This window comes from Phoxinus phoxinus (genome assembly GCF_949152265.1).
Source record: "Phoxinus phoxinus genome assembly, chromosome: 17".
NCBI lineage: Eukaryota > Metazoa > Chordata > Actinopteri > Cypriniformes > Leuciscidae > Phoxinus > Phoxinus phoxinus.
The window spans coordinates 4,926,140-4,998,228 of NC_136892.1; the positions used below are offsets into that span (position 1 = coordinate 4,926,140).

The 72,089-nt window shown below is 38.6% G+C and overlaps 2 protein-coding genes and 1 long non-coding RNA gene across 4 annotated transcripts in view; 2 read left to right on the top strand and 1 right to left on the bottom strand.

Annotated features, from left to right (window-relative positions):
* Window positions 1–952: 952 nt before the first annotated feature.
* Window positions 953–8,751, bottom strand: LOC306984082. Its single transcript, XR_013794479.1, has 3 exons — window positions 8,230–8,751; window positions 1,152–1,461; window positions 953–1,049 (listed from the first exon to the last, which is right to left on the bottom strand). It is a non-coding gene; the product is annotated as an uncharacterized lncRNA (long non-coding RNA).
* A 4,561-nt stretch (window positions 8,752–13,312) lies between these two features.
* On the top strand, window positions 13,313–58,429 carry cpeb4b (cytoplasmic polyadenylation element binding protein 4b). Of its 2 annotated transcripts, XM_079585102.1 has the most exons (11): window positions 13,490–13,914; window positions 15,426–16,586; window positions 36,163–36,253; window positions 43,144–43,194; window positions 44,355–44,378; window positions 46,629–46,799; window positions 46,933–47,022; window positions 48,659–48,777; window positions 48,919–49,033; window positions 51,820–52,001; window positions 54,769–58,429. In XM_079585102.1, exons 2-11 carry the CDS (start codon window positions 15,480–15,482, stop codon window positions 54,994–54,996), a joined length of 2,178 nt encoding a protein of 725 aa, XP_079441228.1. In that variant the 5' UTR covers window positions 13,490–13,914; window positions 15,426–15,479; the 3' UTR covers window positions 54,997–58,429. The 2 variants fall into 2 exon arrangements, with proteins under 2 accessions (XP_079441229.1, XP_079441228.1); XM_079585103.1 differs by lacking the exon at window positions 44,355–44,378 and having other exon boundaries at window positions 13,313–13,914.
* Window positions 58,430–68,708: 10,279 nt separating this feature from the next.
* Window positions 68,709–72,089, top strand: part of nsg2 (neuronal vesicle trafficking associated 2) — a 44,023-nt gene continuing 40,642 nt past the window's right edge. The window contains exons 1-2 of the mRNA XM_079586542.1: window positions 68,709–68,932; window positions 69,408–69,566. Of these exons, the coding sequence (XP_079442668.1) occupies window positions 69,438–69,566 (129 nt within the window). The 5' untranslated portion in view covers window positions 68,709–68,932; window positions 69,408–69,437. The remainder of the gene's footprint in view (window positions 68,933–69,407; window positions 69,567–72,089) is intronic.

The following is a 72,089-nucleotide window of genomic DNA, read 5'->3' on the forward strand; positions in this document are numbered from 1 at the left end:
AAGAGGTTATTTTAAGAACAACCCGATCACACTAAATGCGTCTCTATAGACCTTGTGCGCCAGAGAAACAAGGGCGCCGCCATCTTTAGAATATTGTCTTTGAACTTCCGGTTTTGCGGTCGCTCTGTGTATGGGATCGCTGAGTAACTAGCTTTTAAAGTGGATTTTAAAGTTAATGAAAGTTATCATGAGGATTGTAATGTTTGAAGCAGATTTCTTAACAAATGTCAGTAGACCGGGAAGATTTTAAAACGAGCCGTTCATTCATAAATACGCAAGATCGCTGTGAAAATACAGACCGGAAGTAAAAAGACAACGAGCGCAGCGCTGAAAAGGGGCGGGGCTACATAAGGTCTATAGCACGCAGTGTGTTTATAGTGTAATTTATACGCGTAAATGAGTTTTTACGTGCATAGGATACGCATGGGTTGGTTATGGTAGGTTTAGTAGTGGTGTGGGGTGCGTGTGTATTACACGTAATGAAGTGCGTATCAAATGCACGCGAAAACTGTGAATCATATGCACGTAAAAACTCATTTTCGCGTATACATTGCACGATAAACACACTGCGTGCTATAGAGACGCATTTACGTGAGAACAGGCTGTTAAGACCATGAAAACCCCCTTTTGGAAGCTTTATTTTTAAATGGTTAGTTCACCCAAATTTTTTAAATTCTGTCATTAAAATTACTCGCCCTCATGTCGTTGTGTTGTCGTTCGGAACACAAATGAAGATCTTTTTGATGAAATTTGAGTGATTTCTGTCCCTCCATTGTCAACTACGCAACTACCACTTTGACGCAAAAAAAAAAAAAAAAAATAATAATATATCGTAAAACGAATCCATATGAATTGATGAAAATTCAGCTTTGGCATTAGAAGAATAAAATACATAAAAAAAAAAAAAAAAATTCAAACAGTTATTTTAAATAATCATCAGTGATATTGTAGATGAACATCTCACCGTCTCAGCGGTATTTAATGTTATTTACTGCATTCAAAGCAGACGCAGTCAGGAACACCCATGTTTAAGTAGGGCAGCAACAAACCTGTGAAGGAAATTAGGCTGTATTAAGCCCGGGGAAACCATGTTGTGCAGCTTTTTATACAGAGATTTCGAATTGGGAACATCTGGAGCAAAACTAACTTACATGATAGGAGTTAGTTATTGATATTATGAGGCTGAATAACAGTTTTAATTATTCCAATCCCAAAATGCCCAACAGCACATTGCACATGAGCCGTCTGTTGAAGCCCACGTGCGTTATTTCACCTTCGCTGACACCGACTGATACTGCAGTGTGTGTGAGCTTCACGACCTGAGCTCTGGCTGAGGGAACGCTTCATTATTGATGAGCATCTCTGCTGTGGAGGAGGATGGTGCAGGCCAGGCTGACTCAGCGTTTTACACCCGCCACTCAGACTGATCAGCCGTGTCAGCGTTTCACGGGGTAGGGAGCGCTTTAGAGGGAGAGAAAGAATGAGTTATCTCAGTTTGGAGACCAGCCCCTGTAATTGCTATTGTGTTTTGACACCCAGACATATGAGCGTTTGTATGACGTTGGTGTTGAACGTTCATTTTAAAGGATTAGATCACTCGGAAATGAAATTTCTTCCAGCATTATTTGGTCACCGTCACATCATTCTTTTGTGAAAAAACTAAAGTAAACATTTTGAAGATTGTACGGGTTGCTCCTTTCCATATGATTGAAGAATGAGGCTTTTTAAGCACAGAAAATGACTCAAAAGCACCATAAAAGTAGCATAAGTCTGTATGACTTATTCCATGTCTTCCGGACAGGGTTATTATCGTTAACTAAAACTAAAAACATTTATTAATTTTTTTTTATTACTTTAAAATAAAATAATGTAGCCTATATACAAAAAAAAATGCTTTTATTTCAGCTAGTTGCCAAGGCTACATTTCTTATTTTTGTTTAGTTTAAGTTGAATTAATAAAATAACTAAAACTAAATAAACTAAAGCTAAAAATGTTTAAAGTGTTACCTATTTTGACCCATTTCTCACACAAAGCTATCATAAAATCCTCAGTCCCATTCATTGTAACTGCACTGCAAACAGCGACCAGCTTTAGGGGCCGTTTACACAACACTACTAAAAACGTACAACTTTTTATGTGTTTTGGCAGTTAAAGAAACACGCTGACTTTTTGTGACTTTAGCTTATCCACCGTATCCCCCAGAGTTAGATAAGTCCATACATACCATTTTCATCTCCGTGTGTGCCGTAACTCTGTCTGACGCACCCACCGCTAGCCTAGCTTAGCACAAAGACTGGAGGTAAATGGCTCCAGCTAGCACACTGCTCCTAATAAGTGACAAAATAACGCCAACATTTTCCTTTTTACAAGTTGTGATTTGTATAGTCACAGCGTGTACAGATAACAAGGTCACATGAGACACAGCCATCTTCTAACCGTATACATACTGGGAACTAGGGGTGTAACGGTACATGTATTCGCACCGGACCGTTTCGGTACAGGACTTTCGGTACGGTGCACATGTGCACCGAATGCAATCTTTCACGTAAATTAGGCTAGTTTTGTGTGCGGAACATACGTCAATTCCGAGTTTCCACACGAACATATTAAGTGTCGGAAGTCTCCGCGTTGCACTGATTAAATCTGATTAATCGTTTTTGTGATTCAAATACATGTAAAATATTACCATAACATCGATCTTCCTGTGTGCGGAAATTTGTTTATGTTGCTGTGACAACGAAACACGTGCAAGCGCGCCTGTGTTAAGAGCGCTGATGCGCTCCAAAAAAAAAAAAGAGCGCTGCTGCGCTCATCTGTGGACATTTCCGAATGCCTTTCTGTTAAAAGCGGGCTTTCCAAACAAACAAACGTACATGTGTCATTAGTATGAGAAAATGTATGTATCACCACATACATGGCACACTTGCTTTAGCCCAGCCTCTCGCTAGCTAGCGTCATGGCCAATACTGGTTTGAGAGTATTTTATTTAGTGGAGAACTTTGCAGCAGTATTTTATTTCTTATTCTTTTTTATTTTATATATTTTTTATTTATTAGTCTAACGTTATATTTTATTAAAAAGTGTGTTTAAAAAAAGTGTAAACAAATTGTTAAAAAAAGTTTATAATAAACAACCAGCAGTTTGTTTTGCATTTCTATCCCTTACTGTACCGAAAATGAACCGAACCGTGACTTTAAAACCGAGGTACGTACCGAACCGTGATTTTTGCGTACCGTTACACCCCTACTGGGAACTATATTCTCAGAAGGCGAAGCACTGCTACTTCTGCGGAGTGATTAGCGCAACACTGAGCGAACTCTTGTCTCCTCACCACGGGGCTTCTCAGGCGCTGCGAGCAAATCACTCCGCAGAAGTAGCAGTGCTTCGCCTTCAGAGAATATAGTTCCCAGTATGTATACGGTTAGAAGATGGCTGTGTCTCATGTGACCTTGTTATCTGTACACGCTGTGACTATACAAATCACAACTTGTAAAAAGGAAAATGTTGGCTTTATTTTGTCACTTATTGGGAGCAGTATGCTAGCTGGAGCCATTTACCTTCAGTCTTTGTGCTAAGCTGGGCTAGCGGTGGGTGCGTCAGACAGAGTTACGACAAGCACGGAGATGAAAAGGGTGTGTGTGGACTTATCTAACTCTGGGGGATACGGTGAATAAGATAAAGTCCTGAAAAAAACGGGTTTCAAAGTGCAAGTTTTTGCAAACAAAACAGGTTTGAATGACATCTGGGATGTCTGAGGTGAGTTTACATCATAATCACATGACAATGCATAAATGCAATCTATCAGTCAATGCACACTTTTTTTTTTGTCTCCCTCTCGTACATATGCACACACTCATAGGCATATGCTGAGCTTCTCGTCTATAATGTATTCCTCTCAGGACCCAGAGGAGTAATGAAATGGCAAATGCTTTTCTGACGTGAACGCCCACCTAGCCGCATTCCTTCCCACAAGCAGGGCTGATGTGCTACTGACTGCTTCAGCCTCTTCAGCTTAATTAGGATTTTATCCCTCAGGGATCCCAGCTAGAACAAATAGATGGCGAGCAATATGCACAAGCTCTTTTTTTTTTGCTCAAGCTCCCTGTCTGTTTTAATGCAGTCGGATCATTCCGGTTAAAATCTCTATAGTTCTGTAGTAGACATTCAGAAACATGCTCTGGTCAAGCTCAGGCACTTAAATTATAAATGATGATTATCTGATGAATAAATACATAATTTTAACTTACACTAGGCAGTTCATTTTTATACTAAATTTAAACATTTGTATACATACATTTGTAATACATTTTCTTTTTATATAACAGGTATGGTTATATAAAATAACAAATATATAACCGGTATCTTTGTGTGGACTCTTATGTTGTTTTTTCTTTGGTTCTGTGTTTTCTTCCTGTGTTTATTCAACCCGATCTCACCAAATGCGTCTATATAGCACGCAGTGTGTTTATCGTGTAATATATACGCGAAAATGAGTTTTTACGTGCATAGTATACGCATGGATAGCACATGGTTGGGTTTAGGGTGGGGTAGGGTGCGTGTGTATTATACGCTTGGGTAGGATTAGTGGTGTGGGGTGCGTGTGTATATCACGCAATTAAGTGCGTATCATATGCACGCGCAAAACTGCGTATCATATCCACGTAAAAACTCATTTTCGCGTATAAATTGCACGATAAACACACTGCGTGCTATAGAGACGCATTTGCGTGAGAACAGGCTGGTTTATTTCCAATTCCATTTTATCCTGTTGCTAGTTGGTTTCTATGGTTACTCATTGATTATGTTCACCTGTGTCTGTTTGGATCAGTTAGCCATGTATTTAAGCATTTTGGTTTTCTTTATTTTACAAAAGCACAATGTTTTGTTTTTATTGTGACTGTATACATATTGTTTTGAATTATGTCTTACTCTTATCTGACCATAAATAATATAAGTATCGTAAGTTGTTTTCCACTATTATAATGAGACAAAATAATTTCTTCAGTCATGGAAGTCTCACTACTGTCCAGGGATGAAATATGAAATGTTCTCGTTCTCGCTTATCTTTCAGTGATATCTTGAAAAAGCTTAATATCGCATTTTGTACATTTTGTACTTTTATAACAGAAGAGATTATTTTCAGTTTTGTAGATGATTGTAACCAAATAGGCTACCTTTTGTTTTTTATCAGTCCTACAAAAAATATGACCTATGCAAGAGTAAATGTTTTACTGCTTAGTGCTTACTCTATAGGAGGCTGTACTGTCCTCAGGGGGAACATACTGTAATTTCCAATAAATTAAAGGAAACCTAAGCATTGGGGTTTTGTTGCTTTTTCCTTTTGAACCGAATTCGTATCGAACCCTGACCCCAAAACTGAAGTAAGTCCAGAACCGTGACTTCTGTGCACCCCTAAAAAACATAATTAAATCTCTGGCTAATTCTTTCCCACCAAAATAAGTCGCTTCCAAGAGGACGATGCCATTCAGGAACTCGCAAGTGATATTGCGAACATGGAAAGAAACTACAAATTGATTTCAAATTTATCAGATTTAAAAATACATATATTTGAAACATTTCAAAAAGGCAAGAAAAAAGCAAAGTAAAGATAGGAATTATTTCTAATAAATGTAATTGTTCATTTTAGATGTATAGTATACAGTACACAGTACAGTATAGGATATGTGATTTTGTGAGAATTTTGATATTGTAATAAAAGAAAACTGAATAATTTGAGTTTCATCTGTGAGTTCACTCATATTTAATAGTATATATACATATATATATATATATATATAATAGTATATTATAATAAACAAATATATATACATATTTATTTTTAATACATGAAGATTTACTGCATAACCGGGATGATCCAGTCGCTTGCTGCTACGATCCCAGTTGCGTGTTCAGCTTACAACGCTTTGTTTAGGCATGTGTACACTAGCTAAATATTTCATGGCACACAAAATAAGCAGTATTACACAATACAATGCATCTTCGTTACAACTTCATTCTCCTCTCCTGAGGAACGTATTGTGCCAATTATGCCTTAGGTAGGGCTGATAAATTTTTTAATGGATTCAATGTTTTATTCATAGTCGAGCTGGCTCTTTGGCGAATGAAACCGGAGACCGAACCAGGGTCGCGTTTGCAGTGGCTGAATCTTAACAGCGAGACGCAGGAGCACATCTGCTTGTTCAAATGCACCAACCTCATTCAAATTGCCTTAATACACGTAAATTCGCTTGACTGCCTGCATAATTTTGCATGGAGGTCATTTGAGCTGTGCTGCAAAGGTGTGTTTCCATTAAAGCCAGTCTGACTGGTTTTTGTCTCTGCCTTTTAATCCCTCTACCAACATGGTGGCATCTTCATTCCACATTAAGAGAGATGTGTCATCTGACTGAACTACTGAACATCTGAGACTGTGTTGGCAGACACTGTAATGGAGAGGAAATCGGAGATTTAGGGATTAGGTATACAGCGACAATTTGGCAAATGACCAATGGGGTTACTATTAAACTTTCCGAATTAATGTTAGATGAGTGATTAAAGGTGCTGTAAGCCATTTTTTTTAACTGTACTAAAGCACAAAAATACCATATGTTAGCAGAGATTTAAGAAACATGCTAAGTTCACATACTTGTTTCTCTGAAAAACAATGCTTCAGCCAGTTATTCTACTTCGAAATGTGTTATCCGGGTCGTAATGTCTGTTTTTGTTTTGCCAGTTCACCCAATAGTATCTTGACACCCTGAGTCGCTAGTTGGCGGAAAACCGCGTATTGTAGCAAGGAAGCTAGCAATAAACTGGGTCAGAGATCGCAGATTCAACCCGACTATCCTCCTAAAAAGCTCTATGTCCAGAGGCATAATAAAACACAGATAAATCAACTCATCAACTTACAGTGTAAGGCTCGTCGGCTTCCATTGTCAATTGACCGTTCGCAAAGACCCGCCCTCTTTAGTTACTGTTGCTATGTCCGACAAGCTACGCCACTCTCACGCCATGTTCTCACGCAGTGAAAAATACACCGCGGAGCAGAGGACCAGCTTACTTTTGATATTAAACAAAGTCTCACCTTTCAAATTTGGTCATTTTTTAAAAGAAATTTAAACAATAAATACCGTTTTGTGGCTCTTTAATGTGTCTGACAGATCGCTGTAGAGCCTCAGTTAAAGCTGCTCGTGAACCGATCATCTCTTCCTTCTAGTTCATTTATAGTTCTATAAATGAACATGAATGAACATCAGAAGGAATGTTGTTTTAACCGCGGAAAGGTGTCAGTACACTCCGCTTCTCAAAGTTCAAATCATCCCATGTTAATCTACTTACTCTTCTGACTGCTTTGTCGGACAAAATGGCGGACGGCGAAGTATGATTTGTCAGATCACCTGTCAATCAAACTCCATGCGAAGGGTCAATTGCTCTCGCTCCTGTTGCGTGTCCTCAATCTGGAAACTCGCGTGAGCGTCGAGTCTGAGGGGGAGGGGAAAACAACAATCTCTGATCTCTGGACTGCAGTACCCATTTCAACCACTAGTTGTAAATATTACATACTCCACCTTTAATGAAGGAGTTTAATTAGATGCCCTAATCACCTGCGCTACATAGAGTGCACACACTCCCTAAATCATTGGCTGTGTCCAAAAGCTTAAAGGGCCCCTGAAATAAAACATTTTTCACGTTTTTTAACTTGGTGTGTTACAAAACAATGACAAAATTCACATTTAGGAGATATAAGCATTCAAAAGTTACAGTCTCTCACTTCCGCTAAAATGGATCACAGATTTTTATGACGTTACCGCGGACTTCAGCTTCTCATCCAATCAAATGCTCTCTAGAATCTAAAGCTCCGCCCCCTATGCTATAAATACCACCTGGCCAAAGCGACCGTTGACAGACACGGAGCAATATGGGTTGGAGATGTGTGTTCGGTTGCTCAAACGCTCCAGTTTTATTCTGTTTTCCAACTGTACGTTGGTTAAGAATAAGATGGCTAGAATTTATTCACACCTCTACTATTGAATCCAACATATCATCAGCGCTCGGATTCACTTCCATGGTGCTGTCAAGTACGACTTGCAGAATGTGAGGTAAACTAAACGCTATTGGCTAGTTGAAAAGGGGGAGGAGCCATTCAATATGTCCCGCCTTAGTTTCCTGTTTCAGTGGAAATGACGTCAACGCATCATAAAGCTGTGCGTTCAAAGGTCTAAAAACACCTTCAGAGGACGCATTCAAACAAGGCATGTCCGAATCCAATGTTAGCTTCACTTCCCGTCTTCTGAGATTCCTTAATCTGATCGATTTCTGAAAGCAGCATTGATGTATCCTTCACTGCCTTTGATATCCCACAATCCTGTGTTTTCCATTCTGTGACAGTTGAGCTAAAAAATAAAGATGGCGTCTGAAAATTGCGTTTATGGTCCGTGTTTTGACCAACGATTTTCACATATGGTGTAATTTCTAGCGATAAATTACTATTATAGTAATTAAATATTCACTTAGCTTTCACCAAAGCTCGCTCTATTTTGCTGTAGATCATTAAACCGTTACGCTGCCTCAGAAGTCTGTCTGACATCAGTTTCGTGAGGTGCCATCGAGCGCAAATGCTGCCCAAGTTTTCGGAAGCGGGTCACAGACCTCGTCTGATACTAAAGACTTTACCTGCTTTATGTTCCTGACTACCTCAGTACTCACCTCACTGCAGTACATGAGATCCAGGGGGCGGAGTTGGATCCAGATCTAAGGGGTGGAGATTGGTGGGTTTAGGCATAGATATTATATAGAGACTAGATGCCCTATTGGCCGCTGGGCACTGAGAAATACGGCCGCCATCTTAAATCGGTCGTACTCCTAGTTTCGTTGCTTAGCAGCAGTTAGATTCCAGAGCACTGTGGAGCATTTCCCTGTTCTAATCGGCGGACCAGCGCAAATAGGGCCCGGGATTACTTTTCACAAGTACATTTGAACATTACCGTACTTTTGGTTGTATTTTGTGAATAGAATATTACAAGATAATTGAGAAGGAGCAAGGATCTTTGATATTACTGTACTGAAATCGTAGCCAGCTAACGTTAGATGTTATGTTTACTGCATCACTCGGCATGGAGAGGTTGGGTAAAGTAATAATTACAAGAGCTTCTCGGTTATCAGATACAAGCATTCAACGGCCCTGTAGTATAAACATATATAAATATAGGTTATTTGTGTTTGCGCACGTGATATCAGGAAGCAATGTAACGTTAATAACGTTACGTTACCTGTGTAATACACACATGACGGCGATGCGCAAATCGAGTGTGTGTGTGTGTGTGAGTGTGAGAGAGAGAGAGTAAGTGTGTGTGTGTGTGTGTGTGAGAGAGAGAGAGTAAGTGTGTGTGTCACAAATCAATCATTATTGTTTCTTCAACTTATTAAAATATCTTACTTTACTGAAACTATCTGTTTCTGCTTCTTTATCATATTTATAGTGTGTGATTTATAAAATACCTTATATCCTACATCACATATTTTGATTTTGGACGTCTGGTCACTTTATATCTTATATCAGAATATTATATTACTGTTAAGCCTACTTTGAATATTAAAATATGCCGAACCATGTGTCCTGTATCATAGCTACATGAATGACATTTGCAGAAAACAAACCCACGTGAAAATCAGTTCGGTATTCAGTGAGGTATGATTAATTAAATGCGCTGACAGCTCATTGCTCCTGCCATACAGATTACACTGAGTGGAGCGGGTGACCGGTTTAAGATGGCGGCCCCACGGCTCGACCGCGCTAATAGGCAGTAGCGGTCGATAGGGCGTCTATCTATATGATGTCTATGGGTTTCAGGGATCAGGGGGTGGAGATTGGTAGGTTTAGGGATCAGGGGGTGGAGATTGGTAGGTTTAGGGATCAGGGGGTGGAGATTGGTAGATTTAGGGATCAGGGGGTGGAGATTGGTAGGTTTAGGGATCAGGGGGTGGAGATTGGTAGGTTTAGGGATCAGGGGGTGGAGATTGGTAGGTTTAGGGGTTGGTTTAGGGATCAGGGGGTAGAGATGGGTAGGTTTAGGGATCAGGGGGTGGAGATGGGTAGGTTTAGGGATCAGGGGGTGGAGATGGGTAGGTTTGGGGATGAGGAGGTGGAGATGGGTAGGTTTAGGGGTGGGTTTAGGGATCAGGGGGTGGAGCTTGGTAGGTTTAGGGATCAGGGGTGTGAGATTGGTAGGTTTAGGGGTGGGTTTAGGGATCAGGGGGTGGAGATTGGTAGGTTTAGGGGTGGGTTTAGGGATCAGGGGGTGGAGATGGTTAGGTTTAGGGGTGGGTTTAGGGATCAGGGGGTGGAGATGGTTAGGTTTAGGGGTGGGTTTAGGGATCAGGGGGTGGAGATGGGTAGGTTTGGGGATGAGGAGGTGGAGATGGGTAGGTTTAGGGATCAGGGGGTGGAGATTGGTAGGTTTAGGGATCAGGGGTGTGAGATTGGTAGGTTTAGGGGTGGGTTTAGGGATCAGGGGGTGGAGATTGGTAGGTTTAGGGGTGGGTTTAGGGATCAGGGGGTGGAGATGGGTAGGTTTAGGGGTGGGTTTAGGGATCAGGGGGTGGAGATGGTTAGGTTTAGGGGTGGGTTTAGGGATCAGGGGGTGGAGATGGGTAGGTTTAGGGGTGGGTTTAGGGATCAGGGGGTGGAGATGGGTAGGTTTAGGGGTGGGTTCAGGGATCAGGGGGTGGAGATGGGTAGGTTTAGAGGTGGGTTTAGGGATCAGGGGGTGGAGATGGGTAGGTTTAGGTATATGTAAGGTGGGAGGAGTTGGATCTGGATCAAACTCCTCCCCCTGGATTTCGTGTTCTACAGTGAGGACCATCTCGACTACCTTGCTAGCTACTGCGGTTTACCTCAGCAAAGTCGATCGCCAGTCGTTCAAGTCCTCGTCCAGCCATCCCTAATCTCAGTGTGGTTTCTTATGTGTGTGTGTGTGTGTGTGTGTTCTCCAACGATTCTGTAAGACAAAGACTCAAAGTTTACAATACAAGTCCATCTTATCTACTAGCGATGTCAAGTACAGGATCATCACTTACCTGTTTGTGCACTGTGTTCCTGCCATATCTGTAAATAAACCTGTTTGACCTTTACCCTAATTCTGGTTCAAGCCTGATAAATAGTTATAGAGCACTGCGATGATGGTGTATTTGTGCAGGTCAACCCGGAAGTTTGCATCACCCTGGTTCCCTCGACAAAAACCCAATAGGATTTTCCATTGTCTTTTGGATTATTGCAGAAAATAAGCTCTGCAAACCGACAAAAGTTTATGATTCTTATGTGTTTTATTCATCATGCTTACATAAAATCATCAGAAGTAAAAAGCTAAAGGGACAATTTACTAACGAACTACACCACGGTCGAATGACTTCAACGTCACCACAACTAAGCTTCCAACAACTCTTTCTTTATTTTTATTTTTTATTTTTTTAACACAATGTAAAAGCAAAGTAGAGTATGAGTTTACCCGTTCGGCATGATGACGTTCAATATCCCATTTAGCCACTTGTTAGCAACAACAGCTTTGTTCAAGACAAGGGAAAGCTTTAAAACAAAGCAGAAGGGGCATTACTGATGTATCTTATGCCAGAATTAAATGTGAAATACACCACAGACCTAATTTCAGGCATTTAACCAAAAACCAACAAAAAAAACCCTATTGACTTCTGTACGAATGGTACCGGAAGTGCTAAAATGCTAACTCGTTTCCGCTTTGGCGTACTAAAAGCAGAACGATTTTGGGCAATTGGATTTTAGTGTGGCTACCTAATGGCTCCATAGAAAAAAAATATTTTGTTGATGTCTGTGGTGGATGTTTAGGGCAAACACGTGTCACGTCTCAAGCAGCTGGTCAGATAATGTTTGAGTATTTCAGTTACTTTTGTTATTTAGTGACAATCGTACATTAATTCCTGGGATACTTCATTTTGATTGGACAAATTTTTTTAAGTTCCCCTGTGGTGAAAATCAAGGTTTTAAATGTTGTTAATAGTGGTGTTTTTAATATGCTTTAAGACAAACCATGTGCAAATTCATAAGTCGACACCATTGCTGAGTATTTTCTACTTAAAACTGCAGTGAATCAATGCAGTCTCAAAAACACGGTTTGAAATCGCTGGTGATCAGATCAACGTGTGATCGTCAACCAGTGGATCTCTGAGCTATTTTAAGGCATAAAAAAACCCCACCTTTAAATATGTCATTTTGGTGATCAAAGATGAGTTTTAAGGGATACAATTATTGACTACAGGGGGAGTTTAAAATAGGCCTTATGATATTTATTGTCGATCCCTCCACTGTCTCCTTCTTCTAACATAATAACATAATTTCAGTTCGTTAATCAATATTTCATGTCTATTTGTTGTTTTATTTGTAGTAAGCAGAATAATTGTACAGCTAGTCGGTCATTATTGCAGATTAGTGATACAACCTCCTGATTATTTTGTCTAGGTTTAAAAAAATCTGGTTTACTATGTTTGTGGCGACTTTCCACAGACATAATGTTTTTTATACTGTACAAACTGTATATTCTCTCCCCTTACACTAACCTGACCCTAAACCCATAGACATCATATATAATATCTATGCCTAAACCTACCCATCACACAAAACCTTCTGCATTTTTACATTTGCAAAAAAAAAAAAAAAAAAAAAAAAAACTCATTCTGTATGCCAATAAGCTTGTTTCCTCATGGGGACCTTAATTCTGTCCCATAATGAGTCGGTGTGCATTCAGGTTGAAGCCCCCACCGGGATAGAAAAACATGTACACACTCACACACACCCTCTGTGTTTGTCTCGTACCTAAGATCTCGTTGTTGGTCCAAATGATAATGGTGGAGGAGCTGAAAACAGCAGCAGATCTTAATGAGACCTCTGTCTGAGGGCACAGATGACATTATTCAGATCCTCTCTCTCCTCCCTGCTCTCTGACCCATCCGTTTGCAGGAACACGGGTAATGAGACTGATCCGGGTCGCTTAAAACAGGGAAGAAGGGTGCAAGCAGGTGTCATCGCAACTGAGAAAAGCTCACCCCTGCTGATTCAATTCCTACTTAAGAAAGGACACACACACACATTTGCTCAAGCCACAGTATTCTGACACCAGGGGGACACGATAAATCATGAGGATATTTACATTTAAACATATTGCGTATGGTGATGCAAATATATACAAATACACAACATAATCCTAATAGGCTTATTGACCTTATAGGGCGGAGATTTCAAAGCATAGGCTATGACCTTAAAGGGAAGACACATATTTATGAATCGCATTCAAATGAGGAAAAAGTGGGCGGGAATAACTTGCGTTCTGACCAATTAAATGCCTTGTTCTCAGCCAGCGTGGGCGGAACATACGCCTTGTGAGGTTCCCGTGGGCGTGGTCTACCGCGATGGGGGCGTGGCTTTAGCCGGAAGTGTGTGTGGACTGTGTCTCCTTGTCATTTGGCTTCAGTAGATTGGAGAGGAAAAGGACAGCAGCGGCAGCACAGCGAAGGGAACAGAAGTGCGCTGGTGAAAAAAAATAAAAAATAATACAGAGAAACAAAAATCCAACAATGAAAAGGACGCATGAACGCATTGTAGTTCACCAGTAACCAAACTAGTCTTTGTATATTGAAGTCAATGACGTAGAATCGTCTACGCAAGTGATTTAAAGGTTAGCAGCTGGCTAAAGCGAGACAGGGCTGTGTCATTGAGAAGGCAGGACACGTCAAGACGAGGAAGGGAGAAAACAAATAGACACTCTTGACGGATTAAAGATTCCCACCTCATAATATCAGATCACCGGTTTATTCGAGCTTCTGCGTTAGTTTGCGTTGTGATATCTGGGACGAGTCCTCCTCAGTCATCGCTCGGATCAGCCGCTAAGGTGAAAAATGAATTTATTTATTGTCTTTGTGAACGTATGTATGATCAATCCCTAATATTACGTGTGTGTTGTGGTTTTATGTGTGATAAATCGTGCAGAATTGTGCGTATTGTAGCTCGCGAGCAGAAGACGTCATCATTTTTCTGATCGAGCGTTCGTTCGTTAAAAAGGGAAGAACCTTTTTTTTCCTTCAATGATATTAAATTATAATAACAGATGAGGTGATTTGTCGTGTAAGCTACCTGACTGTGTTATTTTTTCGTCAGAAAAACACGGTCGAGTCGGCCTTTCGGATGATATGAAGCCTTTTAGCAGTTCCTGTTGAATAAGCCGGTAGCCTGTTAGCTGTTAGCCGAAGAGACGTCACGAATCTATAATTAGAGCCCGAGAGACCTTTATAACTCGTGTTATAGACAGTATGGCATACACCGTCAACATCGTCGGGGAATAAATGATATGACATGTTCATCAATTATATCTTTCCTGTCAGTATTTGTGACGTCTGGTGGCAGAGTGCCACATACTCTCTCACCAAAGGGTGTCCTCAGTGTTTCCACACTATTATACATACAGAACCTTTAACATCCATTCCACAAAAGATTATTTATACTGGACAAAGGTTCTTTAGATTATATAAAGTGTTCTTCACACTAAGAAAATAATGGTTGATAACTGTTCTCTGAAAGGTTATTGTGGGAACCAGATATGGTTCCTCAATGGCATCTCTGTGAAAACCCCCCATTGGAGCCTTTGGGTGTGTTCACACTTGGCATGTTTTGTTCGATTAAAACGAACCCTGATGCAATAGTGCAATAGTTCATTTGAATAAGTGTGAACGCTGCCATCCGAACCCTGTTGCGCACCAAGTATGTGGGCCGAGACCCCTGAAAAGATGGGTCTCCCAAACGAACTCTGGTGCTGTTCGAATGATATATGAATGCAATATGGACCAATGACATGTAAACGAACCAATAAGGGACGTGATAAACTAAACAGTTTTGTTCTCGTCATAGTCATGATGTTGCCCACCACAGTTCGGTTCAGGCATCAGAACCACATCTCCTTTCTCCTTCGTTTGTGTGCGACGGAGGGATTCCTGCCACTATTTTGACTCATTTACACATTTTATAAGCTGTTCGCGAGATCTCACCAGGTCAAAATACCATCATATGCACATATAATGAGCGCATTTATCCCAGAACACAAAACATTGTTCAGTCTCGAAATATAGGCTATGTCTTAAAAGCCGACCAATCAGGTTGTGAACGTATCCATATGCCTTTAGGCTCAGTATCTTTAGATTTAGTGTTAAAAATGCCAATGTGAACGCTAAGCGGACCAGAACTAATACATTTTTTTTGGTCTGGACCAAATGTACCAAGCAAAGTGTGAACACACCATTTATTTTTGCCAATAAACACACCCTTTATTAGTGAAGTGTGTCATTAATTATGTTGTGTAACTGCGTCATGGAGTATTTTAATAACCATGGATATGCATTCTTTTTTTAGAGCATAGGAAGCAAGAATAACTGTGTTGGAGCCAGGTTGAACTGGAGAACATAAATGGGGGATTACGGGTTTGGAGTCTTAGTGCAGAACAACACTGGCAACAAGTCTGCTTTCCCAGTACGAATCCACCCTCACCTGCAACCCCCACACCACCACCAAAATGCGACCTCCAGCCCTGCCGCTTTCATAAACAGCACCTCGGCTGGGAATGGCACCAACACCGGTTCGACATGGCTATTCCCGGCAGCCGGCGCTCACAGCAACATGCAAGATGAAATCCTGGGCTCGGAAAAGCCCAAAGTCCAGCAGCAGGAGCTGCAAGAGACCCAAGAGAAACAACAGCAGCTCTCGCCCGGACACCAGGAGAGTGGCATCATCTCCGAGCTGGAAAAGGCTCGCGCTGAAGAGATTAAAGTGGAGAGTGGGTCATCCGACGGGACCAACGGCAAGGAGAAGCTCCGTTTGGATTCCCCCGTGTTGACGCCCTTTGACTATCAGGAGCCCTCGGGACTGGGAACGGCTGCCCAATCCAGCACCTCCTCCTCCCTGACCAGTTTCAACAACTGGTCAGCTGCTATCCCCCCCACTCCTTCCACCATCATCAACGAGGACATCAGCTTCTTCAACCCGGCGGCCTCCGCCAACAACGGCCCTCTGCTGTTCCAGAATTTCTCCCACCATGTCAGCCCGGGCTTTGGAGGCAACTTCTCCCCTCAGATTGGTCCGATCTCCCAGCACCACCCCCCACACCCCCACTTCCAGCACCCCCACAGCCAGCACCAGCAGCACCGGCGTTCCCCGGCCAGTCCTCACCAGCCCCCGTTCCCGCACCGCAACGCCCCCTTCGGCCAGCTGCCGCATCTCTCCAACAGCCTGAGCAAGCCTCCCTCCCCGTGGGGCAGCTACCAGAGCCCCTCGCCCTCTCCCTCCTCCACCTCCTGGAGCCCGGGTGGGGGTTACGGCGGGTGGGGGGGGTCCCAGGGTCGCGAGTATCGCAGAGGCCTGAATGGAGGCATGACGCCTCTCAACTCCATCTCTCCGCTGAAGAAGACCTTCCCCAACAACCACATGCCCCAGCAGAAGTACTCCCGCACCAGTCCCGGATTCAACCCTAAGTCCTGGATGGATGACAGCAGGAGCGAGAATATCTTCCCTTTCCAGGTGTGTGTAATATTGACATGATGTTGATGATGATATGAAAAAATAGGTAACGATAATAACCGATATATTGGCCTGGCTGATAAAGGCCCCGTTCGCACACCAAGGACGAGAACTGTAATGTTTTAAGGTGGGAATTCATAGGTGGCAAGATGGGCTTTTAATAAAATGAGCATGTATATATAAAATAAATAAAGGTGCTACATGACTAGAGAAAATGGCAGTGCTGCAGGCGTTCCCTTTTGCCAAAAAGTTATTTTTATTTAAAGTAACACACAGATAGGACAGGAAATAGCCCTATATTAAAATAATTTTAAATATAAATACAGTAGTCAACATTTGAAGTGGATCAAAAAAGGTCATGATCAAAGACAATAACTTTGATGAAAGATTTTGATCCACTTCAAATGTTGACTACTGTATTTATATTTAATATTATTTTAATATAGGGCTATTTTCTGTCCTATATTTGTGTTACTTTAAATACAAATAACTTTTTGGCAAAAGGGGACGCCCGCAGCGCTGCCATTTTCTCTAGTCATGTATAGTCAACAATATATCGTTCTTCATTCAGTTCTATGTAATAGACTCGGATTTAACGGATTTATTTGTTGACTAGTTATCAATGGGCGATTATTTTTGGCGACCAAAATTTCGGTGCATACCTACCAAAAAGCTAGGGAAACTCCAACATTATGAACTGGACTCGGTCTGTCTATCTGTGAGCTGGATTCAAGAATGTGCAAGTACAACCTGTAGTTTTCACGAAAGCCCTAGAGCTGACAAAAGATGACCTTTTCTGACAAACTTAAGATGTCTTGGTTCAGGTAACAACATAAAGAAAAGATTGAGCCGAAATTTCAGCAAAATATTACAGGTATTTGTCAATAGCATCACGTCACTTTCAAACCGAGCAGATGTTTGTTGGTCAAAGCGGTGAATTTGCATGACCAGCTTGACCATGAGCGAAATCTTTCGCACTCACGCAAAACTTCACGTTCACGTCGTGTATTTTGCCTGTGAAATTTTGCCAAGCAACATTAAATGTGACCTCATCTTTACGAGAACCAGGAAATCCACATCACAACTGTACCGATAATGACAAAGAGAATCGCTTTTGTTTTCCAGCTGATGAACAATAAAAACATTGACAGCCAATCAGAATCCACACGACTTTAAAGAGCTCGAACATTTAAAGCGGCAGACCGCACACATTTAAATTAAACTGACTTATCATCCGTTGGTGTGGTGGACACTAATATAGTTATCGTTCTTGGTGTGAACAGGCCTTAACTGTGCCAAAATAGTACCTAAAATTACAGCTATATAACTTGTATAAATGTTTATATCAAGCATTACTCTCTATATGAAAGGTGTTGTATGTCTTTGCACTCCCATTTGTAGTCTTTGCAACGTGTCGCAACTGCTCATTTGCACAAGCTCAGCTCAACTTTCTCATTGCCAACGGTCTCTGTTGCTCTTGTTGTCAGAAATCGGCAGTTTACATTGAAAATGAACGATGCCTGGTGGCTTCAAAGCTGCAGTTGCTGTCATTGTGAACCCCATAAACACGTGGATCGTTTTGAGCATTTGCACAGCTCTAATTTGCCTGTTTCTGCTCTCTCATGGCACATTGTGACAAATTCTGCTTGAGTTGGGCCCAAAGCAATATGTGCCAGAGGCTTGGATGACTAACTTTGCTCTGCCTGTTTTGTTTTCCAAACAGCTCTGTGAGATTTTATTTGCTGACAACAGCTCAAAAATGAAGCGCCGCCTGCCATGACACTGTCTGGGATGGCTAGATGCTAATCTTACAAAACGAATAATAGTAATGTAGACATTGTCTTTTTGACCCATTTGATTACATTTGCATAAGCCATTACATTAATCATAGCACTACAGATTTTAAAATGTCGGCCGACCTGTTTTATTCCTCCTAGTATATTTTTGGCCTCGTGTCATACTTAACTGGAGCTAGAAAGATGGATGCAACCTTAACAGAGCTTAAGATGGGTTAAGGTGGTATACAATACGTAAATATAAAGTTCAATTAATTTATGCTGCAGCAGCTGTAGTACAACTGTTTATTTAGTGTGTGTGTGTGTACGTGTACGTACATGTGGGGGAGTGATGATTGTGAAAAGATCCTAGATACTTTGCAGAGCTGCACGATTCTGGATAAACTTAATTTAAGTTTAATTTACATTTTTTATTTTATTTTTTTTGTTTCAAACTGAAATCATGATTCTCCTACAATTCTCAACAGACAACTAAACAAAATAACATGTGATTTACTAGAGGTTCTGACAAAATGTTAATTGCTGCAGTCTGTTTAAAATGTTTAATTGATCAGAATTAATTATTTTATATTTTGATGAGTCAATGAATGACTCACTCATAAATACTTCACTTGTTTCATTACTGGATGAGTCAGCGTTTTTGAACAAATCTCTGGAATGAATGATTTAATGGCAAATACATTTAAGAGTCACTTGTCGCCATCTACTGGTGTAACGAAGTAATCGATACAATCATTATTTGAAGCGCCAAGTTACTTTCAAAAGGAGATTTGATCACTTTCACTGACATCAGTGTATCTGAACTATAAACTTTTATTCTAGTAGGCTACTTCTGTGATAATGTGAATATTTGTAACGCAGAAATAGTGATAATATGATTTTTGCTCTTGAGTTATAGAAACTAGACCATTAATTGTGGTTTTAAACTGCTCTTAATCTTTATTGTCAGAACATGACAAACACTTCACGTTTTTGAATTCTCTACACAGTTCCAGTAATTTTTCCTTATCAAAATAAATATTTTAATAGAAAAATACATGTATTAGTAAAATGAGTTGCTGCATTTGATATTGTTTCGTGTCATGAAACATGCCTGACACACGTGTGTTGCCTGACTTTGACGTGTGTCTTCAGCGCAGGCTGCACTATTAATAATATTACATATTTCATCTCTTAGAAATGCTCATTTGACCGTAGCTTGAGTTGATGGTAGTAGTAGCAGCTTGAGTTAGGATGCAGATGTACATTTATGTTCATTAACAAAAACATTAACAGAATTGTATTATTGTAACAGCCTAATTTTTATGTTAAATTTTAAATATTCTGACTGTTTTATTAAATTAACCATTGGTATGTAGTAGCATACATTTAGATAATAACTACAGTTAAAACCATGCATTTAGTACCTTAATACCATGGTAAAATATGTGAGATATATGTGAAAGCATGATCTATTTTATGATTTATGATTTATCTATTTAATAATCAAATGGCAAAAGTAAAATATATCTATATGTGAACATAAACAACTGAAAAAGAAAACGGATGTGTATCAGTTAGGGGTGTGACGAGACGAGACACGGAATTGGGTTCATGAGAACGAGACGAGATTTTTGCACTGAATTTTTAAGAAATCCTCGATAAAATTCATGACTGGAAAAGTAGTCTGCAGACTGCATTTTAAAATGTTTTAACTAATAATCTTGTAATTAATGTAATTTCAGTTCTACTTTGGGAGTATGAATTATTAAATGCATTGAAAGACAACAATATACAAGCACTGCAAAAGGTTTTGCCACAAACAAACTGGTTTCTCTCCTGTATGATTTCACTGTATGAGTCTCTTCAGACCTTACTGTGCATGAATTTTTGAGCTTCCAGAACTTCTGGTTGAGGCTCTGTGTGACGACGACCTAATTGAACCCCTTCCCACAAATTGAACATAGAAATAAAAAGTATAAATAACAGTTTTCTCTTAGTCTTGTTAAGTGCATACAATAAGTTTAACCATAATCAAAGTACTCTCTTTGTGCATACAGAGACCAAAACAGACCAGAGCCACAACTAGAGTCCAGAGATAGGTTTGATATTGGGAGACAGGCTACATGTAGCAAAAATTGCACGCATTAGGAAACTCATGAATTAATTTATTTTTCGAATTCGTGATCGCGTGTACTCCGTGAGCGGTGTTGCTGAGCGCGCATTCTACAAGATAAGACATTTATCAGACGTTTAGGTTCTGTTGCGCAACGAATAATCCGCCATGGTTTGGTCATTCATCTCGTCTTACTCTCGTCACGTGATCAGTGAACTGTGATTCCTGCGACTCTGCACTCTGCAGCTCGGTTAAAATTGAAGCGACCGGTATCTATCTAACTATCTATCTAAGTGAAGACTATGCAGTGTTGGTTTACATATGATTGTTTAATTTCTGTACCGAATGCTGTTAGACTTACCTGAAAAACATTAAGCACTTGTTTATTTCATTTGTCTCTTTGTTCTATTGTATTTATCTATGCTTGTAATTTGTTTATTATTTTCTATGCAGATTTACTCCCCTACAAAATCACACCAATCAATCTAGAATTATTAATTCAGGGATGTGATTTTTCCGGATTAATCCGGAATTCCGGATTTTCCGACCAGAAAATGTGACCTACGTGAATCATGCAGATCTGTAAAAAAAAAAAAAAAAAAAAAAAAACAGACTGTGCTCCATACGGCGTAGCGCGTGCATGACAGAGGGAGAGAGAGCAAGAGAGACCGCGCGCGTGTGCCTCATGAAGTACATGTAAGACAAACTGTTTCTACATTATCCCGCTTATATGGCTACCTCACATTATCCGATTATTAACCGTTAACTGATAAAATGGTAACACTTTTCAATAAGGTTCATTCAGCGCTGCCGCTCCCACCACGCGCATAACGCACTGTGTGCGTAGGTGCCGAGTGCTGAGGGGGCACCAACAAATAGTCTAATGAAAAATCAATAATTATATTTTAATAATTATATTAAATATATAGCTCACTGATGGCCGCAAATAGTTTCTCCCGGAATCTAGAGCGAGCGAGTGAGCGCGCCCGCGAGACAGAGACTGTGCTTCAAACCACGTAGCGCGTGCATGACAGAGGGAAAGAGAGAGCAAGAGACCGCGCGCGTGTGCCTCGTGAAGGACATGTAAGACAAACTCTACATTATCCCGCTTATTACATGGCTACATACTAAATAAATCAATAATTTGACTCAAAATATTGATTTTAAAAGGAGTTTATTTATTTAAAAACGATTTATATTGCTTCCGCTAAAGAAAATAGTCCGTCTCACTTCTCGTACTCAAGTAGAAGTAGATACTGGTGTTAAAAAATACTCTGGTAAAAGTAGAAGTACTGATTTAACTTCTTTACTCAAGTTAAAGCACCAAAGTACAGGCTTGGAAATTTACTTTAAGTATAAAAGTAAAAGTAGCCATGCGAATTATTTAACCATTTTTTTTATGCAAAGCTAACGTTATATGATTATTGTGACAGAGACTGGGATTCCAGGTTAATGAGATTCTGACTGAGTAGCAAGATATGAATTCATATTTTCCTGCTTTTTTGTCCTTAGCCAATCACATGCCTGATTAATTATTTCCAAATAGAGCGATTCAAGTCATCTGGTGAAATTGTTTCCATAACGCCATATATATCGTAGCAAAACAAAATATCAATATCGTGCAGCCCTACTGTACATATAGGAATATATAAACATATGAATATAGTCATTGCTAAAGGGTGTTATTAGGCATTGCCTTTATTAAAAGGTAACATCATAATAAAATTAAGGACTCAATTTTCCAAAAATATATAATTTTCTTTTTTCCTTTAAAAAAAAAAAAGCATAATTCTATCAAGCAAATTAATTGAGTGCCATCCTTCCCGTAAAAAATACACTCCCTGCGGATTGAGTCCCGATCCTGCTCCCCTCTCTCCTATCTTGTCACTTTCTCTCTCTAATGGACTAATAAATAATTAATAAACAAAACTAATAAACAAAATTTCCATGCAAAAAAATATCGGCCTAGGCAAAACTGTTAATTTGTTTAAAATGGCCAGTTCCCTTACTATATACGGTGACAAACTAATATATCTAATGGGACATTAAGTCATTTTACAGTAAAATACTGTTAAATGTAGGCTATAGACTTTGGAAGTAAAATGAACGGTCATCTTGTAATTTACAGTGAAAAAAAATATAAACCGATTTTCCGACAAATTTCTAAAGTTAGACTTTCCATTTGATGGCATTTTGTTAAAACAATTATTTTTCTTGTTAGTTTTTATAATAATAGGCTACATTTGGTTTTCTGCTACATCTTATGTTGTTTAATTAATGTGCATTGCATTATTTTAGTGTCACGATGGAGGTTTGTGTGTATCTACACCTCAGCTTGTGGAAAGATTAACTCTAATTCATCATGTGTCTGTTTTACCGCCGGTGTTATTACAGAGTGGTTATTAGTTTATTATACAGGCCTAAAACTGAATACTGTGTGATGATGTTGTTATATCGGTTAATAAAAACACTTTTCTTTTTTTTTTTACAGTAAAACCTAAAATGTTGTAGCTCAGAATGTGGTGAAAATGATTGAAGATATCTGAATTTTGTTCAGTTTGAGCATGTCGATTTAATTGTCATGTGACCTCGGCTAGTCCTTGTATCTTGTGGTGCATTCAAGTCCTCCTGGGAAGTTCCTATTTATGAGAGTGGAAGGAATAATTACGACATTGTGCGTTCAAATCACTTTGTTCTGAGCCATGTACCTTTTCTACAATAAATACAGCAAGATTTTTAACTCTACTTTCTAACAAAATGATTACTAAAGAATGCACATCAAGTGTGTTTTTATTTAATTTATGAATGCATTTACTTTGTGGTGGCATTCATGTGCATTCAACTCGTAAATTCGATCTTTCTCTACATGATTTGAGCGCATCATTGCCTCTTGAGTTTCATTTCATACATGTGATGACACATTGTGTCATTATATTTAAATTTAGTGTTATAGTAAGCAGTATGTTTCCATCAACCTATTTTTATGTGCATTTTGGGATATTGCATAAAAAATACTCTGGATGGAAACGCCAAGATGTGCATAAATTAAACACAAATGTGCATAAAAACCACGCACACACACACACGCACGCACACACTAAAAACTGCTGTGTTTCAGCCCATGTTTGGGTCACATGTAGTGCTTAGCATAAGTGAACACACCCATGCTAAAATTGACTAAAAAGAGGAATAAAAAATTATCTTTTGGGAATTTGATCTTAATGCCTTAATTAAAAAAATGAGGAAACCTCCAACCTTTAAGGACACCAATTTTCTTTGTGAATAAATAATGCATTATAAATTAATAGCCTAAATGTTCTTCCTTAAAATACAGGGTGCGTAAGTCAGGACACCCCTATGTTAAATTCCCATAGAGGAAGCCAGATTTTTATTTTTATAGGCCAGTTATGTCATGGATCCGGGATACTATGCATCCTGATAAAGTTCCCTTGGCCTTTGGCATTAAAATAGCCGCACATCATCACACCCTTCACCACCTAGAGATTGGCATTCATGGTTTTATTTCAGTTCGCCTAATAGCTGTTTTTTTTTAACCCAACGGTTGGTTTAATTTGTACAAATTTTAATTTTCATTATTTTATTTTTTAATTCAACTTTTTTTTTTTTTTTTTTTACCAATGGTTGGTTTAATCTTTAAAAAAATTAACCCAACGGTTAATTTTTAAACCTAATATGTGGTTGAAACAACCCAGCATTTGTTTTATAGTGTATGCGTTTAATTGAGTCTGATACATATATATTTTTTAATTCAATAAGAAAACATGCACATAAACTATGATGGAAACACAATTTACTGAATGAATTCTTCAATGCGCATCAAAAAAAGTCAAGTGACTGCGCGAAGGGACGGCACCAGCGGACAGCCTCTGAAACGCTGTTTTGGTCGTTCCGAAATCCCTGAACAAAGTCTGTCGTCAAAGTGATTTGGGATATTACATGCCAGAACTGTCTTACATGATGGCGTTCCCAAACAACAGGCATTCGAATGCAACATGATTGTGTTTCGTGCAAGTAATTTATTATACGAAAATTATTATTAGCCTATATTTTACTGCTGCAACTTCCATTTTCCTTTTGATATGCACCAAATGATCAGGAAGTGACGATTTTGTTCTCTTCGGCTCTCTGGATGGATTGGTGCTTTATTTGCTTTTTTTTTTTTATGCAATATTCCCATTTTGCACATGAGTTATATTTGCAAATTTGGATGGAAACATAGTCAATTCCATGGCTCTTTTGTGTCCGTGTATCTCCATTTTCGCTTGATTCCCGGGAGCAGGTGCCTTCCAGATCCTCTTATCGAGGTGTTTGTGCGCAGAGCTCATCCTCCGGTCTTGGAAACTTGGGCCGGGCTGCAGTTTGGTGATCTAGATGTGTTCTGTTCTTTGTAAAACCAACAAACTAAAGGTATTCGATAGCACTTGGAACCTGTGGCTTCCACCGCTGAGAACAGGCAGCTCTTATTCGCAGCTATTTGCTCCAGCTGGTTGAATACGTGATGTGATTCCCAGCACTGCATAATGTCGCTGGAAGTTTCCACAGGCACTGTGTACTCTCAGCCAAGAATATCTGATGTTTGGTGTGAAAGCAAAGGCTGTCTCCGGAGGGGGGTCAGGACACACACACACACACACGCGCGCGCACACACTGACAGACTCGCACATGAACAGGCGCTGCCGAGATGTGTAATTAAGCAGTTGCTCGGAGAGAAAATGAGAAATGGGACATGCAATGCATGATGGTGAAGATGGATATTGTGACAAGGTTAGATGATTGAAGACACTGTAAAGAAAACAGAAAAACAAATATGGCTGTTGGAAAGGGTCTCTTTTTTTTTTCATCCAATTGGGCTGTTATATTCCCAAGGCTCAATTAGCGATCAAGCTGACGTGGAGACATTTTAAAGCTGCTTGTTTTATTTGCAAGGCCAGCTTTTGATTGGCTATTGTCACGGGGCGCAGGTGCCCACGGCAAATAGTCATCTGTCGCTCGGCTTTATCGTAAAGAACAGAGGGTTAGTCAAGGATTTGACTGTGCGGTTGCCTAATATGACACACTTTTCATTTTGCACTCCATGCAAATCATTCTCACATAGTCTACTTGTTTTTTTATCGCGTTTATGCCTTTCTAGCTTAATTCTGTAACATTAGATGCATATTTTTTTTACAGTAATAATAAGTATGGCGTGTTTTTTAGGGCACTGTGCAATGGGTCAGCCAGGTCTTTTGCTTTGTATGTTCTAGCCATCATCTTAACTCTCTATAATCTTCTTTAAAGTCTCCTATGATTGTGTGGGCTTCAGGCAGCGTCAGCATGGACATTCACTCCACAGTTTATGAAACCGCCTCTATTCTTGGTGGTCTTCTTTGTGGTGTGATACAAAAAGTGTTTTTTTGGTTTTAGACTCTTTGGTGTTTGAACCTTAAATGGTTAGCTCACACAAAAATTAGTGAATTTGTTTAGAATCTGTTCAACCAGAACTCGTATTTGCATTCCTCTGCATTGCTTTTGCATTGTTTTTCTATGTAAACCTGCACAAGATGGACGCCATATGATTGGCTATATTCCCTGGTCAATGTATGTGCATTCGTCGTATGATCAATGGCAGCGGGACATTTTTTTGCATTGAAGTGAAAAGAAGTAGTGCATTTTAAATAAATTGGAAGAGTAACATTAAAACAGAGTTAATTTGATAGTTAGTTCTACAGATGGTGGCACCAGCACCTGATTTGGTAGCACCAAAAATAATTAATACCGTATTTTCCAGACTATAAGTCACACTTTTTTTCATTGTTTGACTGGTCCTGCGACTTATAGTCAGGTGCGACTATATCACAATTAATTCATACTGACTGAGATGAACCAAGAGAAAACATTACCGTCTACAGTCGCGAGAGAGTTGTTCAGAAGCAACACCGAGATCGCGGGAGCTTGGTGAACTTGCTTACTGGTGACTTGCTTGTTGGACTCGCTGGCTAATGTTAATTTAGCCTATTCAGCCTCCCAGGTATATGTTCTTTATGCTATTGTGTCGCTGAATAACTGTTAATGTGTTACGCTAACATATCGGACACCTATTCAGCTGTTGTTCTGTGTGCTATTGTGGAGCTGAATAACTTGCCTTTCCAGATTAAATGTCTGTTCTTGGTCTTGGATTTTGTGAAATAAATTTCTAAATAAATGCGACTTATAGTCCAGTGCGACTTATACATGTTTTTTTTTTCCTCTTCATGACGCATTTTTTGACTGATGCGACTTATAGTCCGGAAAATACGGTAATTATATAAAATAAGGGTTAGAGTTAGGGTTATTACATGTTTGTTTGTTGGAAATGCACATTTGACAGTTGCAGTATCTTGAGCTTGAGATGCGGATGTAAATGTATTTTTATTAATAAAAAACCTTAACATCTGTAAAGATTTTAATAGCCTCAATTGTATAGGGTAAAATCTAAATATATTCTTTTATAATTCTACTCTTATTAAAATTGGTCTTCCATCGTGTCATGCATTTGTAGATCATGATAAAACCACACATAGCATCTCATTACCATGACTAAACACATTTAGTATAATTGATGTATCTTATATACTGCATCCCATTACTACTTAAATGCATGTCTATGTTATAATTATGATATTATACAATTCATTATGCTTATCCCACATTTCTTACCCCACAAAACCATGGATACAGTTAGTGTTCCTACAGTAAATTCATGGTAAATGTTGGTGATTTGTGGGTTGAAAAGCCTTCTTGGCACAAACAATGTTTGCCCTGTTTTCAGCATCAGTGTTAAAGTCAGCAGTGGCTTTACTGGAGCAGAGACATTAAGCTTCTCACTGAATCTCACAGCACTGACCGAGACCGGTCAGCAAGTGAACACATTCGCCCTAGCTCATCTAGTCTTTTGAGCCGAACTGATAAATGGTCCGTGTGGCACCGGTTCAATTCGTGTAGTGCGGTTTCGTACCGCTTTTGGCGAAAAAAAAGGTCACAAATGAGACCATTTAGTCGCAGTCTAGAGCCCTAAATAAATAGGCTTCTGTTGATGGCCTATGTCTTTAGACTAATCTGCTTTAAAGGGCAACTAACAATTACATTTGTCATCATTTACTCAGTCATGTTGTTCCAAAACCAATAATGTTTTCTTAATTTTCAAAACTCAAACCCGGAGAGGTTTCTGTCCCTTCAATGAAATTCCAGGTAAACAAAACTGGTCTTTATACAGTATGCTTTATATTTGCTCTATGTATGTGTGTCGATCATTGTTTAGATGTTAATAAAAGCTTAAATTTAATCCGTTAATCTTATTAAGTGATCGAATGTCTTCACAAGACTTGGATGAAGCTTGCTTGATTCATATGGATTTGTTATACGACACGTTTTATGGATCTTCTAAGTTTTGGTTACCTGGACTTTAGGTGGAGGGAAATAAACCTCAGGTTTCATTAAAATATCTTAATTTATGTCTTGTGGGTTTAGAACAACATTAGGGTGAGTAAATGACTGAACCATCCCTTTAATGTTTCATATTTACCTTCAACTCGGAGTTATAAAGTTGTATTTATTTATTTTTGGGATGCTACTGTAGTAATTTACTGTAATGATACTGTAGTAATGCATATATTTTTTTCAGTTGTCAGTTGAAAACCAAAATGCAACTGTATTTTGTCATAAAGGTCTCCAATGGGAAAAGGTCTCCGATTGGGATATGACCATGACGCTCATGTAGGGGTGTGCTAAAAAATCGATACAGCGATACATCGCGATTTTTAAATTCATGATACACAACATCGATTTCCAGCTCCAAAAATCGATTTTAAAAAAAATAATAATAAAAAATAAATTAAATCACGTTTTAAACGGGGTGTGACCTGGTGAACTACAACCTCCGTTCCTGCAACGTTAGATGTCGCAGTATGGCGGCTGTATGTTCTTGTCGTGGACAAGAAACATCAGACTACACACGTTGCTTTCCGACCAGTCATCGCGTGCCGTCTCACACACGCATTCACTCGCACACATACACGCACTCGCTCGTGCTCACTCACACACACACACACACACACACACAAACAGCGCTCACACACTCTCACACACACGCACTCTCTAACGCTCACTCACTCACACAAACAGCGCGCGCGCACACACACACACTCTCGCGCTCACTCACACACAAACGCACGCTCACTCAGTAGCGCGCACACACTCTCTCGCTCACTCACTCACACAAACGCACATTCACTCACACACGCACTCTCGCGCTCACTCACTCACACAAACGCACATTCACTCACACACGCACTCTCTCGCGCTCACTCACTCACACAAACGCACATTCACTCACACACGCACTCTCTCGCGCTCACTCACTCACACAAACGCACATTCACTCACACACGCACTCTCTCGCGCTCACTCACTCACACAAACGCACGCTCACTCAGTAGCGCACACACACTCAATTTCGGTAGTGAAAGCTGCATATTTCACTTCATTGTTTACATGGACAGTACCTGAGTATCTGCACTTTATTTCCATGTTTTTTTTTTTATTCAAGCTCAGCCCCACATAACCTCAGTGAGTTAACTTACCGTAACTGTGCACTACACTTTAATTTAGTTTTAAATATCTAATGCACTTTATTTTAACGTTTTTAATGTGTCCATTGTTAAAAGTTCAAGTCTATTTTGTTATGGCAGCTAAAAAAATAAATTGGAAAGGAAATTTTGTAATATATTGCTTTGACTCAATTCTTCTGCTGATTTATCAATGTGATCTGATGTAAGACTACTCAGATGGCACACACCGTAACTTTGGTTTTACATTTTTAGTTAACTGTGTGGAATATCGCAATATTTATCGTATCGTGATGTATCGTGATGAAATCGTATCGTGATCCATGTATCGTGATGCGTATCGTATCGTGAAGTCCTTGCCAATACCCACCCCTACGCTCATGGTTATTTGGCCATCTATCTGACCGAGAGCTCTTTCTACACTTTAATTACTTTATCAGCGGAGTCAGTTGCGCTCCCCTGTGGAAAGTTTCCATACCCCCTGCCTTCCCAACCGTGCGGAAAGGCCGGATTAATAGGCTTTAGAGTGATTTGATGTGGAAGGCTTTGAAATACCTTTTGCTGCAACATAAAAAACAATGTCAAGCCTTTGCCGCTCACTCTCCCCATCTCCCCTTTTCATTAGTTTAGCCATGACATTTCAGATTAATGTCGTTCCTAAAATCACCCGTAACATGCCACACTTAATCATTCACATCAGGGTGTTCCATCAAGGTCCCTTTCTGAAAAGCTCACAGCAGACTTTTTCCATATCGCTTGAACTCTGATGACCTGAAAACATGCCCCTGGTGGGTAAAGGCCTTTGAGTCAGCAAGCCCTTTGCACAGTCTAATTATAGCTAAACCCGAAATAGCTCTCGCGTTAAGGACTGGGACGTGCTTATTAACACCTTTTTAATAAGACATGGTGTATAGAATGCAGCTTTTTCAATGGTGGCTTCAATGGGGTTGGTTCTTCATCAAAGGGCTCTCAGCAGAATGTACTGTGCAGTTATTCTGAATACGGCCTTTGGCCTGCTCTCGTGTTCAGCATCAGCGCGTCAGTGGCATAAGTGCCCTGCGTGAGCACACGGGCTCTCTAAGCTGAGGGGGATGAGTGGTGCTCTGAAGGTCCCAGCAGTTGCCAGATCTGACTGCGCACGAGCAGATTGTGCCGTTAATCATGGCACCAGCCAGTTCAGAGCCCGTGTGCATGTTATGTTGGAGCTCAGGTACAACATGTTAGCTATTTATATACATAGCCACCTGAACCCGGCGGCATCGTATATGTAGCAGTGAGCAGGTTTCTTATAACATTGATAAAGGTGGCATAATTGGTGTGAAAGCCAACAACAGCAGTTTTGAAAACCTTACACTGTAAAAAATGATCATGACTTAAACGGTAAAAGACTGAAAAACTGTTTACTGGTTAAAGTTTCCATACTATACTATTTTCCGGACTATAAGTCCACGTTTTTTCATTGTTTGACTGGTCCTGCGACTTATAGTCAGGTTGCGACTTATATATCAAAATGAATTCATACTGACTGAGATGAACCAAGAGAAAACATTACCGTCTACAACCGCGAGAGGTTGTTCAGAGGCTGTTCAGAAGCGACACCGAAAAATACGGTATATATATATTTTTTTGTTATAGTTTTATACTATTAGGGCTGGGTAAAAATATCGATTCATCAATGCATTGCAATTATTTGTTTCTTAATTCAATATCGATTCATCAAATCCTATGAATCGATTCAGTCCACCGGCGGCGCTGTGGGCAACACTCTAGTGAGAGCGTTCAGCGTAGTACAAGACGCGCTTTACCAAAACAGCAACATGGCGAATAGCAGCTGCACTCCGTTCAAGCCTGCACCATCCGCCATAGTCTTATCTGATCGGTGAGTAGCCGAATGTAGACGAACTGCTGCGCGTGTGACAGTCACAGGGCGCATGTTTAACTGAAGAACGAGCAGAGAGAGAGAGCGAGCCCCGGTCGCGCGCGCGCTCTCTCTCAGTGGAGCCAGGCAAAAGTATAAAGGCTTCACCGTCTCCTAAGCTCTGTCTTGCTCTCTCTCCCTGGCACATATTAATCAAAATAAATCGACACGATGGTAAAAGGTCGGAAGACCATAGTTTCTTGTGGAGCATTCGGATATTTTTTTTCCCTGAATTACCGCTGGGTGTGAATTGTGCTAAAACACCTTCTTCTATGAAAAGCGTTCCGCACATTCAGCTGACATAAACCACACTTTAAATAAACGGAAAAAACTATCCAGTGATTAAATGTTTTCTGTGTTGACACAAATCTTGTGGGATGTCTCCCGGGATAATCAGATTGTTCAGAGCTAAGTTACAAAAATAACATGACGCAAAAATCGCACCGTGTAAGTTAACAGTTACGCCCGCCTTAATGATTTTCCTCCTGTAGCTAGACTAGTGTTTTTGTATGTAGTTTTTAAAGACTATTTAGCAGACGTGGGCCAGTATTGGTTATTTCTCAGATTTTGTTAAGCTTTTGGTTTACCTCAAAATAATTGTGTAAATACAGTAAAATAATAGGGCTGCTGATGCTGACATTGAGAGCTCCATGCTTTCCTATGGCTCTGTAACATTAGGTTAATGTTTGTCTTCAGATACGGTTTAAATTAATATATAGTTTTTTTTATATATATACATTTAAATTTTTGCTCTGGACAATTTTTTATGTTTGTATTGTGCTTCTGTTTACATTTCTTTTATAACTTGAATGTATAGGAAGAAAGAAATATACTTTCTGCTACTTACAGTTACATGCACTTTAAAAGTGTTAATAAAGCACCTGTTTGTTACAGTTGTGTTTTGTATTCAACACATGTACAATATTGTACAGTTTGTTCTTCTAAATAAACCATGACAGGAAACATGCTGGGGTCAATTTGTTCTTAAACATTGGTAATACTGCACACATTATTTAAAAATATATTCAGGTACTTAATTACTTGTGTATTTACTTATTATTGAATCGATATCGAAGCTAATAAATCAATATCGAATCGAATCGAAGCCTCAAGAATCGAAATCGAATCGAATTGTGAGATTCCTAACAATACCCAGCCCTATATACTATATATAGTTTTTTAAAAATATAGTCGGGAAAATACGGTATATATACGGTGAATAACTGTGATAGATCTAACCGTACATTTTACAGTAAAATACCGTTTTTGGACGTGATAAAGAACAAATCGTATCATTTACAGAGAAAAAACATATATTGACATTCCCGCCAGTCCCTGCGGGAGACTTCACATTTGATGTATTTTTGTTGAAGTAGGCTAACTATTTTTCCTCATAGTTTTTCTTAGTTTTTTTCTAATCTGTTATGTACATTACTGTTTTATGTTACATTGTTAAATGTATGTTTATTACATTTAAAATTTCATCCGTGTTACCATGATGGTGTTTAGTGTTAGTGTGAATGACACTGTGCAGTTTCTATATATTATCATTAACTTTCTCGGCTTGTGGAAAAGCTGCTTGTGAGTAGCTTTGATTCGTCATGTGACTCTAATCCACCACTGTGGTTGTTAGTGTATTACAATGTTACAAAATAGATATTAGTACTTCAATATGTCAGTAAATTAACATTAGGCTATATCAGATTATAAAAAATAAATTCTGTAAAACCTAAAATGGTGCTACCATATTTTTTTACGGTAAATTTATGGCAACCACAGCAACAATTTTTTTACCGTAAATTTAACGGATTTTTTTTTTTTACATCGTATTATTTAATTATTAATAGTTCTAAATGGGCTATGGTTTGTTTTAGTCCTGAATCACACTATGCAAGAATGGGAATACAAGGCATGATTCCACATATAATGCTGCCATTCATAAGCTACTGCAGCTTCCGTTGTGGACATTAACACGTAGTGGACTTTGTGGAGAATAACATCTAAAGGCTGGAATACACTGTATGACTTTTTAAAATCTAGACTGATTTTAAAGCACTAGGCCTATGCGTCACATACTCGGCAACTTTGTTAATGGTTATAGAGGAAAAACTGGACATCATACACTAAACGATCACTCAGTACACAACAAACTCGCCTAGAAACATGCACCTCGTTGATAGGAGATGCATGACAATGTGATTTTAAAATTAAAATCAAAATTTAAAACGTGTTTGTTGTCCGACTGAATAATATCATATTCTGAAGCTAAAAAAATTGAGTTTGTGGCGTGCCCATTATACACTTTTGGCAACGACACGTCCAGACTGCAAATCGGGGGCAAAAATCTGCGCTAAAGTGAAGTCATGAGCTTTAAGGGACCGTTCACACCGAAAAGGTTTTTGCATCCACTATGCTTTTTTAAAATTGTGTTTCTATATTTACATTGAAGGATGTGTTTGACCGTTGTGTCAGAGTCTTGTGTGTGACACAGTGATCTAAAAATGCAGCGCTCCCATTAAAGTAGTTCAACTTTTTTTAAAAACCTACACGTCTAGACCTTGTTTTTCCCCATTCCACTGCCCTGCCCTGGTGAACTTCTCACTCAAATGGATAGTTCACAAAAACTGGAGATTCTGTCATTTACCCTCATGTCATTTAAAACCGGTTTGAGAGTCTGTCTTTGAACTCCTGTTTGACTTTCATTGAAAGGACAAAATTGTTTTTAACAGCAGAAAGTAAGTCATGCAGATTTTGAACCATATGAGTAATTGATGACAGAATCTTTAGTTTTGAGTGATTTATTCCATTATTGGCGCTAGGGATGCTAACGATTTTTGTCGATAATAATTTAATCAGTAAAACGTATCAATCGCTAATTAAGCAAGGTCATGCGTCCTCAACCGCGTAAACACGAGGCAAAATTAAGCGAGCGCGCCAGACGTTATGTTTGGGACCATCTTATATTAAGGCTAGATTTACACCTTTATGACTAAGTTTGCGTACATTCGTGGCCTTTTGTTTTGTACAGATTTAAGTTGTAATATTGGGTTTATTTAGTGTAGGCCTATATTTATCTGATCTACTTAATATAGTTAAGAATTAACAACCCGATCTCACGGCAATTCGTACGAATTTTACGAGGTGGCTAATTCGTACCAATTCATACGACCTCACTCGTACGAATTTGTACGTTTTTTGCTAAATCGTACATATTTTACGATTTGCCAAAATCGTATGAATTCATACGAATGACCTACCCCTGACCCCGCCCCTAAACCCAACCGTCACGTGGGTTTAGACAAATCGTACAAATTCGTACGAGTGAGGTCGTACAAATTCGTACGAATTAGCCACCTTTTAATCACTCGTACAAATTCGTACGAATTGGTCGTGAGATAGCGTTGGAATTAATGAGGCATAAAGCGTGTCAGTGATCATCCTCAAACAGCAATGCACGACATTAATAACTATGATTGGGAGTGTCATATTAACATTATAGAGAGAACAATATTGTAATAAATCGTTGTGAATTCATTGGGTTTAGTTGCAGTTTTGCTCCAGGAAGAGCACGTCCACAACAAGGGTTACACATTCCGACTAGCACACATCTGAGGCGGCATTGGTGACGCGCTGTATTAGTCATTATGTTTGATTATGATCAATCACATCGACTCGTTTTAAAATCGTACTAGACCTTTATTTATACTTACAACCCTCCTCATTCATTTAGTGAGGAAGATGTGGTTTTGCACACCCTGTCATGCTGTTGGCTATATGCCACTGCAGTAGATATTGCAGTGTTAAGGATAACGATTAATTGATCGCAATTTAAACGACGATTGATCATGGGAATTTGTGTAAATTGACATCCCTAATTGGCGCAGGCATGTGAAGGGAACCCGGTCACCCCTTTACGTGCGGAGGTTTGTTACTCTAATGCTTTGGTCATGCATTTGCGTCTGTATTGACGTAATTGCACAGAATGTCTTTCTGACCTTCAAAAAACAGGAAGACCGAGATTCTGTTATTGTTTGCTTTTGGTGGACAATAGAAAGAAAAAATCTTGAATCTGAGTCTGAGGTGTGTTTAATATTATAAGTCTCGGTTTTGAGACCTCTAATCCAGTTTAAAACGCACGATTGTGCTGAATTATGAGGTAAGGAAATGTCCTAATCCATTTGAAGTCATCATTTATTTACCTTGTCCAACAAATAGGCTCTCCTGCTATATCATTATAATAATATATATATATATATATATATTTTTTTTTTTTTTTACTTAATCCAATAATAAATCTTGTAGTTTATCTGGTACAGCATGACGTTAGTAATGGCAAAACCATGACATTAGTTTCCAGTCTTTTTAGCTAATGTCAAATGCAACTGTTCAATTAGGCCATTTTGATCTAGGTAAGAATATTCGGTTACACTTTATTTTAACGTGTCGTTGTTACAGTGTAATTATACATTTAAGTACTTAGTAATATAAGTAACTAACCTAATAGGGTTAGTATTAGGTTTGGTTCAGGGTTAGTTGCATGTAATTATGCATAATTTATAGTTATTACTATAGTAACTACATGTAACATTTGTAACAATGACACTGTCAAATAAAGTGTTACCGAATATTCCTCAACCTGTGTTTTTTAGGTTCTGTATGAGCCATTTGTCATGTAAATAGCTAATCTCAGGCTTTATCTCTTTGTTAAAGATGTCTTTCTCCCTTTTAAAAATGATTGTGCGCATGGTTTGAGTTGTTAACATTGTTTTTTAGACCCAGAGGAACCGTCAAGTTGCGAATCTTCATTGCTAGTGTTTTTTTATCGAGCCGCTGTGCTTTCTCAGCCAGTTTTTCAACCTTTGTGTTTATAAGTCATGTCAATCATTAGACTTGTCACACAGACATTAGCCACATGATCTAGGGGTCAAGTGAGTAGTGAGCACCAAATTGGATTCATACTTTGGTCTAGAGCCTCTGTTGAGCCTTTCATTTGTGACTTCCTTTCAACAGGATATAGTTCTTTGAGAGGAACAAAAGCACAACAGCTTGAACTCTATTGTAGATGAAAGGGATACTCCCGCAGAGCTGAGGGATATGAGAAATGCCATCGTAGTTTTTTTTTCCTTTTTTTCTTGATACCCATCCTCCTTTTCTCCCCTCACAGGATCGTCCCCGTTCATTCGATGGCTTTAACATGCATTCTCTGGAGAACTCTCTGATTGACATCATGAGGGCTGAGCAAGACACTCTGAAAGGTAAGATAAGAGTCCACGAAAGGAGATTGTGTGTCAAAGTACCGTATTGATGTCCAAAAACCTTTGTCCTGCTCACGTGGTTTAAGTTGCATTGCTCTCTCTGTAATCAAATGGAAGCTGTAGCTGGCTTGTACTCCAGTAAGGGGTCGTTCACACAGTTGCGTTTCTGCTTTCCTTTTTCTATGCAAACATGCACTAAACAAATGTTTGACCATTGTGGTTGCATATTACTACTTTTGAAGACTCTTGCAAATGACATAGCTTTCAAAAAACGTTCAACTTTTAACTTTTTCTTCACCATTGACGAGATTTTCCGGCAATCGGTGTGTACACTGTTATACGGTAGGCGGCGTTACTGTTACAGACCTTCTGAATGGTACAGAATCTTGCCATCCAAAAACAATCGAAGAAGATCTGTGTTAAACATAAGGAGTGAATAGATGTTGCTTAGTCACATTAGCTGCCACCGCTGGGGAAGCAGCACTGGCACACACACTTGCGCACATACATACTGACCTCATTCATCCACGTCCATTCCTCCCTGCCGTTGCCGCTATCATAGTAGCGGGTGCACTCGCGATGCTGACAGCACATGGACATTCATCCATTTCTCCATTCTCCCTGCAATATCCATTTCCCGGTCATTTCATACACTTACACGGTCTTGTCGTTTTGTCCCTGTATTGTTTGTCTGTGTGGGCGTAGTCAGTGAACAGCGACTTCCAGCGATAAAGTTGCGCCGGCCAAACCGAATGATTGAGCGGTGGCCGCGGCCGGCGCACCGAAACCGGAAGCCATTGTCTAGTGTGAATAAGTGTTCGTGTGTGTATTTTAACGCAAAGATTATGTGTTAAGTGTATTATGTATGAATGGATTATGTGTTTATTATTAATATATATTAGAGATGCAACAATTACAATTTTCTAGGCCGATTATTCATTGAGTTTGACCTGCCAATACCGATTAAATTTTTTCTAACCATTTTACAGCACACACAAACATTTATTTTCCATTTTTTTCTTTAACCCCTTTCACTCGTAAGTTTAAAATATTCTAACTGACCCCCCCAAGTGAGTTTTTTTCAAGGCGACGGTTATTTTAGAGCGTTCCCTCTCATGTTTCCATGGCGACACGTCACGCGATACACCGCAGCCACAATAACATTGTATGACAGATGTGTCACTTTTATTTCCTTTTTCCTTTTCTATTCAAAATATTCACAAACTTGCTTGCCATGTCATCAACTATCTTATATTCCGATTCTCAAATACGTGTAAAGTGTGTTTGGTCGTTTAAAAACCTTTATAAATATCTTGATCTATAACATGAGATGGGCGCCGCCATGTTGTCCTGTCAGTCGGATTTACAGAACGTGAATTCATCAGTTTCTCCCGAAATACATGCAAGAAAGTGGCCGGTGAACTGTGAGAAGAATAGAGTAAACTTTATTGTTACTTCCACTATGTTTGTCTGATATGAATAACACACGTCGGCAAATAATATTTGAATAGATTGTTATTGCTGCCTCCACAGACATCAAGTGTGTATTTTACAAACTCCAAATGTATTGTTTTACTCGTGCTTATGTGCATTTAAATGTCTGAAACCTAAAATAAACATTATGGGGTTGAAAACACTGCTTAGTTGTGATATATGACAGGGCTGAACGCGTCCGACTCTGCGCCAGCCAACGCGCAAAAGCACAGTTTGAATTTGGCAGTCATGCGACGTCACTGAACATGCTAAATCCCATATGTGGCGCCGTGACCATCACTGTACTCTCAGGGCCACAGAAATAAAATAAAAATCACATATATGAGACCGTAGTCACCGTACCGCTCAAAAGGCTAATCATGCGGCGCCCGAGTGCACGAGATCACGTGAAAATCGGCCAATTCTGGTCACCAGGCGATCAATCGGTGCATCTCTAATATATATATATATATATATATATATATATGGGAATGGATTATTATTGATTATCAACTAGATGATGTATTTGTATTTGGCCCAACAAGAGGCGGGGTTTGGCCTATTTAAAGGGATATTTCACCGCTGGAAAGATGAATGTGTATTTAAAGCAGCCCTCAGTAAGATCGGGATTTCTTTGTTGTATCCTCGCGTTTTGCTCGGAGGTTTCTCTCTAGAGCTCCCCTCGCAGCTTCGGAATAGATATTTGACAACAACTGTTAAAAACTCGCTGGCTATTCTCAGACACTAGAGGCTTAGTAGATCAACGACATCAAAGCAGATGGGAAACTCTTTGCAACGTCGTCTTCATTCGGGTTCCAACAGCGTGAGGGAGCGCAATAATGACAGCATTATAGCAAATTTCTTTTTGCAGTAAAGCAATTCTTTACCTCGCGAGACTTGGGATCACACGATACTTCCAGATGAAGAGGCCGGCGGGTCGCCGGCCCAAAGTTGCAAACGCTGTTTTTCCGCTCACGGGCACCAGGGGGGTGCGAAACCACCACCATTCAACCCAAAATAAGTAATATAACCATTCCAGTGACTCTGAAGCTGATCAGTTAAGGTAAAAAAAAGTTACTTAGTTCACCTTTAAATTGGGTAATTTATGTAGTAGAAATGTGAAATTATTTTAGAAATTGGTGCCTTCTATACTGCGAAAATAAATTTTTGGCTCATGTGGATGAAAGACAACAACTCCCAGAATGCACTTGCTTCGCTGCCCTACGAGGCCACTCCCAAGCCACGCCTGCCGGTTACAGAGCGCAGTATCCGAAGAAATGATACAACTAGACAACTAGTTGACTCGAAACTGAAAATACGCCGTTTTAGCGGAGTCTCGATGAGATGCCGACCCCCCATGGGCGGGTTGAAAACATGCGGCACTTGCTGTACCTCCCACCACTGGCTGTAGTCTCTAGCCTCTGATGATAACGCTAAATGACGATTTTTGAGCTTAGTTTTTTATTTTCCAGACACACAATACAGAAATCTCTCGTCTCAGGGGGACATGAGGGAGGGAAGCACGGTATTTCACGGAAAATACTACCGGGTTTCTACTGATACAAAGCTTAATGCTAATCGGTGAGGTGTCCCTTTAAGCCAAGGCTAACCCTGAAGTCAGGACTTGTTTACCAAGTCGATGCAAGACTGCTACGGTAGTGCCTCGAGCAAACACCAAACCCATTAGTGTACTATACCTGTTTTTACCTGTACACATAGTTTTTCTGTTGGAGTATTGTCTGTTTTTTTTTTTCCTTTAGTTTTTTTCTTTGGTACTTTGGATTTGGTACTTACACTGTAAATAAATTCCACCTTGCACAAAGTGTTTCTGCGAGTGCGCCATCATTTCTACATCCCTTTACGGACTCACATTTCCGCCCGAAGGCAAGCTGGTGGGCTCGTCTTCATCACAATCCGCAAACGTTCAACCGCATATAGATCAAAACTGCCTAACGTGACAAAGAAATGCATCAAAACTGTGCAAGCTTTGGGGGTTTTGAAGGACTCGATCTACTCCATCTGTGTATTCATCATCGTTCTGAATCCGATTCTGTCAAAGTCTTTTACGAAAACAATTTTCTCAGCTTTGTGTTGGAAATCATATGTTGATTTGACGGAACTCCAGTTCAGTGTCCAGTGTCCCATTTATTTTTTTGAAAATGTGTTGGCTATTGCATCATTTTCATATTATTCTTTTACGGCAGCTGAAAACTGATCGCAAAGCAGTCCTGGAGGCTTCACCTTTGATATCAGTTGTAAATGCATTCAAACATCAGTTAATGAGCCCATGACGTTATTCCAAGCGTGTATTAGAGCATGTTCTGGAGCAGACGGTGGATCTAATCTTTTTTTATGGTCACTCGCTGCTGCTGGCTACAGCCGCTTGTTATTTCCCAATTGAGCAGAATGGAATTACAATGGAAAAAAAAGTGAACGGGCATTAAAACGTTTCCTTTTTGTCTTTGGAGACTTGTTACCTTTGTGCTCTCCAGTGGCATTTTCTACCCTGTGTTTTCTTACATACTTGTGTTGATTTCTTTAACAACAGATGTGGTGTTACAATTTTTGGTGTGAGAGTGAGCAGCTGTAAAAAGCGTCCCATTAGCGCTGAATCATTGCACGCCCACATACACACGCACATACACACAAACAGAGCAAAAAGAGAGATAAAGCTCTGTGTTGACCTACAAACAGTGGTGTGTGTAACGCACTGTTCTTCATACACGCATCAGCCTGCTTTTAGGACATGGAGAGTTTGTTAATTGTAAACTTGTACACATTTAATCTAACTGCTACATCTTTACGTGCACTTTTTCCTTTTCATAAATGGTAATAAGAACACCTGCAATAAGGCAATCAACGTGAAGTAAAATTTGACCCCATTTACTTCCTTAATTAGCATTACTGGTCTTATGTGCACGTTATTCTACAAATGGAAATATGGAATACAAAAGACTATTTTACATCTTTAGATTTAACTGCACATTGTCAGTCTGTAATTTTCCTAATTAAAGTTTCGCAGCTCTGGAAGTTCAGTAAGTGAGTCAGATGTTGATTCAGAAACCGCTCTGACGGGTTCAGCGAGTTCATTCACTGAACAATTCATCAGGCCGATTTAACACATGCGTTTGTGGGTGCTTCTGAATGATTCACCATTAGAAAACGGCTCATCAAAATCATTTGTTTGTGAATCAGATTGTTCTTGCTGTTTGTTTGGTTTTGCCTACAGCCTTCAAGGACAACTTGGTTCGGTTGTTTTCTTGCTATTTCAGACGGCCTCTTTTGTCTCATCACATTCAGCTCAGACTGTATGCTCTCAGCTCAGGTCAAATATAATTCAGTTTGCCGTGGCACTGCAGATTCATGGTGTTCGAGAAACGCCGTTTCAGGATTGTCCTCCACAATCTACTTGAATTCAGGCCTGCTTCAATTCTAGTGTTTTCCATCAATTCTTGATGCATAACGTCTTATTTTTCTCATTGAAGTTCACAACAAATCATGTTACTGAAGTAAAAATGAGATGCAAATGCCATTTCATGACTTTAAACCGGAGCATTTGATGTATTTTTACACTTTTTGACCATGCTTAATGCTCCCCCCAAAATGCAGTTAACTCGATGTGGATTTTTAAAAAACGCACACAATGAAATCTCTGTTGGATGGTTTCTTGAATCAAAACTGCTCTCTCTCATATTATAATTTAATAACCAAATGAGTTCAAGCCTCAGGGTCAGCGTTTCTCTAGAAGAGCATAACTGCCCCCTCAGACCCCGAAGAGTGACCCTGCAGACACCAGCCCAGTGTGGCAGAGATGACAAACAAGAGACGGGGGAACAGAAGTAGTCCAGTGTACAAGTTGCTTTGAATGGCGTCCAGCATTGTCCTTTGCTTGTAAAAGAGCTCTCTGTTCTTGCTAAAGCAACAAAATGGTGTGCTGGCCCTGTCCACCAGACTGCTCTCGCAGTGAACAACAGAAGGAGGGGGCAGCCAGAGCCATGTTAACACTACTGAGAGAAACCAACCTTGATGTTTCCTCTCATTCTTCTACTAGAGGCAGTTCGGCATGACAATGAAAGTGATCTAGATCCGGGGGAGTGTTGTGAGACACCCGGGATACGTTCTGACTTGTAGTGAAACCCTATAAACACACCTTCTGATGACCGGTTTCATCAGTTATTCCTTGGAGGAATGGCGTTTTTTTGGGTATGTGCACCTTCAACACGGTGAACTCTTGATGTCCGATTCGCATTCAGACGACTCTTGTGAAGCTTTTCAGTGAGTTCAACCTCAAACCTGCTTGTAAGTTTGCGTTTTGAATCAGTCGAATCAAGTGACTCCCACTGAACCACGTACAGTACACACCTGCAAACCCGTTGCTCTCTGCGAGGTTTGCAGTTTTGATAATGAAATAAGCCAATCACTTGCTTTGTGCAAATCTGGGTCAAGCCGGAGTGTTTTTATTTGAGGGTTTGGGAAGCCTTCCTATTTTTGTCAAAACTTGTGTTACTGTAAAGTTGTTTTGATCATATTTTTTTGGGTCATTTTTATGCTTGGGGGTGTTAATTTAGACATTGGTGTTGTTTTAAAACAGCGTTGCTACCTAAATATGATGTTCAATTCCGATATCAGAATTTTCTGAAACAATTTCAACTGCTGAATCCAAGAAATGTTTTAGATATTTTTATTTATAACATCTGTAATGTGGATTGTGGACTGTAGATTGATGAGACTTACATCAGTCTATTTGCTGGGCAGGTGTTTTTATTACAATGTGTAAATCAGTTTTGTTGTATAAACTAAATATGGTGTTCTAAAAGCATACAATTTTTGAAGAAAAATCATATTATTTATGGTGGGGCTGTGAAACGATTAATCGCGAATAATCGCATCCAAAATAAAAGTTTGTTTACATAAAAAATGTGTGTGTGCTTTGTATAGCCTACTTATTTTGTATATATAAATACACACACGTGCATGTATATATTTAAGAAAAATTTGTTATTTATATATAAAATATTTATATATAATATAAATTATATATAAATACAGTATATACATGCACATATTTCACATATATACAAGCATGTGTGTGTATTTATATATACAAAATAATTATACACAGTACACACACATTTTTTATGTGTAAACAAACTTTTATTTTGGATGTGATTAATCGCGATTAATCGGTTAACAGCCCTAATTTATGGTATAACAAAGTCCAATTGTGTGGTTGGATCAACTGTAAGGGGAACTTTGTTTAGGTGACATTTAACTTCTGAACAGCCACATTTTATCAACTGGCAAATAACGTACATTTAAGTGTGAAGCTAGAGACCTGTTACTCTCCTGTGTATTAATACAAACGTGATGCATGTCATTTCAACCATGCGGCTGATTTATGCCCTCCTCTCTCGAAGGTCGCCTCGGATTCACCCATCCCGGAGGAGACAGTCCCTTGCCCATAAATGGTATGTACATATATTATATTGGTTTAGTGTGCTTGTGTCTCAAGCTGAAGGGTGGGCTGGACAGACCCAGCACGCTGTTGTTAAAATAGTCTGCATGTTTCTGTCAAGCAAGCACTAAAATAGGTTTAGTTTGGAGCACTTTGTCATTTGATTTGCCGCTAGGACGTGCCCTTTTAGCTGTAGCATTTCATTTGAATGCATTTGAGACATGAGGTAATGCAAATATTTATAGTTAGCCAGTTTCACCCCAATTAAGACGAATAAAGGATATTATATCATCATATAAGCGTGTATTATCTTGTATGGTTGTGTAAAAATCTCAGTCAAGCCTGTTTTTGGGATGTATAGACGCATGATATCTTTATTTATTAAAAAGATTATTGTAATATGAGATATCATCATGTCAACTAGACTACATAGCGGTTGTTCCAAAGTAAATTTGAATTGTTTAATGCAAAAAGTAAAATGCTGATAAAATGTAGTATACATGAAAATAGTATTTTTTTTTCTCTTAATGAAACTGAAGTATTATATTATTTAAAAATTACATCTATATGCACCAACAAAATATATTAAGTAGGAATAAATGGCAGTATCTACACTATTGTTTACAATAATATAAAATGCCATGCAGTTTTCTATAAACATTTGTGGATTGTTTGAACCGTTTCGCTTGTATTACTTCCTACTTAAGTTGAAATCAGAAATGCTAATAAACGTGCCAATACTCAGTAAATTGTAGTTTGTGAGGTATCATGTCTCTGGTGAATAGTCCTTTGGTTATCGGCAGCCGTTCGTAATGCTTTGGATAGATAGGCTGAATCACTCAAGTGCTTCCTTAAAAAAAAAACATGCATTGAGCCAAGACAATCCAGACAGTTTAGTTTGAGTCTTGCTAACAGTGTTTGAGCACTTGGCAAACAAACTGTGTAAACTGTAGTTTTTGCAAAAATTTTATGAAAATCATCCAAATGAGTCGGCTAACTGATCTAAACTGGCACATACTTTTCAACGCATTAGTTCAAAACGTGAACTTGATTCAGTCAGGTTTTCAGGTTTGGTATAAAAAGCATAGTTCCACTGCTCGTTTACTCAGAAAGTTCACATTTTTTCATTGGGGATGTGTTACTTCACGTGTGATTATTTTATTTTACATGCAGCAAGGAATTATGGGAGGCGACGAGGTAAAGAAAACTTTTAACAAATCCAAATGAGCAAAATGAAAAATACTTTTTCAACTATCATAATTATCGGTGGAATAATCCAGCATCTGCATGACATGTTTTGGGGCATTGTTAATTGTTTGCATGAACACTTGCAACCTTCATTTCTATTTGTGTATCGATTGTGTGCCTCTTTCCTGCTGTATTCAGAATATATATATATATTTTTTTTCTGGTGAAGAGTAAATTTGATTGTGGCTTTTCTGTGGTCTGTACAACCCCCACCCCACACACACACACACACACACACATATATACCCCCATCCAGGCCACAGTTGTGACTAAGTCCCTTACATAAGTCTTGTAAAGCAGCTCAGGCCGGTGTTGTCACGTCAGGAGGAAATCTGCTGGAGTGGCTTGAGCCAGTGAACTAATACTACATCCTCCAGCTCTCGGCCTGTTACTGAAGGCTCATTCTGTGTCAACTCAACCAGAGGTCCCCGGCGGGAAAAAAGCTGAATTTTATCATTTATTTATGGCATTCTATGCAAATGTGTTGATAGAAGATGAAAAAAAACAAAAACAAGATACATTTCTAGTTTCAACATTATTTGTAGTTTAGAAATTCCTCTTTAAAAGAAACAAGTAATAGCTGTATGCAAAGTGACACACATTTGGTATTTGACCACTGAAAATGTGTTAAATTTACTCGTGGAACTGCATTAAGATCTCCATATCTCTGGGATTTAACCATATAGGGCATTTGAAATTAAGATACTAAGAGAAATGTTTGTTAAAAAACAAAATCTAAAAGGATATTAAGATATCTTTAAAACTTTTTGAGTTACAGGCATGCAAACTTGGGGCAAAAAAAGTGCTTTTCCCATTTTTGAAAGGTCACCGTTGGCATATAATGCAACAAAGATTGCTAAAGACAACATATTTCACTAATAGACCTACCAATCTCTGTGTAAAAATAAAATAATGATGCTGCCATCTTTATAAAGTCGTTCTTACCCCCCTCAAATTCGGATCTAAATCTCAAATGAAAATTGTCACTGAACCCCCTCTACAAAATATTGGATTACTCAGTCAATATACATTCATGACATTTAATATTTTGACTTTGATTACTCTTTATGTTTGTCTTTCTTCAGAAAAAATATTTTAAAAATGTAGCATTTTAGCCGGGGAAGTTTCTGAGATTTGGTTGATGACACAGAATGACCCTGAAGCTTTAGTGCATGAACGTGCACTGGCCATTCACACTTACATGAACAGATTTTGACACAATATTATCTTAATTGTAGAAATGCATTTCTACAATGGAGAGTACCTAAAACTCAATTAAAATCTGTAATGCACAGCTTATTACTTTAGTATAAATTTGTCCAACAAACATGCCATCCTACGCTTGCACAAATATTTCAAAAATACATTTGTTTTCAGTTCAGGAATCTAGTTCATACCTAATATAGTATAAAGTATGTACATTTAACATGAAATGTTAATCTGATTTAATGTAGTTCCATTCAAAATTGGGGGATTGTAAGATTTTTATTAGAAATTAATACTTTTATGTAACAAGGTTTTTTATTAAATTAGACAAAGTCAGTAAAGACATGTTGAATGTTATAAAACAGTGCTGTTATTTTGGACTTTCTATTCATCAAAGAATCCTGAGGGGAAAAAAGATCTTGTTTTCCACAAAAATATTTAGCAGCACAACTATTTTTAACATTGAATAATATTGAATGATTTTTGAGCACAAAATCATGTGACACTGAAGACTGGAGTAATGGCTGCTGAAAATTCAGCTTTGCCATCGCAGGAAAACATTTCATTCAAATGTTCATATGAAAATAAAGAAGTAACATTAACTTGTAGTGATGTTTCACAATATCTGTTTTTACTGTTTATTTTTTATTAAACACATGCATCATTGGAAAACATGAAAAAAAAAAAAATCTTACCAACTCCAAATATTTGAACGCTAGTGTACACACATCCTTCCTTTAACACAACTCTCTGTGTAGAAAATGACCTGAGTTATCATTGGACTGAAACTGTGGGCTATAATTTGTGTGATTACAGGACCACGGTAGCCATAATTCAGAAATCCCTACGCTTCTCAAAATTGCACGACCAAGATGATGCAATTGTCTGTCTTAGTGTTTCTTGGGCTCCGATTAATCCGTCAGTGGATTTCATGTTCCTGTGTGGTGCACAGATATCGTAACACAGATAAACGTTCCTGCTCTCTCTCTTCAGGACACTCATCCCTGTTCCCGATGGAAGATGGTTTCCCAGACGAGGAGCGAGCGGATCAGAGCCTGCCTGGCCTGGGTTCCCCACACTGCTTCCCTCACCAGAACGGAGAGCGGGTCGAGCGCTATTCTCGCAAAGTCTTCGTGGGTGGCCTCCCCCCTGACATCGACGAAGGTATTGCACGTGTTTCGGGTGACCTCTACCCTCATGCTTATGAAAACAAAAACAGGTTTCAAGGTTCATTGTTAGCTTTGGATGTCTTTCCACGAAAGCTGCTTGCTCTTATCTGCAATATTATCTTTTCTAGATGAGATAACCGCTAGTTTTCGCCGCTTCGGGCACCTGTTTGTGGACTGGCCTCACAAAGCAGAGAGCAAGTCGTACTTCCCCCCGAAAGGTGAGCTAAGAGTTTGGCACTGGGAGAGATGGGACCCTTTAAAAGGCTTTCGAGAAACCGTCATTAATAGTTACCAATGTTTTAGTTTCTGCTGGCTTGATCACATGACAGCACTTTGGTACTTATTAAAGGGATAGTTCACTCAAAAAGGAACATTTTTGTCATCAGTTACTCCCCTAATGTCGTTAGACTTTCGTTCGAAACACAAGTAAAGATATTTTTAATAGGACACAAACTTCATGATTCGATTTTGATTCATAAGCTTGCCATTTGATTCAAATTCGATCCGATATTGATCAATTAGATCATTATATAGCAAAGTTCCTCAAGGACAAAAAATTTAATACAAATTTCTCACCTAATGCTGCAAACTATACAGGGGTACATCACTATTATATTAAAGGTTACAATTTACTGATATGCTACTTCCTTTTTTTTTAATTACACACAAGGAAGTATTTTTTATAACAACATAATTTTTAATGACAATTGGTTCTACTAGTTGGTTCTATCTATCTATCTATATATATATATATATATATATATATATATATATATATATATATATATATATATATATATATATATATAAACATTTAAATGGTGGATGTCATGAAAACATGAAGGATTTAGTCAAACACACATTTAATACTGAAGAAGTTTAAGTTAAAGTACATTGAATATGCAATTTATAGTACATATATTTATCAAAATGCTCCTCTCTAAGTTGAATGGCTTTTCTGAGGTACATGTGACGTTACCTGACATTGTTTACAAGCTGTTGTATTGACGTATTTCTGTGTTTGAGACACTTATTGAGCGATTACGTGATAAGGTACACATTTTGGCCAGTTGTTCTGCATCTTTCAACATACTTCTGATGTCCATAGTAAAGCAGAAGAGATGATCGGTTTACTTGCCGCTTCTCTTATTAAATTGACAGAATTTGAAATCTGAGGTTTTGTTTCATATCAGAAGTAACAAAGCACAAAGCTTATTGCCATTTGTTGGATGGGAGGCGCGATACAAAGCTTATTTCATCAACTGAAAACACCATAGATTGAAAGATCGATTCTTGGGATTTTAGAATCGATATCGGTTCTTCAAAATTAGAAAATTATAATTTTTTACCCAGCTCTAATTTAAGGAAGCCTGTGAGGTTTCTAAACGTCCATTCCACTTGTAAATGCAATCCATATTTCATATGAGCGGTGAAGTGTTTTGAAGAGAGACAGTCACTTAATATGATGGACAGTGAATATATGAATTATTATACGTGAATAAATCTGTTCATCATATAAACAATCCTGTCTCTTCAGAAGACTTGGATAAAACCGCTTGATTCATAATGATTATTTTTACATTGTCTTTAATAACTTTTTGAAGTTTTGGTGGAATGGACTTTCAATACAAGAACACATATCTCACATTAAAACTGTATTAATGTGTGTCCCATAATGAGTCTCATGGGTTGGGAACGACATGAGGCTGAGTAATTAATGTCACAATTTAGATTTGTGTGCTACCGATAGTGTTAAAAGACAAGTTGTTTCGGTATCATATCCTTTTTTAATGTCTAATATAGTACTTCTGCCTTTCCTGCAGCTTTCTAACTCTAAAATGTGTTTTTCCAAAGGTTACGCATTCCTCTTGTTTCAAGATGAGAGCTCAGTTCAAGCCCTTATTGACGCCTGCATCGAGGAGGACGGAAAACTCTACCTATGTGTTTCCAGCCCCACCATTAAAGACAAACCTGTAAGGATGAAGTGATTTTAGTCTTAAACAGCTGCATGTTATACTGCCCTTATTTGTCCTTTATAAAACCTGATCTTTTTTTCTCAGTGGATTTGAACTCGTAAAAATAGATAATTTTTTCAATGTATTGTTTTGTAACAGGTCCAGATTCGCCCGTGGAATCTCAATGATAGTGACTTCGTGATGGATGGATCCCAGCCTCTCGACCCCAGGAAGACCATATTTGTGGGTGGAGTGCCACGTCCACTTCGTGCAGGTAAGAGGCTTTTTCTTCTTTCGTTTCTGTGTGACATTAAGGCTCAATCCCAATTCACCCCTTGCCCCCTACCCCTTGTTTTTGAGTGTACCCCTTTGGCCCTTAAAACAGAGTTACAATGGCCAAGGGGTTGAAATATTCCCCTACGAAATGACTATTGGACTATTGACAGTGGGACTATTGTAATGCTCTCCTGGCTGGTCTCCCAGCTTGCACTGTCAAACCTCTGCAACTGATCCAGAATGCTGCAGCTAGAGTGGTCTTCAACGAGCCGAAGAGAGCACGCGTCACTCCTCTCCTCACAAAGTTGCACTGGTTGCCACTAGGATGGCGAAAACTAAAACATTTCTTGACCGACCACCGAGCCTCATTAGCCGGTTGAAACCGGTTAACCGATTAGTTTTAAATATGCTACGCTATATGAAATAACAGCCATTTCGATCCGTGCCTGCAGTTCCACAACTCTGTCGCATCTCTCTGCCTCCCACACACACACACACACACACACACACACACACACACACACACACACACACACACACACACACACACACACACACACACACACACACCGAGGAGCTTGTATGTAATCGGAGGACAAATAGCTCCTTAGTTTCGAAATGGTTTGGGTACAAGGTGATCACGTTGAAACTAAAGGCGTTTGTCTAGCGTTAGAAGCTCATCTGAAACATTGCCGCGGCTCATTTAAGAAAATGACAGCTCCGAACCGAAGAGACGCCGCTTTAGTTTGAGGTAGTGCTAACAATAATAAAGAAAGATGATGATCGTCATCACCTTATCTGTTACCACTGACATGTAGGTGTAATGTATTTCCATATTTAAGCGCTGTATCACACAAGTTGCAACTTACATCTGTGTCATTCTTTTTGGTGAAATGGTCCCACACACTACTCTTCCTCCCACGCTTCCTCCTGTCGTCTGCCCTGGCTCTAACCTCGAGTGTGTTAGCCTGTAGCCTTTACTTTCTGCAAACCTTGTGAGCGCGCGAACCCAAACGCTGTGACCTCGCGCCACATGTTTTTATTGGTTTATTAAGTACAAATGGGCGAGTTATGAAAAATTGAGTGAGGGATTTGCTCACTTCACACAAACATATCTTGGAATATGACGGCTAACTGTAGTTGCGTTTAGTCCACTGTCTATAATAGCCTAATTTAGAGATCTTTTTTTTTTTTTTTACTGTCTACCGACAACTTTGATCGGTTAACGTTGAAACGGTCAACCATCGGTCAAACATTCATCGGTTAACATCCCTAGTTGCCGCTCGCATCAAATTCAAGTCACTGACGTTTGCCTACAGATCAACCACTGGCACTGCTCCCCTGTACCTGAACTCATTACTTCAGACTTATGTGCCGTCCAGAAACTTGCGCTCTGCAAGCGAGCGGCGTCTGGTGGTGCCATCTCAAAGAGGCACGAAATCTTGTTCTCGGACCTTGGCTCTGACGTTACGGAAGCGACGAGTTTTTACAGGATTTCTCCATGACAACGACTGACAATGATGCCAATATGCCGTCCTCCACTGTGGCAATCTCTGTCGTATGGGCTGCTGGTAGTGTAAAGCGAAAGTAAATGTTTAATGTGAAATACATGGCTATATAGAGTTATTGACTGTGTTGTGTTTACACGATAACCACGCAATGCCGTACTGATTCACTCGCTTAATAAAGACATGTGAGAACAAATGCTTTTTACTTTAGTTTAGCTTCATTAACGTTACCAGGTAACAAAAAGCAAGCAACACTGTCTGCCTGGTTACCGAGGCAACATGCTAGCGGCTGAGTTAGCGATCTCTTTTTTATGATAGTTTTGAAGAAAGACCTTCGGCTACAACGACCATAGCATTACAACCATGGTTATCGTACATTTTACGAAGAAAATACTTACATTTGTGACTTTCTTTCACCGTTTTTCAAGCCATCTCGCCGGTGATTCGCGATGCATTCTGGGAACTTTCTCGTTGCCCTCCCTTCGTTGCCTACCCCTTCGCCCTGGGCCAAGGAGTGAATTGGGATTGAGCCTTAATACATAATCACTAATCACATAATCATTAAATAAATTAATTTGTGCCAGGATGAACTAATCCAGCTCCCCTAGAATTGAATTCAGTGACTATTTTAGTGGCTCCCTAAACATTATTTACCTTTTGAAAAAGTTATACCTGTAAATATTGACCCACAAATTGTGTTATCGCAGAGGGTGGGATCTTCCTTGTTTTCAAGATGTCTTTAATTTACTTTATTAGGAAATGAATAGTTTCACCTCTGGTGTAGAAATACTTCATTTTGCTAATCAACACTAAGCAAATGACACATTTGCTTTATATTAACATTATACAGGGAAAATTACTATTGAATTATAAACCTGATGATAAAAAGTATTATTGTGTAATATTATTCAAATTTAAAATAACTGTTTATAAATTTAACCTTTAATCCATAAAAAAAAGTAAAAGATGAATTTTCAGCATCATTACTCCAGTCTTCTGTGTCACATCAGAAATCATTCTGATATGATCATTTGCTGCTCAAGAAACATTTCTCTGATTATCAATATTGAAAACAATTGTGCTACTTACCATAATATATTTTAAATGCTGAAATGAACAGTTGTAGTGTAGCTAAACTCTTAACTGCTTGGTAATAGTATGTAGCTTGGCAGGCTACACTTTTAAAGTAGCTTCCCCAAAAACGACTAAACTTTTATGTGTTGTCATTTTCTTTGAGGTTGAACATTAACCACTGTGTGTGTTGTGTTTGTGACAGTGGAGCTGGCGATGATCATGGACAGGCTGTATGGTGGCGTGTGTTACGCAGGCATCGACACAGACCCGGAGCTGAAGTACCCGAAGGGAGCGGGGCGGGTGGCCTTCTCTAATCAGCAGAGCTACATCGCTGCTATCAGTGCTCGCTTTGTGCAACTGCAGCATGGGGAGATTGATAAACGGGTCAGTGCTGGCTTCCACAAAACACACACATGCACACTCCCCTTCCATGACATGGCATTGATCCAGCGAGCCTCACAAACACTCAAACTCGAAGCCTAATTAAGACATTTCAATGTAGTTTTGGCTGATGAACGGGCTTTAGTTGAAATTTAAATGCGTTGCTTTTAGGGCTGGGCTTTGAAATCACGATTCGATTTTGATTTGCAAGTTTTCGTTTTGGTCAGTTACAGTACATGGCAAAATTCCTCAAGACAAAATATATCTCAACTAATGTTGCAAACTATACAGGGAACGCCAGTTGGTACATCACTATAATAATACTGATTTGTAGGCTACTTGCAAGTTTTTTTAAAAATAATGTTATAATAATACATTTATAATGACATAATTGTTTCGGTCATTCAAACATGACAGAGTTATTAAAAAAATACATTACGTATTGAATGATAGGTTAAGTCGCTATTTTTAACCCAGCCCTAATTTCTTTAATGCATAGAACTTAAAATAGGAAAGATGGGATTTTGAGACTGAAATGTTCAGGATATACTTATCGATGATACAATCCTATGAAACCTGAATAAAACGTCATATTTCAAGACATAAAAGAGAAAATATATTTTTCCTTTAAATGTACATTTTTAAGGTGCATTTAAATAATAATAATGTCAGTGGTTTCCCCTTATTCTCATTACAATTGATCAGTTTTGTGTTTGTGGTCAGTGTTATTTTAGTATCATTGAGATACTATTAGTTTTTTTGTTTTTTTTGGTCCCACTTTATATTAAGTGGCTTTAAGTACTATGTACTTGCATCGAAAAATAAGTACAATGTACTTATTGTGTTCATGTTGTATTGTAAAACACTTTTTCTGCTATTGAGGTGTGATACGGGTAAGGTTAGGGACAGGCGTGCTGGTATGGTTAAGTTTAAGGGTGGGTTAAGTTTAAGGGAAGGATCAGCAGTGTAATTACAAATGTAATTACATACATTAATTACATCTGTAATTCCATGCAGGTATTTAAAAAATATAAGTACAATGTAAAAACATGTATGTACACAATAAGTCCATTGTATCAAAATAGTAATTTCAATGTAAGTACATAGTACTTAAAGCCACTTAAAGGATAATTCCGGTATTTAACACCTTGAGTCTATATTGTAGTTTGGTTTGGATGAACAAGAGTGTTGGACAAAATTTTTTTGACAATGGTTCCTCTCTCGAGTTTTTGACTATAAAAGAATTGGCCATGGACCCATTTAACATTGGAGTCAATGTGCATGTCCGAAAATGTCATTAAAACAGCCAATAATGTTCGTTTACAAAACTGTTAAACTCACCGAGTGGTTAGTGGTGTTCGTTGATGATTATAAACAATATATCGTCGCAATATATGATTCCAATCCGTTTATTTAGCTATAGTGGAACTATTTTTTCAACAATGGGATTTTACAAAATGACGAATAAAACACGACAGAAACTGTATTTCGCAACACTTTTTGTTTCTGGAACATCAACGAACACCACTAATCACTCGGTGAGTTTAACAGTTTTGTAAACGAACATTATTGGCTGTTTTAATGACATTTTCGGACATGCACATTGACTCCAATGTTAAATGGGTTCATGGCCAATTATTTTATAGTCAAAAACTCGAGAGAGGAACCATTGTCAAAAAAATGTTGTCCACCACTCTTGTTCATCCAAACCAAACTACAATATAGACTCAAGGTGTTAAATACCGGAATTATCCTTTAATATAAAGTGCTACCGATTTTTTGTAATGGTCTTAGTTTTAATTTCAGTTGTTGGCATTTATACGTTGTGGTATTGTACTGCCTATTTTTTATTTTATTTTTAGTAACACTTTATTAAGTTGGCTTGTGAAAGCCAATTTACTGAAATCCTATTTAAACTTATTATTATTATTATTCTTTTTATGAGACTAAAATTTCTATATCTAACTCCTCCTAGAGCTTTAACTCTACATACTCCAAACTCGGCCCAGACACTCAAACTGTTCTGACTCGCGTTGCTATATCTTTTTAGACTGATCGGACTTACGGTTTTCCTATAAATGACGATCAAACTCGGAAAAAATCCCATTGACTTAACATTGCGGAATGTTCAACTAATTTAAACTTTAATCTAATTTAAACTATTTTTAACTGTAAACTACTTTAAACTTTAAACTACTTTAAACTAATTTAAACTTCAAACTACTTTAAACTTCAAACTAATTTAAACTTCAAACTATTTTAAACTTTAAACTTTTTCAAACTATCTGGTCCAAACTTTCACAAGCCAACTTAAAGTTTGTTCAACGAACTTTTTAATCTAGTTTTACAGTGTCCTTGTTACATGTTGCATGTACTTACCATAGTAATAACAGTAAATGATGCATAATTACATGCAACTAACCCTCAACCAAATCCTAATCCTACCCTAACCCTATAGTAAGTACATGTTGTTTATTAATATTACTCAGTACTTAAATATATAATTACACTGTAACAATGACACCTTAAAATAAAGTGAAACCTTATTTTTTTATCATTTATCAAAATAATATAAATTATAATCAATTGCAGAACAGATTAAATGAGCAATACACATTTAAGAATGCCAGCATATACATAAAAAAATAATTATCATGAAAATAATGCAAAAAAACAACAACAAATATTTGAATAAAACAATGCATAAGTTGCAAGCATTAGATGTGAAGCACACGTGTGTGTAACGGTCTGCTGATGTCTCTGTGTCCAGGTGGAAGTGAAGCCATACGTCTTGGATGACCAGCTGTGTGACGAGTGTCAGGGGACTCGCTGCGGAGGAAAGTTCGCTCCGTTCTTCTGCGCTAACGTGACCTGTCTCCAGTATTACTGTGAATACTGCTGGGCGGCCATCCACTCGCGCGCCGGCCGCGAGTTTCACAAGCCCCTGGTGAAGGAAGGAGGAGACCGACCTCGCCACATCTCCTTCCGCTGGAACTGAGGCTGGTAAAGAGAAAGAGAGAGAGAGAGAGAGAGAGAGAGAGTCGCCGCAGAATCATCATCGAAATAAATGCACTTTTCTGTTGCTGGTTCCTTTTTAGTTTAACTTAAAAAAAAAAAGACAAACAAAAAAATATATGATTTTAATTTGTCATTTAATATATTTTAAAAAATGGATGTGTGTCCAAAAAAAAGATTCAGGAAGAAAAAGAAAAATGTCTAATCCATCTCTCTATTTTTTTATAACTCCATTATATTTCATTTTCGAGTGCACAGAGATGTGAATATATTGAGTATTAGTATAATTTGTCAGTAAGTATCTGCATGACTTTTAGAATTGGCTTTTTGTTAACATTGCGATTGGAAGTATTACGTCCTATTTTAATTTAACGGAAAAGGCAAGAGGAGCAGGTGCGGAAAGAAGAGGCGCGTGGAAGAGTGCACTTGTTTCTTCGTGCAGATGTGTGGTCTAAGATCTGAGTTGTTAACCAAAGCGTGGGATGTGAAAACAGAAGAAGCGAATTCTCTCAACGCTCTGTTTCTTTTTATTTTTTTTATTTCAATTTTTTATACTTTGTACTTTAAGACCATGCTAATCTTTAATGTTTCCTGATGACAACAACTGATTCCACAACAGCTGTCTGGATTCGATCTCCATTGTGACATGCAAGAAAACTAATACCTCAAGCTTAGCTGCTAGTTTAAGTCGAATATATATAGAGAAAAGAAAAAAAAATCAAAGCTGGTCTCTCCCTTTCCCCCCCAGGACCGCAGAAAAGGAAATGACATCAGCAAACGGCACATTGAGAAAATCTGCTCTGTCACTTCCTGCTTTGAATTGGAGATTCAGCAATCCTAGTGGGGAATGTATGTTGTTAAAGTTGCAGTAGTCTGCCTGCAAGCCGGTTCCAACGCAAGGAACTCGATTTCGTTGCCGTCGTTCTCTCAGGCTTTTAGCGGCGAGCCTTTCGTTTTCATTCTTTAACTCGCAATATGTGTCTCGTGAGCCTTTCCCCAGCCCCCAGAAGCCCTGAGAAGAGGTGTACGTACAAGCAGAACAGCAGTGAGCGCTACGTCGAAGAGAGGAAGACCGATCGCTCAGCCTGAGTGTAAAGCATAACTGAAGGTAGTCCACGCATCTCTCCATCCCCCAACACAAGAGCTTTTACTTTCCGACATTAGGGAACCAAAGATGGCTGTGTAGTAGCTAGCAAAAAAACCACGGACGTTTCCTTTCTTTCGCCCTGCACATTTGATTATTTTTTCGGCCCCCCCCCCCCAAACCCAGTCATCGTCCCATTCAGTATAAAGACCAGACGGGCTCCAGCAAACCAAAGATTGGCCTTGAAATCGATCAGCATGCAGTTTAAAGTCCTAGTAACACTAGTGAGAACTTTCCCAACGCTTTCCCAAAGGTCCAGCGAAGGAGAAATTCAGATCGATCGAAACCGTAAAGCGCAAGAGTCAGGGAGTTAGTGATACACTAGTGATCGATGGCGTCCCGATAGACCCGCTCGAGCTGCTGGCTTGCGGCGCTCCAACATTTTCCAAGTTAAACACTTTTTGAAGAATTTGCTGTTAATAAGATGGCAAAAAAAAAAGAAGATGATTATTTTATACATGGCCTGCTGATTTTTTGGTACAGTGTTTTCTAGCTAAATTATTTTGTCATGCACATATAAACATTTATTATGCACTACTTTTCTAAATACTTTTTTTTCAACAGTCATTTTAGGCACATTTTTCACAAATGGAAAAAAAAATCTCCTTTTTGCAATACCTCAATTTTTCACATTGTGAAAGGTAGCTTTTGTACTTTTGTTACTGAGAGATGTGCATATATGGAAATTTTCATTTTAAGAGTTAAAAAAAAAAGAGGTTGAGTGAAATTTAATATATATTATTTTCAATTATGCTTTTTATACATTTCAGTGCTGAGGACTCTTTACAACTAAAGCACGCACTTGTGTTGACGCGACAAATCTGCAGAGGAGAGCTCAAACGTGCATTGCTTTAAGGTCTTGGCTCTTGTACACTAGATTTGAATGGCAACCCTAGATTTGGGAAATGAGCTGACAGCAAGCATGGTAAGAGGAACACGTTGTTGTTCATATTGCGCAAAAATAGCTGGAATATAAACTATAATAATAATATAAGGAGAATGCTAATCTGGTTCCTCATATCACAAGAATGGATGTTTGATGTCTAGGTATTTTAACAGTTGAAAATATATATTCTTGAACTGCCAACTAGTTCCTATTGTAATCCTTAGCATGCATGACGAGAAGAAGAAAAAAAAAAACAACGTAGCTATTGAAATTAATTGTTGTGGTTGTGCACCAGATGTTCCTAAAGCTTTGGTTTAAGGCCACCCCACACCCCCGCACCCTTCTTCCCATGATATAACCCAGTCTCACACACACTAAAACGATGAATTCGCAGTGCAGGACGAAAGCATCTTCTATAGTACGCTGGTGAAAAGACTTGAGAAAACTTCATCTGTCCCCACTGTCTGTTTGAAGTAAATCACAACCCGTTTGGAGGAAGGGGAACTTAAGACTTGAATGTGGTAAATGTTGCAAGTTAACTTGGAGTTGTTATGTGCAATACTTTTTTTGAACTTTTTCCAGATAAAGACTCTTTGCAATGTAATTCTTTAATGCCATTTTTAATTGCCGACATTTAAAGAAGATGTTAATATGTTTTTCACAGTCATTTTCTACTGTTATTGTAATCCTTTTCATGCTGGTGTTTGTAAAAAAGAAAAGAAATCAAACTATTTGTACTAATATAAATAATTGAAGTTATTTTTAAAACATTAAAGGTTTTGTGCTCATTTGCTTATTTTGTTTATTTCAAGCTACTGTGATTGATTGCATTGTAATTATTAGGTCAACAATGTATTTAGCTGTTTATTGGTATATTTTTAATTGGAATGTATAATTAATTTTTATAATTTTGATCAGATTTTTGTTATATTTTTGAGGTGAAGCTTTTAATATGTTAAAGTGTCTAGTTTTTACTAATTGCTATATTGTGCTCCACAATATATGGTTCACATTTTCTGAAGGAAAATAAATATTTAAATATCTGTCTGTTAACGATGTTACTTAATGGCAAAATTTCAATAGTTTTTAACTGTGTATGGGAAGGTTGTTGTATTTATTAATAGCGTTTTTTTTTACTTAAGATATCACCTTAATTTTTATTGTCATTTCACTTTATAAGTTCCTATTTTTGTATTTTTCTTTCTAATTAAGTTATGTTATACAAAATGTCCATATTCTAGGAGTTGGTCTGTAAGTGCTAGTGAAACAAAAAGAAAAATCTAATGTTATTTAATTGTTTGCAGCCAACTATTTATAACAATATGCATAATTTTTAAATATTTGTAATGTGAAATGTTGAATGAATAAAACTTAACTGTGACAAGACATGGACTTTTTGCATTTTTTGCCTGAAATACTCAAGTCTCCTCCAGATATTCTCTGTTTTCATCAATTGATGCTACTCTGAATTAATTAATATCATCCCGGATCGCGTCAGAGGATTATGTTTGTTCAGAGCATTTTGTTTTGTACTCGAGGCACAGTGTAATGGAGAGTTCACAGAGAAACTTTAGATGACCGGTGAAGCCGTCAGCAGTGTTGAATCTGAAAATTATGGTTTTTATATGGATAATGTTTTCAAAACCTCGCGTGCAATAGCGAGTGGACGTTGATACCGTTTCCTCAACGTTTCCTATGCGTTAGCCAATCTCAACGGTGGCCGTTTACTAACAAGCCTTAAAGGGATAGTTCACCCAAGAATGAAAATTAGCCTGTGATTTACTCCCTCGAGCCATCCTATGCGTATATGACATTCTTCTTGGCATCAGACCCATACTAGATTTAGGACATTTGAACAAAGCCCTCATGAGACGGGCGTTCAAAATGTTAACTATCAAACAAATCCTCGCGCAAGTTCGCCCATGGTATTGGTTTTTAACCGTGGATCTGAAAGATGCATACTTTCACATCCAGATAGCCATTCTTGAGATTCGCCTTCAAGGGCCGGGCTTATCAATAGTCCTACCGTTAGGCCTGTCCTTAGCACCCCGTACATTTACGAAGTGCATGGCCGCGGTGCTTCCACATCAGGGTGTGCGCGTGCTGAATTATCTCGACGACTGGCTGATTCTGGAACAGTCGCGAGCTGAACTGTTGTTACACAGGGATTTGATTCTTGGCCATTTTCAATGCCATCAACTTATCCAAGAGCACACTAACACCCAGCCAGAATGTGGTCTTTCTGGGCACAGTTATAGACTACAACTATGAGAGCGCGTCTCACACTAGAGCACACTCTCTATACAACGGCTAACAACCTCCTTCAAAATGAGCGCACGCACTCCCCTCAGAGAGTTTCAGAAACTTCTCGGTCTCATGGTAGCCATCATCGCCAGTACTCTATATGGGACTACTGCATATGCGCCCGCTCCAGAACTGGCTCAAACGCCGCGTGCCAGCCCATGAATGACAGTCGGGCAGCATGCGCATTACGGCGAATCACAGCTCTTTGCGTACCCTGATACTCTGGCAGGCTCAGGGCTGATACCAAGAGGGCGTGACCATGAGAGTGGCCTCCAGAATGAAAGTGGTCTTCACAGATACCTCCAACCAAGGTTGGGGTGCATTGCATGAGGGTGCAAGCCTGTCTCCGGCCTCTGATCGAGCACAGAGCGGAGCTTACACATCAAATGCCTGGAAATGACAGCAGTTTGTTTGGCCCTAAAAGCATTTCTGTCAGACCTCAAAGGACACCACGTCTTAGTCCGCACGGACAACACGTCGTCGTGTCATACATCAATCGCCAGGACGGTCTCAGGTCGGGTTACCTTGTACTCCATGGCGAGAGATCTGCTTCTGTGGGCACAATGAGCTCTCTGAGAACAGCACATATCCCGGGCATTCAGAATATGGGTGTGGATATGCTTTCTCGAGACAACACTCCCCTAGGCGAGTGGTCTCGGAGTGTTTTCGGCGAGGCCAAAGTCGACATTTTTGCATCAAGAAACAACTCTCACTGCGCAGTGTTCTTTTCGAAAGGACAGGGATGCGCTGGCCCATTCTTGGCCCAGTTGCCCCCTGTATGCGTTTCCCCCCATATGTGTTTTCCCCCGTTTCCATGATCCCCCAGGTCATCACACGGGTGTGGAAGAGCGGATGCCCTGTCCTCCTAGTGGCCCCTCTCTTTAAAAAGTCAGACCTTGGTTCCCAGAACTGGTTCAGATGGTGGACAAAGTCCCATGGCCTGTCCCTCTAAGGAAAGATCTCCTCACACAGGCGAACGGGACGATCTGGCACCCCGGTCCCGTCTTATGGTCCCTACATGTGTGGCTCATCAACGGGTATCCCGGGACCTCCATGAGAAGGTCCTGAACACAATTTCTGAGGCTAGAGCCCCGTCTACCAGGCGCCTCTTCGCCTTGAAGTGGTTCTCCAGCTGGTGCTCAGATAGACACTTTGAACCCCAGTCATGCGAGGTATCAGTGATACTCTCCTTCTTACAGGAGCTGCTGGACGCGGGTCGTTCCCCGTCCACGCTCAAAGTATATGTGGCAGCCATAGCAGCTCATCATGCTCCGGTGGCTGGCCAATCACTGGGAAGGAATGACTTGGTCGTGCGGTTTCTGAAGGGATCTAGGAGGATAAATCCTTCCAGACCTTCTTCTATACCGCCTTGGGACCTCTCCACGGTCCTTAGGGCCCTGAGGGATCCGCCATTTGAACCACTTTAGTTGGTTGACCTCTAACCGCTTTCGCTAAAGACTGCTCTCCTGTTGGCTCTGGCGTCTATCAAGCGAGTGGCAGATTTGCAGGCGCTCTCCGTGAGCCCCTCCTGTTTGGAGTTTGGTATAGGTGACTAAAGTCACTCTGAAACCCAAGCACGGCTATGTGCCCAAGGTGCTCTCTACACGGTTTAGAGCACAAGTGATTTCACTGTTGGCTCTCCCCCCTTCCGATGGGGATGGGGAAGCTAATTTACTTTGCCCTGTCAGCGCTCTGAAGGTCTATTTGGAGCGCTCCGCGTCCTATAGGGAGTCAGAACAGCTCTTTGTCTGCTTCGGTGGCCGGTCCAAAGGGGCTCCTGTCATAAGGCAGAGGTTGTCCAGATGGATAGTGGATGCCATCTCACTGGCATACGCCTCTGTGGGCCAAGATTGCCATATAGGCACCAGAGCCCATTCCACTAGAGGTATGGCCTTGTCATGGGCTTGATCCTATGGGTTTCCCATTCAGGACATTATTTTGTGCGGCAGCCGGCTGGTCTTCGCCCTCCACTTTTGTGAGGTTTTATAACATGGAGGTTCCTTCCCTGCAGGCGAAGGTCCTTTCTGTATGATTAAGACTCGACTATTCTGGTCTTATGATTAAGACTCGACTAGTCTGGTCTTATCTGTATGATTAAGTCACTGTTTATAAGCACACTATCCCTTACTATGAACCATCCTCTGGCTGTTTTTGGTCCCAGTATACATGTATTAGACCCGAGGGTTCTGGTCTATTGGTACGTTATTGGGGTTATGAGCTTAGTGGCATCACTGTATACCTGATTCAGACCCGACGGTGTCCGGTCTTATCAGTATATTATGCATATATATACATACATTTGTATTCTGGCTTGTTTCGTGGACTCAGGGGTCCTAAGTTTCATGTTCGGCCAGTTACTTATGGTGCGGCGTTTTACATGGCGTCCCCATTGTGTAGCTACTTAATACGAGGTTACGAAAGTACGTTTTTTTTAATCCCAAAAAGTGCATCCATCCATCATAAAAGTAACCGATACGCCTCCATGGGGTTAATAAAGGCCTTTTGAAGCGAAGCCATGCGTTTTTCTAAGAACAATACTCATATTTATAACTTTATAAACTATAATCACGGGGTTCTGGTAACGGCCGTATGCGAGTCGAAGAATGACCTCTGACCTAGAGTGGCGTAAGTAAGAGTAGTTGACTCTCGCGGTTCAGAGAAACCGGGCTGGGCGACACTCAAGCTCCTCCCACATTTCTCTTTAAAAATTATCTTTTTTGACTTCTAATTCATAACCGGTGTTTGGTTTTGCTCAATCCTCTGCGCTCCGCGTTCATCAATACGTCATGCGTCGGGTCAGGTGTCACTCTTCCTGCCGGAACTAGACTCGCGTACGGCAGTTACCAGAAGCCAGTGATTATGGTTAATAAAGTTATAAATATGAGTATTTCTCTTACAAAAATACATGGCTTTGCTTCAGAAGGCCTTTATTAACCCCTGGAGGCGTATGGATTACTTTTATTATGAGTTTTCAGAAAATTTGTGCTTCAAAAATGTTACCATTCACTCCCATTACAAAGCTTGGATAAGGCAGGATATGTTTTAATAAATCTCCAATTGTGTTTGGCTGAATGAAGAAAGTCATATACATCTAGGATGGCCTGAGGGTGAGTAAATTATGGGATCATTTTCATTTTGTGGTGAATTAATCCGCTAAAGGATCTGCCCCTTAAAAAAATATATAATTTTAGGTTAAGGATCAAAATGAAGGTAGACAATTATTGTTTTATGTATATAAATATTATATAACATATATGTTTTTTTGTGCACATTTTTTTATTAACATTATAAGTGAACCCCAAGGAACATATTAAAATAATTAAAAAAATAAATCTTATAAATGTATATTACTTTAGAAATCTGGGTGTAGTTCCAGGAGCATCAGTAACTATTTCTTTTGTTCTGTTATTAGATTGAGTGTTGTAATGCACCAGGTTCTCAGTGGCACCATCTGCTGTCTCTGATGCTGCGGTTACAGACACAGGTCTTTGTCTCGTGAACTTAGAAGCATTTAATTGTTCTTAGTCTAACATTTCTTTGTCTTAGTCATTTTGTTGTGAGCATATTTGACCCTCATGTAAATTTGCCATTTTGCAGTGTCTTTATTTATGTCAATTCTACAATGTTCTCTGTCTTCTAGATGAGCCTATAAATGATTTAACATGATCAAAATAAAGACAAATCAAAAGCAAATGTCAAGGAGGACAAATTTACTAACTGTTGATAAGCACAACAAGTTTGTCCACAAAAATTTGGTTTTATTAACCATTATTTTAATTCTCAGCTTTTTTTTCACCTCAATACTCCACAGGAGATCAAGTCATTTTCCCGGTGAGGTTTTCGTCTGTTTCAGTGAAGTGTCTTTGTCTGTATGTTTACGTCTCGCTGAGGTAATGAATATTCTGATCCGTTCTAATAAAACACTGAACATGCCTCACTTGCTCCCTATATCCAGCGACAGGATCAGGAGAATAATAGAAAGAGTGAGATGAGATCACCCTCGTCTCTGGAACAAAGGTTAAGTACTGAGTGCAGTCGGGTCACAGTCGAGTTATCTGCTCCCCGTGAGACTGTGGGACAGGAACCGTGCTTCAGTGGCGAGCGGTTTCAATCGCAGAACTCATTTGAAATCATTTGGATGATAAACAGATTGATAATCCGTTGAACGTGCATCAACGCCACACCCTTTTGCTATGAAAGTTTCACTATGAATAAGGATGCTTTATTCTTCCCTTGTGAAAAAGAAGTACACTTCAGCATACTTTAAAACGAGTGCTTTTTACAGGACTCATACTTTAAAGGGAGAAGAAAAAAAAAAGTTTGTGGACACCAAATGACAATGTAGTGTAGTTTACATTTATAATAAATTAAATAAGTTGAACTTAAGAGTGCTTTTTTCAACCCACGTACTGTAAGTAGGACTTAAGTTCATCTTTATATGTAATTCCGTAATCATTTCTATTTGTCATTGACATGTTAAAGTGTTGAATGTACTTTGAAAATCGACTTTAATGTCATTTCTATTGAAACTCGCACATGTTGTATATTAGATATTGTAATTACACATTCGTATAGATGAAGTTGCTAAATATATTAACTTATTTAAATAATATATTATATAATATATTAACTAATTTGAATATAATATCAGATGTAATAATATCAGATATAATATCAGTATATAATATCAGATATAATATATGTGTGCTGGACTGTTAGTCAAAACAGCAAAATAAGTGTACTTTAAAGCACGACAAAATATTATAAAGTGTGGTGAAAATCAGGCTTTTAATGTTGTTCATATGTCTATGTGGTGTTTTTAATATGCTTTAAGACAAACCATGTGCAAAAAAAAAAAGTCAGGAGAATATCATGCAAATGACACAGTGAGACAGTTTTAAAGGCTTTGGAGTTGCTGGATGTACTGAGTGTCCAGATTTAAGTTCCTTAAAAAAAAAAAAAATAGGGCTTAGCACCCTGAAATGTACATTTATGTATGTAAAAAAAAAAAAAATATCCGCTAGACAAATAAATAGGTTTATCAAAAAATATTGGTCCTTTTCGTCTTTATCAAAGTTGTGCTGACCAAATACAACATCTTTGTATAACAAAGAAACACTCTGTGCGAGCAAAGATACAGAAATCCTTCCACAGACTTGTGTTTGTGCGTTCCCAGAAGAGATGAGAAATAGATTCGTGTTCAGCACCACAAAAAGAACATAAAGGGTCAATATCAGGAAACATCTTTTTAAAGTAAAGCTTCAAAGGATAAAAAAGATTTAGTAATTTGTAAGACACATCCTTGACCTTATTGGTTATTAAATATTTAGAAGACAAAGTCCACACTTTCTTCCGGAATATTGACTAACTGGCCATTCCATTACGACACAATGTATGGGAGAGAAACAATCTCATTTGGAAATACTGTAGCGGTCTAATTCTTCTGTTCCGACTAGAAGAGTTAGATAAAAAAACTAATATTTCCAATCATTGAATCAAAAGGGTGAGCTAACAAATAAATATGGGATCTAGCGGAGTCTCTGAGAAGAGTTATTGCTCCATAAGGGATGTCATCCATTGCAATAGCAGGTATATTGTACTTGTCCAAAAACTCAGAATTTGAATACAAGTATCCATCAGTATTGATTAATTGAGAAACCAAAATACAATTATTTTTAACCCAGTTTGGGAAAAACTACTTATTTCTACAAATAATATCCCAATTATTCCAGATAAAGTACCAGTGAGGACTAACCGTATCAAACATGGTTTAAAATCGCTGGCGTCACAAACTACCTTGTAACCAATCAGATCAACGTGCCGGCGGGCTTTAGCATATCATTACCAGCGAACTAGTGGAGTCTCAAGATAAGCCAGATTATATCCAGTATATTTTTTATTTATGAAAAATCGGGCAGATTTAGCACTAGCGGGTTTGTGATGTTTATTACGATGTAATAACTATTTAATAACAATTTGTCTTTCTCCACTGCCGTTCTGAGTTGTTCAAAGTGTTTCTGATGATTGTCAGACTCTGAGATGCGAACGGGAACATGGCTTGTGTAACATTAGCAACACATTATTAGCTGTTTGATAACAGTCAAGTAAAAGACTAATCATATTATTTACTGTTATGTGTTCAACGTTGTAAAGAGCGATATCATTGTGCAGCATTTACCTCTGTAAAACGGTCGAGTGGATCTGTGAGTGAGTGAGTGGAGGCGGGGCTAATTTGCATATTCATAGTTTCACGTAAATGAGGGAAGGGTGTAGAGTTACATCCGGGCTATTTGAAGGCATGAAGATTAGTTTGTAGGGATAAAATTATTGACTACAGCGGGACTTTAAACATGAATTAAAATGTTCTTTCAATTAGGCTACAACTTTCTATTTGACATTATTACAAAATGATTTTTTTTTTTTTTTTTTACCTAAATGTGTTCTGTAACATTGTCATGAAAGTACTCTTTATTAAGTTCACATGATTGGTCTTTTATTTAATTACAATTCTATGGTTACTGGACTACATATATTACAGCATCCAGCTGTGATATATAATAAATGAACACGTATGAATGTTGGTGTTGCACCTCATCCACCTTCAAGCATTTTTAAATATGGGTGATTTCAGTGCCATGCATGACCGAAAGTATCAGTATTAGTTCAAGGGCAGGTATAATAGCCTACATATATAATGCCCCCTCGTGGCTGGAGATGAAATTGACATGGTATATAATTCAATTAAGGAGGCTACAAATATAACCTGCAGACAGTGCTGAGTAGTAAAGATTACATGTAATCTGGATTACATAATCCGATTCCAAAAAGTACTTGTAATTAGATTGAATTACATTTTAAAATAATTATCATACTATAGGCTACTTTTTGATTTATAACATGATATTATTCGCACAATGACAATAATATATTGATTCTCTCTCATTTATTTTCATCTTTTTAATTTTTACGTTATAAAAAACATGTTTATTGGAATTTCACACACAGCATTTACACACATCATTTCACTTTTAGGAAGAGTTTCCCCCCCCCCCCCCCCCAACAATTCAACATAGCATACCATCAACTACTGACGAACACATTATTAATTATCACTTAATAATTTAATAACTGAGTCATTTTACCATGTGTATGGAACTATGTCTTTGGAAGGCTTTTGCCATTTTAATAAGCGCTATGAAACAAATGAAAGTTTAAATTAGTTCAAATTGGTGAGCTTTCACATCACAACACACAGGGGACAACGGTGCAAAATGCTCCTTTGATTTTATTTCCCTCTAAACCACTAGATGGCACAAAAACTTTCCAAAACATCCGCTTTTCAAGATACACGTGAAAATTTGTCTGATCCGTGATGTGATCGCGGGCACTACTTTTATCTAATATTTGATTTTTTTTTTTCCAAAATGTTGTAGATTTAAATAGCAAATGAGAATCGCTAAAATTATTGAATATTGTTTTTTAATAACAGAATAGTATGTAAAAGTATGGTATTTGGGGTAAAAGGCGCCCCTGCTATCGGGGCGAAAGACACAATAATTACCATGATAATAAACATGATAATAAACTGGCTGACTTTTCCATTTTTGACATGACATGGTAAATGTTATTAGGCTACATTAAGTTGGATGTCCAGCTTAGAGATAATCACCATGTTTATTATGAAACCATATTTAAATTTATGATATAAAATCATACAATAAAATATAATTTATTGCTGTAAATCTATATTAAAATGTTGTGGGATCTCCTTCAATGCTTTCAGAATCTTTACTTTTAAAAAAAAATTCTGCATTTTTAAAATATATTTTAATATTAACATATTTTAATGACATATTTATTGAACAAAAAATAAATATTTTATTTATATAAAATATTAACAAGTATTAACTTATTAAAAACATATTATTTTAGCTTAAGTATTTATTATCAGTAATGTGTGACTTTTACCCCACAGACACACAGGGTAAAACCAGCATGGGGCAACACACACACACACACACACACACACACACACACACACACACACACACACACTCACACTCACACACACACACACACACTCACACTCACTATGGGAGTAGTGAAAAGCACATTTTTCTTAAGGGTATTTTTCTTATTGGTACAGTCTCTAAAATCTGATTGGATGATTATAAGCCCACCTGTGTCTGCGCATCAGTTCAATTCTGTGTTAATGTGCCAGTTTTGCTTGGCAACAGTAAATGACCTACATTTGCAGTATAGGCAAATAAACTAAATTACTTTGAATTTATCATGATAAATATTATTGTTTTAGTAATAGGCCTACATGCAAATGTTTAATGAGTATTTGTGTAGGCCTATTTTATCATAATAAATATTAAAATTAAATAAAAAAGAAATGGTAATAATTTTAATTTAGTTAACAACTAATTAACAAGATCTGCCAAATAAGAGTCTAATTCATAATACCACCAAGCAACGCAGCAGTTTGCCGATTTAAAAAAAGGATAGTTCACCCAGAAATGAAAATTCTGTCATTAATTACTCGCCCTCATGTCGTTTCAAACCCATAAGACTTTCGTTCATCTTCAGAACACAAATAAAGATATTTTTTATGAAATCCGAGTGATTTCTGTCCCTCCATTGACAGCTACGCAACTACCAATTTTACGCTTAAAAAAGAGATCGTAAAACTAATCCATATCAATTGAGCAGTTTAGTCCAAAATTTCTGAAGAGACTCGATTATATAAGATTTAATTTAGAGATTTAACTTTTATTCACATAAATATTCATCAACACACTTTAGGTGTGGTAAACTGAAGCTCAATCATGTTCGCTTGACGTGCGAGAACGAATGAGGTTTATTCTCGTGTTAAGCAGCAGTTTGAGCTTCAGCAAGAGGTTTGTTCACGCGCGTTAAGCAGCGATCTCTTTATGAACTTTTTGAAGCATCAAAGTGGTAGCTGTCAATGGGGGGACAGAAATCTGACAGATTTCATAAAAAAAAAAAAAAAAAACGATGAATGAATGCATGCTTATGGGTTTGGAACGACATGAGGGTGATAAATTGACTGAATTAAAATTGTGGGTAAAAAAAAAAAGTTTTAGCCTATTATTATTATTATTATTATTATTATTATTATAAAGACAGTTTGTGTCCTTGGCCTTACTACTTTTTGATAAACAAAATATATTAGCCTGCTTGAACCCTAAATGAAAATGCCTCATGCACTTCTCTCAGTTTTTCACTAGATGGCACACAAGTCAGCTAATGTGTGTAGGCTGGCATTGAGCTTCAGGGTTTCGAAGGGTCGGGCAAAACAAATGTAGGGTTTCTTTCAGATCCCCCCTAGTGGCTTGAGTGTAAGCGAGGGTTTGGATGCTGCGCGAGGCCGTCAGTATCTGCATCTCTCGCATCAGCGCCACACACACACTCACTCATACACACACACACTCACTCACTCACTCACTCACACACACACACATACAGCATCTCCATCTCGACGCTTCACCTGCCCTAATCAACGACCCGTATTTGAACTGTCTTTGAGCCCATAAAAAGCGTGAAAGTCGACCGCTTTCGGTGAGTACGCGTTTATAAAACATCTTTTCATCGAGCGCGTGTGTGTTTGGGTGCGAGATAAATTGTTGTGACTGGTAAACCAGCCATAAAAGGGGCGCGGAGGCTTTATTTGCGCTGTGGCTGATGTTTCGGCACCTGCATTTTAGACAATATAGTTCAACTGTGCTGTGTTTTGCCTTTTAATCTCAAAGATCAATGCGCAATCCTTTACTTCTCTTTACAAGCGCGAGGTGTGTGTGTGTTTTAAAGCATTGGCGTGCGGGCTGCCATCAGACAGACATGCGTGAGGTGTTTACCAAACGCTTTGATATATAACGTGTGCTGAAGCTCTGCGCGGTTTATTGATGTGCCAGAGGTGTTGCCTATAGATTTTTTGTTTTATTATTAAAGGTGGTCGATATATGATATAGAGCCAAGGCTGTTATATTCTAAATTGGTATTTCAAAAGTGTTTTCAAAATCCTCTGCGTTTATAGGCTGGTGAAAAGTGCAATAATCCTTTAAAGATGGTTAAACTGGGGAGTAATCTACAAGACAAAGGAGCGAAAGCTGTTAGTGTTGAGGACGGCTTTCAAAACGTCCCCCTCATCACGCCCTTGGATGTTACTAATCTTCAGTACCAAGCCCCAGACAAGGTAAGGACATTTTCTTTCTTTCTTTTTTTAGGTATTATATATTAAGGGTCATCAGACCTGGCCTCTCATCAGGTCATACACATATATCCTTCACCTAATGCAAAATGTCATTTAGACTTCCAAACTGGCATTAGTGTCAAGAACAAATTATGTATTAACCCAATTTTTTTATTACGCTGTTGTTTAATTCAATCTTTTGAGTATGTACAACACAATTTTATCATTTAAAATTCAGAGTGTGTGTGTTTTTTTACTCAATATAAAAAGCTTTCACTGTTTTCTCCAAACATGCCGGTACAATCCTCTGCTTTTCTGGTCGGGTTGCCAACGGTGTGCATCAGGGCTCGAGATGTGACACTTTCTGTGAGTGGTGCTTCGGCCCTCATTTGGGATTCTGCTGAGGATGGCGCAATCATTTTTTGCACCTGCTAAATGAAGTGTCCTGTCACTCTGCCCAAAAACCTGTGCGCGAGCCAGTCACAAAAGCACAGACTGTTATATTCTAAGGATTGCACCCCATGCCAACCCCAACCCCTTTGGGTGGTTTATTGGCCCGCATGACAAAGAGAAAAAGCCATTTTATCTTTTATCTCGGCTGTCATATGGAGGCTGTTTAATGCCGGCTTAGAGGTGAAGAGGATGTGTTGGATTACTAACATGTCTATGCCACCTGGTGAGCCTTTTCTTTTCTCCTTGTGGATGCTAGTGGCTCTCAGAGAGACTAGGCATTAGTAAACAGGCAGAACATTGTGTATTTATGTGTACTAGATCATTATTGTGGACAAAAATGTCATGCAAAATTAATTTTTCTCTTGCAAATGTATTAGTTATATTATTTTACAGCTTCGTTTTTTAGCTATAGTTCTTGATGTTAGGCACTGAAATTAATTACTATATGAAAAAACAAATATATATTTTTTAATTAATTTTCTTTTCTAGACCATCATATTTCTAAAGTCTGCTAAAAAAATATCTTGGTTTAATGTTTATATCCAATGACGTGGGCTTAGGGGCCTTGTAGGACAATGATCATATTTCAGTATAGTTCATATGTAATTAACAAAATTGAGATTGCAATTATAAATAAATAAGAGGAATGAGAAGGGGTATTTTATCAGAATAATGGCCCTAGCCTCAGTCAGAAAGATGACTGATTTTGTCTTATACAAATTTTTCAAAGCGTTCTACCAACACCCAATAATATTGTTTTTCCAAAAGAAGATCATTGACCAATAATCCTATATATACATGTGCATATATATATATATATATATATATATATATATATATATATATATATATATATATATATGTATATATATATATATATATATATATATAAATATATATATATATATATATATATATATATATATATATATATATATATATATATATATATATATATACACACACATACACACATCTCTTTTATATACTAGAGAGAGAGAGAGAGAGAGAGAGACAATATGGTACTTAAATGACCAAAATAATACCTCTGAGATAGTAAGATCACTCGATTGGTAAAAATGAAAAAGAAAAAAAACCAATGGAATAATTTGTCCAGAAGGTTGAAAGCAAATTATAAGCATTGTAAGCAGAGAATCTAGCATGCGAAGTTGCTGTAATGTATGCACTTGATGCAATTCTGTCACATAAACTTGTACAATGTAAAAATCATTAATATTTCATGCTGACATTAAAGTCTTAAAGCAGGACAAGGATCAGCCCTGCGGGAAATCATTATCTTTCTCTAGAGGTTTGCAGATAGCAATCAGGCTGTAATGACTGCAAATTATTTAAAAGCTGTCTTAACATTATTTATTTTAAATGAGCCAAGTTAAGAACTCACTCTTTGAAGAATTACATTTATGTACTGTAATGAGGTGTGTAGATTCATTAAATTAATACAATAGTGAGTTATTCTCATTGGGCACCATATCTGAGGAACAAAAAATATGGATTTAATTTTCATATATCTAAGTTAAGATGTTTCGAAGATAAGGTAAACCGAGCATTTAGTTGTGGGACCACTGTAGATGCTTTTTTTATGTTCTTAATTTTTTCAGCTTTTAAAAATGTTTCCCAAGGGGACTTGTGTATGGAAAAACATGGTCAGGATGTCTTCGTTATCCAGAATCTCGAAACCATTCCATTTATAATCTGACCACCAAATTCATCATCTGATATTTGCATGCATAAATCACAAGCTGCATGTCACCATCAGCATCTCATCATTATTCAAAGCATTTTTCATTCAAGGTTGTCATATCAGCATACCAGTACAGCACTCATACGGGAGAGGATCAATCCATTCGGATGCACAGTAGTCCCTGGTGTTGACACTATCGACGGCTTGGATCAGCAGCTAAAAAGACAATGCGCAACCTTGCCTGGAGGCAGAGGTTGCATTCTGGGGGAGAGCAAAAACCGAATAACAATCCTAGCGATAACAGAATGCCTCACATAGATCAGAAGGAGAGAGAAATGGAAGCAGACAAGATGGTTATTCAGGGGGAAAAT

Excerpts from the sequence above, each read along its gene's own strand:
- cpeb4b (XM_079585102.1), top strand. The coding sequence starts at position 15,480 with ATGGGGGATTACGGGTTTGGAGTCTTAGTGCAGAACAACACTGGCAAC. Across the intron at positions 16,587-36,162 it reads AGAATATCTTCCCTTTCCAG|GATCGTCCCCGTTCATTCGA; the intron begins GTGTGTGTAATA and ends CTCCCCTCACAG. Across the intron at positions 49,034-51,819 it reads GCCACGTCCACTTCGTGCAG|TGGAGCTGGCGATGATCATG; the intron begins GTAAGAGGCTTT and ends TGTTTGTGACAG.